Consider the following 72,089-nt stretch of genomic DNA (forward strand, 5'->3'; position numbering starts at 1 on the left):
TTATTTTGTGACTTTCCCAACAAAGTCCTGTACACTTAACACACTGGTTACACGGTTAGCATGAATGTCAGCAAGTGTTTTCGCATGAATATGATATGATATATATGATATATCATATGACCATATGATGGTGCTCACGAGGCAGTGAGGAACAATTGCATTTCACATCTGTAAGCAAAAGAAGCTTACATTTCCCAATGTCGACTTTACGGTCATGAAAATTCCAGCATGATTTGCGGCACTCTGGAGGTCCTAAGTCTCGTACCAGCATGTCGCAAAGCATGCTGGGAGTATGTAAATAGCGTTTAAAGTGCATGTTTTGTGTCTATTATTTAGTGAGTCATTCTTTTATTTGTTTAGTTATTTGCTAGTTATGCTATCCTATTTCCTCTGGTGTAATGATGTTAGTTTCAATATGAAATCCTGAATGTCTACAGTAGGGGTGGCCAACCAGTCAGTGATGAAGAGCCACATTTTTTACTCTTACAGCTAAGATCCACATCAAGGAGCCAAAGAGCCATATCATACACATGGCTATCATTCCCTACACACACACAAAGCTTTGCTCAACCAGATTTATTGTAAATGTCACAGAAAAACATGACAACGAGAAAAAATGACTCCAAGAGACTACCATGACCACAGGCCAGGAATTTAAAAAATAAATAAATTGTGTGCTCTCTCACACAGGCAAACTACCACTTCAACCAAGTCTTGTCCAGTATGGCACAATTCTCATCTAATGCAACACTAAAATACTCACATGATTGGAGGTCTGTGTGCAATTGTAAATCAGTAGCCATGCTAATGCCTTATATTCGCTGTTTAACAGTGTGGTGGGACAGTTGAAGGTCTGATACCAATTTTTTGAGATTTCTTTTTTCAGGACACAAGATTTCAGCAACATCACTGAGGCATTTTTTTAAATAAATTATACTTTAATGTATGACTTTTTGCCCTTCCAATATTCCAAGCCACATGATAGGATGCAAGCATTCATCTGTGGATGCTTCATTATTAAAAAAATATATACTGCATCTGCTTTTCTGTGTGATTTTTCAACGTGACCAACTGGTTCCTTAAATCTTTCTTCTCTCGTTGGAGAGCTTAGCTGGGTGGCAGAAACAGTAAAGCCACTCTTCCCTGGTTGCCATCACTTTTTTTTCCTTCTCACCCTCCCGCTGAGCAGTCCCGTCTCATTCCCACAGCGATGCACAATGCACACACATACTGAGCTGGTTGTCACAATACTCCTAACAACTTAAATAAACTCAAGCAACGGGCGCACGCAAATACCTTAATAAGCGCAAGCAACGCTCGCTTGGAACTACCGTCATGAACTGAAGCAAAGCGCACATGCACTCACATAAACAGAACTTTGATATGGTTTCATACCTTCATGAAAGCTGCACGAAAGGAGGCAGAGTCAAAATCATCAGGTGAAGGATAACGTTACCAAAAGATTACAAAATAAAAATCTCAGCCATCTCTGAGCCTATATAATGTATCCAAGAAATGCTAAATGTGTATGGCCGTCTCTTCTCTTCTATGTCAGGTTGCTTCATGTCTAGACTCCGTCTTTCCACTGGGGCAGGACAGGTAGGCTTTAATGTCTGAAAACCTTGCTGATAGATGAGACACGTGTAGGCCTTCTGCTGCACACGCTCGCTCCCTTTCATCTGATCACTCACAGATTCCCTTTTCCTGCTTTTATACTAATTCTTGTCAGGCTTCCTCTCCTCCAATGCAATCTCTGATTACATGTCCCTGTATCTTTTTCCATCCTTTCCCATTTTTACCCCCTCCCTCATTGCATCTCCTTTTTCATTCATCATCTTGCTTCTTTTTCACAGTAATGTATTTCCTACTAATTTCGTTCCCATTCACCATCTCTTACCCCCTCTCCCTACACATACATTTTACTTAATCTCTGTGCCTCTGTCCTTATCAGAGTACAGGATGAATGGCGGAAGTCAAGGACGTGAGGCTGAGATGCAACCCTAATGCCTCATGTGTGGAAACCTCATTGTTGCTGGCTACTCAAAGTGAGTATGGCGGGAGCGTGAATGCATCACTCTCTCATATGGTCGATAAAGCAGAACCTCTCAACTTTCCTTTGTACGAGTGCATTGCTACCAACCACTCAGAGGGGGGACAGGGTCATAGCAGGATGTGATACATAACCTGACAAAAAGTAAAACATAAAGCATATACACCACCAGATATTTGAAGAAACAAGAGTGGATTGTGAGAAACTGGAATGTTCTTCTCTCTGCAAATTAGCTGCTGTAGATGTTCACAACTACATGGCATTATCAAAACAACTTTCCATTTTCTTAACTCTTGTCTATTTCAGAACCACAAGTCACAGCTGCTGCCTTTGGGCGAAAGGGGGTGCACACCCAGATTCTTGTCTTCAATCAACAATTGCCCATTATTATTATTATTTATTTATTTATTTCTATTTCTTTTTCACTGTTTCTTTAATCTGTTGTCCTATGCCTGGCCAAAACATCACGTCTCTTGCCCCTTGTTTGCTTTTCTCAACACCAAGATGTACTGTGTGAATGCATTTTAGCAGGTGTGGTCTGAGCTTGTGTGAAATGATTATTTTCTCACCCTTGAGCAGGGTCCCATCAACTTCTGTGATCGCATCACGGTGGTTCCAGTACTCACTGATGAGTGGGTGACATTGTCTTCAGGTTTCTGGCCAGCCTGACCAAATGACTTGGTTCAGAGTGGAGAGCTGCTCATCCTGAGCTGTCTGTGTCCTGATGTTATCTAGTGTATCAGCACTTACTGGGGATGTGCTGATGACAGTGTAGACTTGTGTCTCTAGAGCCCCGGTTAGAGACTCGTCCTCTTCATCCAGGGAATTTCTCGACAGTGTGTCAGCCACTGTGATCTCTTTGTTTTCTTGGATGATTTAATTTCATACCTTTCAGTGGTGGTGGAGAATGAGCATTCTTGACCAGGGTCTTGTAAGAGTGCCTCAAGTCTATTTGTAAGTCTGACGTCAATATTTTGCACTCAATCACATTCTTTTTTCTTGGTGTTTGCTGTAACGACCGTCCATGGCCGCTCACTTGGTGTTAGTCCGCCTTTAAATGTCCACCCCCACTACATGTATTATACTGAATCAGATGCACCTGTGTAAGGTTGTTAGCTGCATAAAGAAACCTGTCCACCCCAGACAATCAGTAAGACTCGCAACATGGCCAAGACCAAAGAGCTGTCCAAAAACACCAGAGACAAAATTGGACAACTTCACACGGCTGGAAAGGGCTATGAAGAATTTGCCAAGCAGCTTGGTGAAAAAAGGTCCATTGTTGGAGCAATTATGAGAAAATTGAAGAAGATAAACATGACGTTCAATCTCAATCGGAGTGGAGCCCCATGCAAGTAATCACCTCGTGCTGTCTCAATGATCCTTAGAAAGGTGAGGAATCACCCCAAGATTACACGACAGGAATTGGTCAACGACCTGAAAAGAGCTGGAATCACCGTTTCCAAGGTGACTGTTGGTAATTCATTAAGACGTCATGGTTTGAAATCATGCGTGGCACGGAAGGTTGCCAATGACCATTTGGACGATACAGAGTCATGGGAGAAAGCTTTGTGGTTAGATTAAACCAAAATTTAACTTTTTGGTCACAATTCCACTTACCATGTTTGGAGGAAGACGACCGACAAGTTCCATCCAAAGAACACCATCCCTACTGTGAAGCATGGGGTGGTGGCATCATCCTTTGGGGTTTTTTTCCACATATGGGATAGGACAACTGCACTGTATTAAGGAGAGGATGACCACGGCCATGTATTACGAGATTTTGGAAAACAACCTCTTTCCCTCAGTCAGAGCATTGAAGATGGGTCGTGGCTGGGTCTTTCAACATGACAATGACCCGAAGCACACAGCCAGGAAAACCAAGGAGTTGCTCCGTCAGAAGCATATCAAGGTTCTGCCGTGGCCTAGCTAGTCTTCAGAGCTAAACCCAATAGAAAAGAGCTGAAACTCCATGTTTCTCACCGACAGCCCAGAAACCTGTCTGATCTAGAGAAGATCTGTGTGAAGGAGTGGGCCAAGATCCCTCCTGCAATGTGTGCAAACCTGGTGAATAACTAGAGGAAACGTTTGACCTCTTTAATTGCAAACAAAGGCTACTGTACCAAATATTAACATTGGTTTTCTCAGGTGTTCAAAGACTTTTCTACATTGTACATGGTGAAATATTTGTAAAAGTGTGTGCTGAATTTATTTTGCTTTGGAGAGATTTGTATTTAAATGTGTTTTATTAATTTGTGAAAAGAAATACTTTTGTTTGTCATTTTATTGTTGTAACCAACATTTGAGAAAGACAGGAAGTGATGTGTTGAGGAGGTGTTGAGGAGCGAGAGAGTGAAAGAGAGATGCAGGAAAGAGAGAAAGACAGCAGGATGGAGTGCGTAGTACGAGTGGTTGTTTGAAGAAAAGGAAAGTTCAGGGCAGAAATTTATCAACATTGATCAATGTGTTTGACAAGGACTGTTGACAGTTCAATTAAGGTAGTATGTCATGTGAGTGGATGTTTTATTGAAAGGATCGGTGCTGGTCGGCGCTCAGGAGACAAAGACAACACTCAACAAAAGACCAACGTTCCCAAATGCTATTTAGCCTCAATAACTGGCATATTTATTTCGACCAAATGCAAGTTCTCAAAACACAGTTGACATTGCGTGAAATCAATCATATGAGCCCCTTAGCTATGCCGAGAAGGTGGAGAGCCATTCACCCAGGTAGAGGTCCGCTTGTCAACCAGCTGGGCGTCCGTACGAAACCCGCAGCAGACTCTACCTGTTTGTACTCTGCATCTCTCTATTATAATTTTCAGTTGCGTGCGAGAGAAAGGACGGGTGGCCTACCCGTCCCACCTGGCGTCGCAACAATTGTTTCCTGATTTACTATTGACACCTAAGTGTGTCCTTCAGGCTCTGAGAAACATCTTACGCAGCCATAACTGTCAAGACATCCCACAACAATGTTCGTCTTTGGTATGCATGTGAACAAGATAGTGAAACACAACTTATATGCGAAAAACAAGTGAGTGTATGCATGCGAACACGATAGTGAAACGGTCAAGACGTCTTGACCAGAAAAACAAGTGAGTGAAAAACAGGTGAGTGAAAAACAACTGATATAACCATGGTTGCACAATACATTCGGGTATTTGACGGTTATGGGAAGCATCACTAATTAACACTCCTTTCATTCCACTCTTGAGGCTTCACATATTAGTTGATATACCCATCAAACGTCGATGGTAACACTATTCCATTTCCAGTGTGATTCATGATGTCATGAAAGAACATGGACCATAATTCCTGCAACGTTAGGTTTCTGTGAATATATTGATGTGATAAACATCCTTGCCATCTAGCATAAATGTATATATGAGTGGGGTGAGGCACCAACTTAAGTGTAGTTCTCGACACCGAAGTGTCCATTACTTTTCTCAAGGCGTACAATCATCTCATGCGTTGCATAATCACCCACTCCACTTCAGCTCGGATACGTCTTACGTAGATACACGTTAGCAGATTACATAGTGATAGCAATACTATGACAATAACCAACAGAATCAGAGGGGGCTCCAAAGTCCTCCTAGCAGTGACTGACATCCCTGAAAAGATGTCCCACCAGTGATGGGCTGAGGACTGTTGTACTATTTTAGCAGCATGTTGTAGCCGTCCGCTGGCTACTAATGTGGACACCATGAGCTTGGAGATGTGAGATGTATGTGACTGTATAATTTTCTGAACTTCAGTGGATTGTTCCAATGCGCATTTGAAACGCTCCAGTGAGAAGTTCCAGGGATTCTTTAGTACATCCTATTGTACTTGTGTCAGCCGATTAGACACAGAGTAATTCGTCAAACGATACGTTTCCCCAATGCCATAGGTGCACATTATATAAGCAACCAACGAAAGGAACCGATGGTACTTGTGAATTATTTTGCATTGTTGCCACACATAGAGCATGTGGTCCGATTTGCCACAACATCTCCCTTCGTGGCTCTCTAGTCCAATCACAAAGTACAGCCTCTGAGTCGGTTAAACATGGATTGCTGTGTCCCTGTTGTAATGTACACGCCATTCCTCTGTCTGTTTCGTCACACATTTTCATCTCATAAGTCGTATTTGTTCCCACATCCATCCACTCTCCATCCAGATGTAGAAACCAAAATCCTGTGGTAGTAATCACCGGTAATACTTGATACTTACACATCGTTTTAACAGTAGACACATTGTACTGAGTCCAATACCCAGCACAATATGTACTGTTGCATTTTGTTCGCTCCGAATGTAACTGTAACCAAAGTTTGCTACTAATATTCCAAATCCGTCTCCATTCGTAATAATTTCCCGTTGTCATTATTCTCTGGAATCGCTCTTTTTGAGCTTCCGCATGTATCATTTGCAATGCACAGGTTGTCCAATTACCTATATGTGAAAGATTCTTTCACGCATCATACGTTTCATTCCATAATTTTAACTCCCACGTAAATGCCTTTTTCCAAACACCTGTGTTTTCCAATTGCCCTATCGTAGCTTTTGGAAGCCATACCCCTACCTGATGTATAGCCTCTGATGCATATTGCCCTGTGTTAGATAACATTGTTCTGGTTACTTCATTATCTGCAGCATTAGCTACACCAAACAGTGTTCCCATTCCTCCTAAGTCCTAAGTATCATACCAAGCTCTTGTCTTCGTGTACAGTGTGGTATATCGGGGAATTTTATTTCCCAGTACACTCTGGTTTTAACCCTGGCTTGTGCCATGTTTGTACAGGTATCTAATACTGGTGCTATGTGTGTTCTTGTAGCATTAGGTTTCCCAGGTAACACCCATATTATATACAAAAATGTGTTCCGTCCCGAGATTTCAGTGCTGTTAAAAAAAAAAAAAAAAACAGGGTTTCTTTTACGGTAATTGTCCACCTCGTCCAGTTGTGCTCATTGCAGGTCTTGGTCGTCCTGTTGTAGTGGCACATGGGGACAACTGAAGTGACGGTTAAGTTGCATCCTTGTTCCACCACCGGGATGTCCTTTTCTCCAAGGCACCTTTTGCACCTCCACATCTGACAATTGCTGGTGATGTTTACCACGCCGCAATCTCGGTAAGCTGGACAGGTGTAGTCTCCTTGAGTATGGTCCTGGGTACTGCTTTTCCATCTTATGTGGAGCCGCTGGACCTGCTCCAATTTGTCACACTCCGTCATTGCGCAGCAGAGTTGGACCATGGCACCAAGGACAAGGATACACGTGACCCAGCAGAGGACACTGCCACCTCTTGGGCCCTCGGTCTTCCCTGGTCCGGCCATGGCGCCTCTCCGATGATGGCCTTCCAATCAGCAAATACCACCACGGCATCTGTATTACGACAAATAGTGCATACTACAAACATGTGATTAGTTCTCTCTTGTATAACATTTTGACACCGGTACATTTACCCATTTTTCCTCTCCAGGATATAAGACGCTCACAGTAGCATCTTGCCCTTGAGCTATAATTTCTCCTGCTCGGGGAGGACCGTCTGGCTGTTTTACTCAAACTTTTGCCCCTGCCAAATCAGTGGAGCCAAATCCTCCCTCCCCTCTGGTAGTTATCACCACAGGTTTAGGTATTTCTTTTACCTTGGTTACAAGGCAAGGCTTCACTATCAATTGAGCAATTTTGTCCCCTCTTTCCAATGTAAGGGGCTGTTCTGCTAATAATTTCCATACCGGTCCAATTTCTCCTTGATAGTCCGCATCAATTACTCCGGCTTGTTTTGTTTCGAGATAGCTTTTTCAATGTTTCCTTAAGAATTCCATTCATTCGCTCTATTAACCCAGCAGCCTGCGGATAATAGTGAATGTGATCGATCCATTCTACATGGTGAGTCTTTGCCCACTCTTTAGACTCATTTTCCCCCTATTTTAATTCGCTCAGAGACATACCATTTCCATTTGATAATACTAGCTTCCTGTGCGGTTCCTATTCTATGTGTCGTCGGGTTACCTTTAACCCATGTCAAAATCGGTATATGTGTTCTCATTAACACCTCATGGCCCACCGTTTGAGCCTCAGTTTCAACCAATGCCCAATAGCATGCTAATAGCTGCTTTTCAAAAGGTGTGTACCTTAGGCCTGCTTCTGGGAGCTTTCTCGACCAGAATCCCAAGGGTTTACGAATCCTATCTTGCTTTTGCCACAAACTCCAGTTAGCGTATTCATTTAACGCCGACACCTGCAATTCTACCGGTCCCGATTTCATTTTTCCCAGTGACACTGCTTGCTGTATCGCTTCCTTCGCCATATCAAATGATCGCTGTTGTTCTTCTCCCAAACTAAAGTATCATTATTTCCTTAGGAACTTTTAGCTTTTCCAGGTGCTCTGCTACCACTCGGTGGCAGATTGTGGGACTATGTAAATAACCCTATGGTAGTCTGGAAAAAGTGTAGTGGCGCCCTTCCCAGGTAAATGCAAATTGATTCATCCTATCCTCAGGAATAGGAATAGTGAAAAATGCGTTAGCCAAATCTATGACCCCATACCACGTTCCGGGATGATGTTGCACTCGTTCTATAACTGTCACTGCGTCGGGTATCGTGGAAGTCAATACAGGTGTGTGTTTATTCAATCCTCTGTAGTCTACTGTCATCCTCCCAGAGTTATCTGATTTCCTGACTGGCCACAACGGATTGTTCCAGTTTGTCGTCACTGTTTTCAATACACCAGCTTCTAAATATTCTTTAATGGTCGCCGAAATTTCTTCCTGTCCTCCAGGTATCCGGTATTGCTTTTGACTAACTACCTGTGTAGCTTTTGGTATCGGAAAAGGTGGCATTTTTACTTTACCCACCAATATTGCATGTATTTTCAGTGGATTTACTCCGAATTCAAATCTCCCGGCTGTCAAATAAAGTGTGATTCTGGCTAATATGTCCATGCCCACTATCCACTTTGGGATAGGGGTTATAATCACCATATATGTTTTTATAGGCATATTTCCTATTTTCAAAGGTAAGTTTACATGTTTTCCATAAATCACTTTTCCTCCTAGTCCTGTTAATGGTACTAGGGGTCCTTTCATTTTCTCTGGAGTTCCATAAATTATTGAGGCCTCCGCCCCGGTATCTATTAACGCTGTTACTGTTTGACCTGATTTATCCCAATAAATTTCCATATCATATACTTCAAAAGACACACTCGTAGTTAACAAAAAGGAACCGGTGCATCCTTTGTAAAACTGTACATGCAAACATAGTGCACATTATTCAGAAGATATGACAGGCATACAATATAGTATTTGGATAGCTTTTTCGGTAAACAAAGATCTTTGTAACGTTAAGTCTATTGAAACACTTGTAGAAAGGCAACACCCGCGCGCGCACACACGCGTACAAACACATACACGCACGATAAGAGTATTGTTGTAAGCACTATTATGTGCAAAAGTGAACGTTCATTCATTTCCTATTCTGCTTTATCCTGTGTATAATCTTCTCTCGTCATGAACAATTCTGGCTCTGGCTGCGCTTGTGGGACCGGCCCTCGCACTCGCTCGCCATTTTCGTCCAGAATTGGTTGACCGTCCGCCCCCATCAGATCCTGGTATCACGCGTCGTTGCTCTTTTCGTCGCGTGAAAGGGTGTATCTGCAACCCCTGTAACGAGGGATACAACCCAGTCTGCGGTGGCGGGTTCGGTCTTATCCCCCCACATATCCCCGTTCCACTTCTCCGGATTCCACTGCGCTGACAGCCCAGTGGTGAATGAACGGATTTGCCCTTGTTCTATTTTACGAGGTTTCTTCTTTCGCCCTCTTCGCGCCACTTGGGAGATATGCATTACAGCTCTTTCCGTTATACTCTGTATTTTTGCCAAATGCTCCTTTAATTCTTTCACTATAACCTCTAGCTGGATAACCTCTTGCGCCTTTTGATTTTCTGTGCTTCTAACCTTATCCAACTCCAACACGCAATTTTTCCAAGCTTCCGCACACATCCACAACATCTGCTGCGTGCCTCCCAGCGGAGCACGAGCATTCACATCCACCCGCCTTAACGTATCACATAATGCCAGCGGCGTGGCAGCGGGATTCACTTCTGTCCACGGTCCGGGCCGCCCCCCCACGCTCCCGTAAGACAGCTTCTATCTGTTGGAAAGTGATGCCTTCCCACCCGGGCACCACCTCCTCCTCTGGTGCCTCTTGCGCACCCTTAGTTTTCCTTCTAAAACAACGCATCCTGTTTTTATCTCCTGCGCGTAGCCTGCACGATCCTGTCGACGACGCCAAAAATGTTTTATTGAAAGGATCGGTGCTGGTCGGCGCTCAGGAGACAAAGACGACACTCAACAAAAGACCAACGTTCCCAAATGCTATTTAGCCTCAATAACTGGCATATTTATTTCGACCAAATGCAAGTTCTCAAAAAACAGTTGACATTGCGTGAAATCAATCATATGAGCCCCTTACCTATGCCGAGAAGGTGGAGAGCCATTCACCCAGGTAGAGGTCCGCTTGTCAACTAGCTGGGCGTCCGTACGAAACCCGCAGCAGACTCTACCTGTTTGTACTCTGCATCTCTCTATTATAATTTTCAGTTGCGTGCGAGAGAAAGGACGGGTGGCCTACCCGTCCCACCTGGCGTCGCAACAATTGTTTCCTGATTTACTATTGACACCTAAGTGTGTCCTTCAGGCTCTGAGAAACATCTTACGCAGCCATAACTGTCAAGACATCCCACAACATTGTTCGTCTTTGGTATGCATGCGAACAAGATAGTGAAACACAACTTATATGCGAAAAACGAGTGAGTGTATGCATGCGAACACGATAGTGAAACGGTCAAGACGTCTTGACCAGAAAAACAAGTGAGTGAAAAACAACTGATAAAACCATGGCTGCACAATACATTCGGGTATTCGACGGTTATGGGAAGCATCACTAATTAACACTCACTTTCAGTGGACGACTCAAATCACGCCTTAATGTGGTGGAGTTAGCTGCTATTACAGACGCTAAGTGGATGCATGGAACTTTGCTAGGACGCCACCGCACAAGCTAACACCAGCTGGCGAGGCCTGCATTGGAGCACAAGGGAAAAGCTTCGCAACGGATTGGACCTTCAGGACTAGGATGAGGCTGGACAATTGGACACAACCCTCGCCTTTCGTCATTCCTGCTATTTAAAACAAAGATTGGGGTTTGAATTTCTTTTGTTTTGCCGGATATGTTCATATTTTAAGTCTGCTAGCTTAGGGCATGTGTGCTTTGTGTACCTGTTATGTGGACTTTATCTGAATGAGTTTGTTTGATATACATGTTTGATTTTCGAACCTTTGTTTTGTTATTAAATGTTCACACTTTTTGTTAACACAACCAGGTCTATCATTTGACTATCTGCAAGACAGTTAAAAAAGTGGGGATTTTATTTGATACCTTGGTTGTTTAAATTAGGATAACCTTAACTCATAAGGGGAAATATTATTTCAGGGACCTTTTGAGAGGGAATAAGTGAACAAGTAAAGAGTGAAGTTGTAATAGAAGTTCAGAGTAATTACCACTAAGATAATTGATTAGTTCCTAATTTTGATTGAGGAAAGAACTCAGGTTAGTCACCTCTCGTCAAAGTGTTATATACTTGAGAGGTGCTACACAATCAAAACCGCTGAATGGATTGTCGATACCACGCTACCCACTATCGAGGACTTGTACGCAACGCGAACTAGGTCCAGAGCAGTCTGTTCTTATTTTAAGAAGCCTGGTCACTTCATTTTTGCTTGCAAAAAGGTCAAGTACAAAAATCAATCCACTAGTTCCACAAATGCTTGTCTATCTGTCACACCTCAGTCTTCCTTGCCAGGTGGTTCTTAGGAGAGTTTTGTTTCTGACAATAAACTTTCAGATTCTGAGGTTCTGGAGAAGTATATGCCTTTTATTTAAACTGGATTGGTTTCACTTATGGTAGATAACTCTTCCCCAAGGTCCGTAACTATTCTGAGGGACACTGAAGGTCTTCAATCTCTAATTTTGCAGGATGTTTTGCCTTTTTCTGCAGAGTTTTCAGCTAACTCCAATCTTATTCTTAAGGGCATAAGTGGCAGTTCTTTGCTCTTTCACATTTTGAGAATTTGACTTCAGATCTGGTTTCTGACACCATTGAGGTTAATGTTCTTGACGCTTTTCAGTTCTGGGTGTTGATTTGTTGATCGACAACTATTTTATGGGTGCTCAAGTTGGCGCTGATCCTATTGTCACTGTTTCTCCTGAGTGTTTACCCAGTACAAAAAAGTTGGAGTGAGACTTTCTGGGTATTTTTCCATCTTGTGCAGTGACTCATTCGAAGGCAAAAGTCATTTCTTCCAAGACTTCTTTGCCGAATGATTCCATTTGTGATTTATCAGATACATTTATGGTTCATTCTTTAGCCTCAGAGGCTGATGACTTATCTTTGAACTCTTCAGGTCTTACTGATAAGTCTGAAAATTTGTCAAGTGCTGATGACATTTTGTCAAAAAACGAACTTATTAGTACACAGAGTGACAATGTTGAGCTACAGAAGTTTGTAACCAATACAGTTTTTCGAGGAGGCTAGTCAGGATCCTTTTTGCCGACAAAACCTAAAAACTTTTCCAGCCAAAATGAAACTAAATTATGACAAAAAGTAAAAAAAAAAAAAAAGAAGTTTCATGCCTGTTGAAAAAGTGTTAGTCTTACTTTCCATTCCTGGCCAACCACTTAGAGCTGGATATCAGGGTCCATATCTAAGAAACAACGAGGTTAGGGACACTGACTACATTGTCCTTACTCCTGGCCGTCGTAAGCACAAAGGTTATGTGAACATGAATGAGAAATATGACAGGGTTGAAACCAAACAAGTCAGTTGTATTGCTACAACACTCTCCTCCCCAGTTACTGATTGTACATTTTATGATGATACAAGCATCAAAGACGATGATGATTTGAGTGATAATTTTCACCAAAGTTCTGCAATTTTGATGTGCGAGCTCACGTTGATGAGAAATGGACACACACCTTTGTCAGCTGACCAGAAAGCTGAACTGTTACATTTGCTTTTTGAGTTTTCTCACCTGTTTCCAGATGTGCTTGGCCGCACATGCCTGGTTAGTCATGATATAGATGTGGGTGATGCTGTGCCTGTGAAACAACACCCATATCGAATGAATCCTGCCAAGAGTGAGATTCTGCGGAACGAGGTGCAGTACATCCTGGACAATGACATTATTGAACCCAGTGACAGTGCGTGGAGTTCACCTAGTGTACTTGTGCCTGAGAGTGGTGGTGGTGGTTGGAGCTGCTACGCTAACATGAAAACTGTCAATGCACTGTCACGAACTGACTCTTACCCTCTGCCGAGAGTGGAAGATTGCATTGATCATGTCGGTCAAGCTATATACGTAAGTAAGAAGAAAACAAGAACTTGAACACCCTGCTATATTGCGACTTCTCCCACTTAGAAATAATGGCGGGGTCTGAAATTTTCTTCATAGGTGCATGTCCACTATGAGAGAGATAATCTAAAAAGAAAAAAAACAGAAATCACAATGTATGATTTTTTAAAATTATTTATTTGTGTGATACGCCTGCAAATAAGTATTTGAATACCTGAGAAAACCAATGTTAATATTTGGTACAGTAGCCTTTGTTTGCAATTAAAGAGGTCAAACGTTTCCTGTAGTTGTTCACCAGGTTTGTACAAACTGCAGGAAGGATTTTGGCCCACTCTTCCACACAGATCTTCTCTAGATCAGAAAGGTTTCTGGGGTGTCACTGAGAAACACAGAGTTTCAGCTCCCTCCAAAGATGTTCTATTGGGTTTAGGTCTGAAGACTGGCTAGGCTACGCCAGAACCTTGATATGCTTCTTACGGAGCCACTCCTTGGTTTTCCTGGCTGTGTGCTTCGGGTCATTGTCATGTTGAAAGACCCAGCCACGACCCATCTTCAATGCTCTAACTGAGGCAAAGAGGTTGTTCCCCCAAATCTCGTAATACATGGTCGCGGTCATCCTCTCCTTAATATAGTGCAGTCGTCCTGTCCCATGTGCAGAAAAAACACCCCCAAAGCATAATGCTATCACTCCCATGGTTCACAGTAGGGATGGTGTTCTTGGGATGGAACTCATAATTCGTCTTCCTCCGAACACGGTTAGTGGAATTATGACCAAAAGGTTCCTCTGTATCATCCAAATGGTCATTGGCAAACTTAATACGGGCATTGGCATGTGCTGGATTAAGCCCGGGAATGTTCCGTGCTATGTATGATTTCAAACCATGACGTCAGTGTAATACCAACAGTCACCAATGGTGGTCCCAGCTCTTTTCAGGTCATTGACCAAGTCCTGTCGTGTAGTCCTGGGTTGATTCCTCACCTTTCTAAGGATCATTGAGACCCCACAAAGTGATATCTTGCATGGGGCTCCACTCCGATTGAGATTGACCATCATGTTTCGCTTCTTCCATTTTCTCATGTTTTCTACAACAGTGGACCTTTTATCACCAAGCTGCTTGGCAATTTCTCCGTAGGCCTTTCCAGCTGTGTGAAGTTATAAAATTTTGTCTCTGGTGTCTTTGGACAGCTCGTTGGTCTTGACCGTGTTACAAGTTTGAGTCTTACTGATTGTATGGGGTGGATTGGTATCTTTATGCAGCTAATGACCTCACACAGGTGCATCTGATTCAGGATAATACATGGAGTGGAGGTGGACTTTTAAATGTGCAGTAATAGGTCTTTGAGGGTCAGAATTCTAGCTGATAGACAGGTGTTCAAAAACGTATTTGCAGCTGTATCACATAAATAAATTGTTAAAAAAAAAATCATACATTGTGATTTCAGGATTTTTCTTTTTAGTTTATCTCTCTCCCAGTGGACATGCACCTACAATGAAAATTTCAGACCCCTCCATGATTTCTAAGTGCAATAAAGCAGGGTGTTCACATACTTATTTTCTTCATTGTAGATACTATTACATTTTTGATTGAAGTCTTTACTGATCACACTCCCTTAAATTTTCTTCACAAACTGAAGAACAAAAATCATAGACTTATGAGCTGGAGGTTGAGTTTGCAAGGATTCAATCTTGTGATCGAGCACAAAGGTTGAGACAATGTTTGTGCTGATGCACTTTCCAGAGTATAAAGTTGTTTGATATTTGATACTTCTGTTGTATTTTTCCGTTTTCGGTTTTATATTTTCTGTTTAAACATGTTTTAAGTGTTGCTTCGTTATATTACAACAGTTTCTTTGTAACTTTCTTTTCTTTAAGAGGGAGAGTGTTTTGTGTGTATTTTTATTCTTTACTCTCTTTATTTTGCTTTCATATATTTAAAGATCTAATCTAGAGGACCTATATTTTATTTATGTATCAAACAAACAGCTAATTTTTCATTAAAAACATTTTTAAAAAATCTAAACACAACAGCTAATAAATAAATTTGCGCCAAAGTGCACATTTTTTTTCGAATCCGAATGCCTCCTATGGTTTCAAACTGAGGGTCTGTAGAATCTGCTGCCGTATGACGTCTCATCTCGACAGCCGCAGTCACGAAAATGGCTTCCTATACAGACAATCATACACGCTGCGAGTGATATCAAGAGGAGGTAGACAGCAGTGATGAAGACGTTTCTATGGAATGCTCTGTGGAAAAGATAGGAACTGAAAAGGAATTTTCTAATTATTTCCATGTTTGAAAAACATCCCATGCAAGTGTAACTAAACCCTTTATTTTTGAACCTGAGTTGACGAATTATATACAAGGACAGGATTCGGCAAGATCTGATGAAGTTGATGTGAAACTTCGCACCCAAAACACAGACTGGTAGGTGCCTCAAGAAATTTGCGTACACCTCGTTTACGAAATAATCTAATTCTAACACGTTTAAACATCTGACGCTGCTTGCACACAACAGTGAGCCATTTGTTGTTGTTGTACTAGAGACTGAGTAGGCAAGGCGTAAATCAAAAATCAAAACATTCGGTATCGTTCTGCATTTAAAGATCACACGTTTATAGCCCATTCTTTGCGTTTTTACACGCATTTAGCTCATATTTTAAATAATGCACCTAACAGTTGAGAGCACACACTGCCGTCGTCGAATTTCAAGATCTCAGCACCAAGAGTACACTAACTTTAAACAGTGTCCAAAGTTTGTCACCTCCTAAACATTACATGGATACGGATATTAGTTGACATATATATCTGTATCGGGATTGGACTTAAATTTAAAATGAGGTAGATACTTGTCAATACAAAACAATTGAACACCTACGTACTTACTTGCTACCGAAGCCAAGTGAACGCTGTACCGGGTTTTCAAAGCAGTCCTCCATGAAATGCTTGGAACATATTACTGTCGACTTTGATTTGTAAGTCCAATGTGCCCGCTTTGTCTTCACAAACCTGGTCCATAACCTGCTTATCTGTTCATCTTTTGGCCGTTCATGTAAGTGAACTCTGTCAGCCTTTGACGCAGAACAGCCGTATACAACACACTTCCTCACCATCTTTGCTAGTTTTTTCACTCTCTGGCTAAATTTTGTGTGGATGTGACGTCACATTCCGGGAATTCCGGAACTTGCCGAATCATTTCGAACAAAATCTTGAGACTGAATTTAATTTCTGTTGTGATGAGAATTTTTTAAATATTTGTTTATGAAATTTTAGCTACATTTGTATGATAGACAAATAAAATACAGGTCCTCTGGATTCGATCTTTAAGTTATTATGATGTGGATCTTTTGTGATGTGGTTTCCTTTCATACTTTTAAGTTATTTTGATGCAGAACTTTTGTGATGCGGAATTCTGGAATGTTCCGAGGAGTGCCAATATAAGGACAAGAAAGACCGTCAATGGGGTTCTTTCCACCGCACCGCTGCGTGGGACAAGTACACGGACACCTTCTGCCTTTTGTATTTGGACATTTCTGGAACATTCGTTCACTTGGAATAGTCGCTGGAAAGAACATTGGCCTGTTTGGGAACATTCGTTCAACTTTAGTGACTATTCTTTGTTTGGCTCAACTACTAGGTCTTTGAACTTCTATTTTGTGTTAATTGTTTTATTGTGTTTGTGTTGTATTGTTGTGTGTGTGATTAAATTGTCTTAAACGCAATCCAACTGCTTTGTCACATTTTGCAGGTTTGAGCAAAGGGGATTTTTGTCTAAATTCACACGTAACTATATATATATATATATATATATATATATACACACACACACACACACACACACACACATATATATATATTGTTTTTTTTTGCAAAAACATGAACAAAATGTATTGTGCCAATCAAAAATCTAAGAATTAATAACAATAAAACACTGAGATGAACAGAATGAAAAAGAAACTCAAGGGAAAGGTAAACCACAACAGACCACAGAACATCAATCACTGCTCATAAATAAATAAAATAAACCCCTCCCACCACTTGTCCACATGGACACAGATGTCCACACAAACACGCTTACACACATGCACATAGGCACACACACACGCACACACCTACTCACACACACACACGCAAACACACACGTTAACATTCACTCATGGGGCTAATTAATCAAGCTAAAACATCTTCATTTTTTATGTGACTCTTCAGTGATCAGCATAATTGGAATTATCCAGACAATTTGATTTGGCAATGTTGGCGGTTTTGGCACTCCTCAGTTGATTGCGGGGGAAACCACACAAGAAAAGAATCATTGTTTTAATTACAGTTAAAACATAAGATTTTTGATCTACAGTATTGTAGTATGTTTTGATGCCTTCACATCATCTCATTCTCAAACACCACAGAGCTAAACTGAAACAAAAATATTATGGTGGTGTTTTACAGGGTTGTAATCTACATATTTTATGTCATGTTGCTCAAAGGAATATGACCTGAATTACATCCAGAATATCTATTTTTCCTTCAGCAATGTGGTGAAACATGGCTTCCAAATATGTAAACTCAGTCACATCAAACTCTTTCACAACCACAACAAAAAGTGTTTTTGATAAACCCACTGTACAGTAAATGCCTAGTACATCAACATAAATCCTTGGGTTTTGCTTTCCTTTCTTTGTCTTTCTCTGTTTTCCTTTTTTAAATCAAATGAATACACTTTGCTGCTGATCTATAAATGCACCATCAACATTTCACAAGCAAAATTAAAATCATAAATGTACACACAAAATTTGTGCAAATTATTTGTGGATTCAAAAAACACCTGTTATCAAGGATATATTTGCGGATTTGCAAAATATGTGTGAGTCACTGATACATTTTTCGACTTGAAAAATATCTGAATCACAATAATATTTGTGGATTTGAAACCACAATAAACACACAAACAGTAAGCAACCGATCTGCCATGACCAAAGTTTAAAGAACGATTCTAGACATGAGAGTACAAAATTGGGAATGTTTTCATTTTTTTAATGACCTCATTTGTTGTTACGGATTCCAGACGCGACAAAACAAAATGGAAAAAAAAAATGACCAGGGGAGGTCGGAAGGGGGCCCGGAGGAAGGCACAAATCTCCACCCCAGTCTCTCAAGTGGCTGTCCAGGCCACCCAATGTGAGGAGCTTGGCTGAAGCATGGGCTTGAGGTGGCCATGTATCGGTCCCCGCCAAGACGTGGGCGAGAGGCGGCCGTGGATGGGTCGCCGCTGAGACAGGTGGCCGTGGAGGGGTGACTGCTGAAACAGTTGACCGTGGTAGGGTCACGTCCAAGGCGTGGGCGTGCGGCAGCCGTGGATCGGTTGCCACCGAGACAGTTGGTCATGGAGGGGTGTCTACCGAGGCGTGGATGTGAGGCAGCCACGGAGGGGTCGCCCCCGAGACAGGTGGGCATGAAGGGGTTGCTGCCTAGACAGGTAGCCGTGGAGGGGTCGCTGCCGTGACAGGTGGCCATGGATAGGTCGCCGCCAAGACAGGAGCAAGAGGTGGCCGTGGATGGGCCGCCGCCCAGACAGGAGTGAGAGGCAGCCTGGGGTCGGTCGCCACCAAGGCATGAGCAAGGGGCGTCTTGGGGTCGGTCGTCACCGAGGCATGAAAAAGAGGGGGCTTGGGGTCAGTCGTCACCGAGGCATGAGCAAGAGGCGGCCTAGGGTTGGTCACCACCGAGGCATGAGCAAGAGGCGGCCTGCAGTCGGTCGTCACTGAGGCATGGGTGAGAGAATTCCTGGGATCCTTTCGCCACCAAGGCATGGGCAAAAGTTAGGTGTGGCCCGGTCGTCACCAAGGCATGGGCAAGAGTTGGCAGTGGCCCGGTTAGGCGTAAGACGGCTGTGGATCGGTCGCTGGTGCAGCATGGATGATAGTCGGTTGTGGCTTGGTTGCCGAGGTGGCGTGGACGATAGTCAGCTATGGCTCGGTTGGTGGTGCGGCGTTGACAATAGTCGGATGTGGCTCGGATGCCGGCGAGGTGTGGGTGAGAGTTGGCTGTGGCTCAGTCGCTGGCGAGGCGTGGGCAGAAATTGGCTGTGGCTTGGTCGGGGTGTTTCAGGAGGCATAAAGCTGCATTCAACTTGGGTGCCTCCTGTGGTCACCACGCATGGAGCCACGGATAGATGGCCAAACGGGTGCCCCAGAAAAGGTTGGAGGAAGAGAACTTGGGCACACGGGACTTAGGCACTCGAATCAGTGACGAGACCGGCGATCTGCATTTTACCTGCTGGGTCCTTTTCTGGACAGTTCGTTCTGTCACGAGCATGCGGCAAGGGACAGGACCATAATAATGGACTCTGAAGCAAGGATATGATGTTGAGGGTTGTATTATTTCAGGCAGACGTCATACACAGCTAAGCAGTCCAAAAAGGCAAAATCAGAAAACACTTGGCAAAAAGTCAAAGTCCAGTTATCCTGAAACAAGGTACAAAGTATGAGGCAAATCTTGGAAGGCAGAGGCACAAAAACATGAGGCTAGAGGCAAGGTCCAAAAACATGAAACAAGGACCGATGGAGGAATAATTGTGGATATAATTATCATACATCTGTTTCCAAGAAAGAAATGCTTTGCTCTGCTCTAGATAACGTGGTAGCCTCTTAGCAGCAGATAGCACAAGAACAAGAACATCTAATCATCAGAACTGTTAGAACCAGGAGCACCTGTTGTCTGTAAAAGAAATGATGACCACACATGTACTCAGCAATCTGATCAGACAATTCCTCTCCTCTCTCCTTGCGAGCTGTCAAACTTGAACTGGTGTCTTTGCTTTTTTTTTTGTCCTGTTTAATGAATGTCTAATTGGTAAACCTGGCATTTACGTGGTCCTTCGAGCCGGATCTCAAGATACCTGAAGTTTCCATGGAGGGGTCTGAAATTTTCATTGTAGCTGCATGTCCACTGTAAGAAAGATAATCTAAAAAGAAAAATCCAGAAATCACAATGTATTATTTTTTAACGATTTATTTGTGTAATACAGCTGCAAGAAAATATTTGAACACCTGTTTATCAACTATGATTCTGACCCACAAAGACCTGTTAGTCCGCCTTTAACAGTCCAGCTCCACTCCATGTATTATCCTGAATCAGATGCCCCTGTGTGAGGTCGTTAGCTGCATAAAGACACCTGTCCACCTCAAACAATCAGTACGACTCAACTTGTAACATGGCCAAGACGTAAGAGCTGTCCAAAGACACCAGAGACAAAATTGTACAACTCCACATGGCTGGAAAGGGCTCCAGAAAAATTGCAGCTTGGTGAAAAAAGGTCCACTTTTTGAACAATGATTAGAAAATGGAAGAAGTTAAACATAATGGTCAATCTCAATCAGAGTGGAGCCCCATGCAAGATATTACCTAGTGAGGTGTCAATTATCCTTAGAAAGGTGAGGAATCAGCCCAGGACTACACGATGGGACTTGGTCAATGACCTGAAAAGAGCTGGGACCACCTTTTCCAAGGTGACTGTTGGTAATACACTAAGACACAATGTTTTGAAATCATGCATGGCACGGAAGGTTCCCTTGCTTAAACCAGCATAAGTCAAGGCCCATCTTAAGTTTGCCAATGACCATTTGGATGATACAGAGGAGTCATGGGAGAAAGTTTTGTGGTCAGATGAGACCAAAATCGAACTTTTTGGTCATGGGGGTCCTAGCATCATGCTTTGGAGGTGTTTTTCTGCACATGGGACAGGGCGACTGCACTGAATTAAGGAGAAGATGACCGTGGCCATGTATTGTGAGATAGTGAGGAACAACTTCTTTAACCTCAGTCAGAGCATTGAAGATGGGTCATGGCTGGGTCATCATGACAATGACCCGAAGCACACAGCCAGGAAAACCAAGGAGTGGCTCCGTAAGAAGCATATCAAGGTTCTGGCGTGGCCTAGCCAGTCTCCAGACCTAAACGCAATAGAAAATATTTGGAAGGAGCTAAAACTCTGTGTTTCTCAGCGACAGCCCAGAAATCTGTCTGATCCCAAGAAGATCTGTGTGGAGGAATGTGGGCCAAAATCCCTCCTGCAGTGTGTGCAAACCTGGTGAACAACTACAGGAAACGTTTGACCTCTGTAATTGCAAACAAAGGCTTCTGTACCAAATATTAACATTGATTTTCTCAGGTGTTCAAATACTTATTTGGGGCTGTATCACACAAATAAATTGTTAAAAAATCATACATTGTGATTTCTGGATTTTTCTTTTTTGATTATGTTTCTCACAGTGGACACGCACCTACGATGTAAATTTCTGACCCCTCCATGATTTCTAAGTGTGAGAACTTGCAATATAGCAGGGTGTTCAAATACTTATCTTCTTTACCATATGTACCTTTTCCTAATAGAGATAGATGTTGTCTGAACTTCTGGAAGAATCTGTAATTCAAAAATGGTCAGAAATAGTCACAGCCTTAATATCAATCGATAGAATTTCAACATCCTTAAAGATGACCAGGTCTAAGACCAGGTCTAAGATGTGACCTTGAGTGTGAGTTACCTAACCCTCGTAATATGTTGAGAGAGGTCAAATGTGTCTAGTATTGCAGAAGGTTCTTTGGATGTTTTTTCCATGTTATTGTCAACATGAATGTTAAAGTCCCCTGTTATGAAAAAATAATTGTACTCAGTACAAATAACTGACAGCAGTTCTGAAAAATCCTCCATAAATTTTCCATTGTATCTTGGAAGTCTATAAACAATTAAAATGATTACCTTTGAGTTACCCTTAACTAAATAACACAGATTTTCAAAAGAGCTAAAATCACCCAGTATAATTTCTTTATATTGAAATAATTTTTTAAAAATAACAGTAATACCACCACCTTTTCCCCTGTGTGACACTTGTTCATAAAATTAAAATCTGCTGGTGATGCCTCATTTAAAATGGTATTACAGCTACTTTCTGTTAACCACATTTCATTTCATAATAAAAAGTCCAGATCATATGTTGTAATGATGTCATTGATCAACAATGATTTGTTACCCAATGACCTCACATTAAAAAGAGCTAGTCTCGCAGGGATGGCTGGAGAGAATAGTTCGAAAGACTCACATTTTATCCTCACTAAGTTGGAAGTTCTACTTTTTGGGTGCCATATCTTTTTCAAAAATGTGCAGAGCACGAGTATTGTTGACGTTTTTACTGATAATTTCAGAAAAGTGTTGCTGTCTAGCTCTAACTAACTCTTGGTTAAAATTACAAAGACACTGTCTGTAGAGGTCATAGTCAATTTGAAGTTTAGTTTTTCTCCACTTGCATTCTGCTTTCCTACACTCAGATTTAGATCTCTTAACCATCATTGCGCTCCTCCACGGTGTTTTCGGTCGCCTCAGGATGGTCTTAGTTTTAACAGGAGTGACAGCATTCATGGCATTTGTGATTTTCAAGGTGAAATTGTCCAAAAGTTCATCAACTGTCTCACCATTCACAGTTTGTGGCACAGCCACAGACTTCATAAACTTAGTGTCAGTACTCTCATTTATGTACCTTTTCCAAATAGAGATAGAGGTTGTCTGAACTTTTGGAAGAATCTGTAATTCAAAAAATATACAAAAATGGTCAGAAATAGCCATATCCTTAATATCAATCGATAGAATTTCAACATCCTTAGAGATGACCAGGTCGAAGATGTTACCTTGAGTATGAGTTGGACTCGTAATATGTTGAAAGAGGTCAAATGTGTCTAGTATTGCAGAAAGTTCTTTGGATGTTTTTTTCCACGTTATTGTTCAACATGAATGTTAAAATCCCGTTATGACAAAATAGTTGTACTCAGTACAAGTAACTGACAGCAGTTCTGAAAAATTCCCCATTAATTTTCCATTGCATCATGGTTGTCTATAAATAATTAAAATGATAACGTTTGGGTCACCCTTAGCTAAAAAAAAAAAAAAAAAAAGAGAGTTAAATCACCCAGTATAATTTCTTTAAATTGAAATAATGATAGTGGTAGATGACCGAAAGAACAAGATCCCGGATACAAGCGGCCAAAATGAGTTTCCTCCGCAGGGTGTCTGGGCTCTCCCTTAGAGATAGGGCAAGAAGCTTGGGCATCCAGGAGGGGCTCAGTGTTGGGCTGCTATTCCTCTGTATTGAGACGAGCCAGATGAGGTGGCTGGGGCATCTGATTCGGATGCCTCCTGGATGCCTCCCTGGTGAGGTGTTCTGGGCATGTCCCACCAGAAAGAGACCCCAAGGACGACCCAGGACACGCTGAAGAGACTATGTCTCTCAGCTGGCTTGGGAATGCCTCATGATCCCTCCAGAAGAGCTGGAAGCTCTGCTGGGGAAAGGGAAGTCTGGGTATCCCTGCTGAAGCCACTTCCCCCGTGACCCGACCCGGAAAAGCAGTAGATAATGGATGGATGGATGAAAGAATGATTTAAAAATAACAGCAATACCACCACAGTTTTCCCCTGTTCGACACTTGTTCATAAAATTAAAATCTGCTGGTGTTGCCTCATTTAAAATGGTATTAGAGCTACTTTCTGTTAACCACAATTCATGTAATAACAAAAAGTCCAGACCATAGGTTGTAATGATGTCATTGATCAACATTGATTTGTAAAGGCTCCGTCACACCATGATGTTCTGGTCAACGTCTTCTGAACATTTCAATCGTTCTATTTTTCAGCGTTCTCAAATGCGGATGACACATATGACGTGTAATTAACGTGTGTCTCATGCATGAAAAGCATGTAACAGCGACCAAATAAGATACCCCTAAAAACCATTAGCGTGAGCAAACGCGTCATTGGGGCGCGACAAGCAATTTGTCAACGTAAGACGAGCGTGTTGATCGTGTGACCAATAGGTGAATAATGACAGAAAAGTGTTTTGCTGGCGTGTAATTTTTACAGTGGAACCGGCACTAAAACATTGGAAAGTTCATAGTTACTTCAGTTGTTGTCGTGAGTTAGAACAGTGAGCATCATGCCACCGAGAAGAAAAAAAGTTAGGGCGCGGACTTCCGCAACTAGCGCTACTAGTAAGAAAGCTAAGCCTCTTTCATCACAACCAATGTGTTTGGAGGAAAAACAACAGCAGGAGGAAGAGCACGTCCGCGAAGTCACGCACCCCTGGGGACCCTAAACACTTTGCAAACACCAGTGAGGACGGTCAGACAAAGAGACAAAAGAAGCAGAGAAAGGATTGCAGGATCCTGGACCGGGCTGTTGAGGATAGTCTGGTGGAGTTCTTCTGCGAAAACTAACTGCTGCTTTCTGGATCTTCCATAGTAGGTGCTCTCTACTGTAGCTTAATATTAAATGGACCTTGCTTACAAAGCATCGGTTTATATACCCATATGCATGGACGTTCGGCAAACGCACAAATGGCACTCAATGCACTCCAAATGACGTTCGTTTGACTTTAGTTACACGCTGTGTGCGCTACGGGATTGTTCAGTGGTCGTTGACAGGTAGCCAGTGAGTCGTTCACTGCAAAGCAAACGATTAAGTAACAACCAAGTAAAGCTAGAGTTACGACTGACTAGCGATAGCCAAATGCGTGCAACGCTCAGCGAACGTTCGTGAAACTTTCCACGAACGTTTTGAACGTTCTGCAGCATTTAAAATTACACGTTGATTAACGTTGGTCTCGGTGAGAACTTTTGTGCATGATCAAAACTTTTTTTCCAGACCGGCGTTCTCCGCCGATTCCCAGTGATCATTGACGTTCAGTAGCATTCAAACAACACTCTTCTGGAACTATCACGGTGACTATGGGCGACTACCAACTTTTCCTCAAACGCTATAGAACGCTGACCAGAAAGTCATGGTGTGACGGGGCCATTAACGAATGATCTGATATTAAAAAGATCAAGTCTCGCAGCGATGGCTCGAGACAATGGTTCGATAGACTCACATTTTATCCTCACTCAGTTGGAAGTTCTACTTTTTGGTGCCATATCTTTTTGACCAACTTCTGTCCCTTGTAAATAAAGAGATGAAAAATGACTGATCTTCAAAGAGGTCTGAGTTATTTTGGAAAAGACCCGGTATATATGAGTCAGGTTTACAGATGGGTGGAGGAGGGGCCTGTCGATTCTTTGTGGACAGTGGTTTCAGGTAAGGAAGGATGTGAGGAAGATCTTGGGGTGGTATGGGCCATCATTGACAATAGTCTTCATCCTATCCATCAGACCCAACATTGTGTTCAGGCTGGGAGAGGGGGAGCCAACATCTACTGCAGATTGCATTGTTGTTGTCGTCATAGAGGGGAAATTCTGAGGTGTGGATGGCTCCAATGGGGCAGAAGAGGTGTGGAGGATTTAAAGTGCTTGCACATTCCATTTGTCATTTGCTCATCAGATTGTTTAGATGAAGCAAATGAATCTGTGTGCACCTTGTCTCGCCTTATCTCGTGTTCCTCCGATTGTTTGGGAACAACTGGATGCTTTTGTCCTTGGTTTTTGTAAACATTTTTTTACAGGGCTGTGAATGACTCACACAGTAAAAAATGTTGGCAGCTAATAACTTAACACCTTGTCTATTTAGACAGAAACCGTTTGCTTTGTAAAGATTTTTACACTCCCAAAAAAGGCAGAAATTGTCAACGAAACTCACGGATAGCGCAGTGCACACCATGCTGAACCACCTTTTCAATTAACGGAGCCTTGAGAAATGTTCATCTCCAGATCGTACTACTTTTGTTAGGAGATCAATGAAATGTTGCCTCAGTACCTCTGATTGCTGCTTGAGAACATCCAGGCCCCCTGTGTGTATAATGATAGATTTCACAATTGGGTGCTGATCAGTGATTTCCAGGATTTTTTTGAGAGATGTCAGACACCGTGTCATGAGTAAATCACAGTACTTTGGTGTTCTTACTGCAAAAGCGTTTCACATCCTTGATGGCTCCATCACAAACTATTGATTTTGGGATCCCAATTTTTTCTTGGATGATTTCATTTCATACGTTTCAGTGGTGGTGGAGGATGAGCATTCTTGGCCTGGGTCTTGTAAGAGTGCCTCAAATCTATTCGTAAGTCTGACGTCAATATTTTCACTGAATCACATATCTTTTTTCTTGCTCTTCGGTGTAACGACCGACCATGGCTGCTCACTTGGTGTTGAGGCGCCGGCAACGCAGGCCAGCAAGATTCTAATTCTAATCTCCTACTGCTGTTGTGTCTTCCTTTTTAAAATATTCCAAATGTTTGGGCTTTGCTCCCAGGAAATTCCAGGGAGAACTGCTGAGGTGTCTGTTATCCTTTCCACGGTTCACGTCCATCCTTGTTGTTGAGCTAGGTGGCTGTCTGTTAGCACACCTTTGCTCACCATTTTGAGACATCTGTATACTGGTTTCATTCCCCGACTGTCCATTTATGTCCACATAAACTTCAAGACGGCAGATTTTCGATTCCAGAATTGACACCCTCTGCAGTAGTCCATGAAAGTCGTCAGTAGAAAAGGGAGGCATCTTGACGGCTGGTCTTGTTGCTAACACCAGGTTTGTGCTAATTAGCAGGCCATGCCCAAGTAAGGATGAAACAACTGATTATCCACAAAAAAAAAAAAAAATACAGTCCCACAGATTTAAAAGTATCCGGGAGTCGCTGCTTCTAAAAAAAATTATTTTAGAAGGAAAACGAGTTTATCAGCAAGAAAAAAAAGTGTCAACAGCGGCAAAGCAAGCAGAGCAAGAGCAAAGAAAAAAGCATCTGCACTATATGAGAAGTGAGAGAGAACTTAACCAAGCACTACACGCAGAAAGAGTGCTACAAAATGGGAAAAAGAAAATTTACACCTTTCTGAAAGAGGAAGGAGAAATTTAATGCGCTTGATACTATTGTAAAGTTCAAATCTATAGGAGAGCCCAGTCGACGTGGTGTGTGGTCTTCCCCTAGTTTCTCCACCCTACTTTGGACAAACCATCTTGGTATTTAACTCCAGCACACTGGGTCTTCCTTTCCGCTAATATAGTGCCTTTTCTTCTCTCTCTGCCACCCCCCTCCCTCTTTTTTGTTTTTGGGGGGATTTTGTCCTTGGGTGCATCCGACTCCAACCTTTTGGGCGAGCTGCCGCAGCAAGCCTAGCAGTGGCATTTTTGATCACCTTTCCAAGCCACAATTGGTCATCGGCGCCTCAGCAAGCAACTACTGAGATCCCTTGTTGGTCCCACACACTCCTCAGGGCGAGAGTTCAGCTCGCCACCAGTTCAAACAGCAGGAAAGTTATGATTGCATCCAAACAGGACAAAAACTTTCCCTGTTTAATTTCTTTTTGTTTTATTTTTGTGGTTCATTTTCATTCAACCATACCTGCTTTTTTTCCACCTACAATTCAGAGTAAGACCACTCCCCAAAGACTGACATGAGTCACACTACAATACTCCCATGATGTATGACATCATTGCCTAATAATTTTGGGCAAATTACTAGCTTCACACAAAATCCCAATTTTGCTTTCTCTCACACACTGACTGAATGCAATAAAGCCTCACACATATTTAATTTTATTGAGCAACCACAGACGATGTCCTCTTTTCATTTTCGTTCTCCTAATTTTCTTTCTTTGACCATTAATGTTATTTTATTTTTGTAGCTTGTAGTTGTAGCTGTGTAATGCAAACCTATTGGGGCACAAACCAGTGAAATCTGTAGGCCACTGCTAAGCCGGATAAATGCAGAGAGTTGCGTCAGGAAGTGCATCTGTCTGAAACCTTTGCTCAACAAAAATGAGCATTCATCTAAAGAATCCCATCACAGATGGGTCATGGTGCGGGACAACAACGTCTGCCCCTGGCACCATTAACATGTAGGCTGTCGGTGAAAATTCAGCTAGGAAGAAGAAAGTGGACTCTTTTGCAGAAAGAAAAGAGGATCACAGACCCTACAAGTGAGTAGTTTGAATGTTGGGTCCTTGGGAGTTGGTTGACATGATGATTAGGAGAAAGGTTGATATACAGTTTTGTGCATCCAAGAGACTGGGCAGAAACAGAGTAAGGCTGGAAGTTTAGTGGCAGTGTTTAAATTATTTTTTCCATGGAGTAGAGACCAGAGAAATGGAGTAGGGTTTTTTTTTTTTTTTTTTTTAAAGATGACTTGGCTAAAAATCCAAATCCAAGATGTCGCCTACCAGTGCGGCAGCCTTTGGCACATTCTCCCTGGTACTGTTTACTTTTGTGTGTTTCTGGGCGTCTTGGGACTCAAGTACACAAGAGAGAACTGGCCAAACATCAGAGTCTTCGCCGGACTTTTTTCAACAAATCCCGCCAATTCGTTGAATCTTTTTCCAGACTTGATTGTCGGCGCACTCTTCAAAGCCTCGCAACGAAGAAGGACGCAAGCTGGTACTTAATACCTACATACATGCAAGCACTTAAGTGTGCGAAGCCTTGAGTAAAATCAGTTGAAAAGTGGACCAACGAGGCAAAATTATAACTTCAAAACTACTTCGACTACACAGTGTTTTTGAAAATTCGGCATGCAGCCTAGATGAATTCATGGATATTGTTACCGTGTATGTCATTTTCTGTGAGGAAGTGTGTGTACCAACAAAGACTTTTTCAACATTCAATAACAGTAAGCCGTGGTTTCCAGCCAGACTTAGGCAACTCCGCCAGGGTAAAGAGATTGCATATCATAGTGAGGACAGGATCTTCTACAATTGCACTAGAAACCAGCTGACTAAAGATATTAACATTGCAAAGAGGGACTATGCAGTTAAACTGGAAAATCATCTTGGTGCTAATAACTCCAAATCAGTTTGGCACGGATTACAATCGCTCACAATTACAAGCGACGTTCCCCCCCAGTAGAAAACTAAAGCGGGCGACAGGCAACCGAAATAGCTTTTACTACAGATTTGAAATAGACACTTCCACAGCACGCTCCCACCAAGCCGCACCACAAGTCGCACCACCTTCCACTCCACCATTTAACATCCATTAAAGCGATGTTAGACAGATCTTCAAACAACAAAAGATCAACAAAGTGCTGGGCTCTGTCACATCCATCGGAAACGAGAGTAGGACCCAAATGCAGGAACTCGGAAGACGCAAGGTAGTTCAAGAAGAGACACGTTTATTATATGCAGAAGGTAGGGGATTGAGCAGGCAGTCCGGTGCAGCAGCGGTAGTTGTGACGTTGGGCGAAGAGAGCAAATGAGCGGACAGGCAGGAGTCGGTACACAGGGGAACAATCAACGCAGGCAAAAGTATCAAAGGAGTCAGGCTTACAAAGTTGGTTGGAGAACGGACGAAGGTCGGTACACATAGGTTCGATCAGGGATACCGGAGCACACGAACGGGACATGAAGATCATACGAACTGGCGCCGGCCAGTTGTCATCGCGGTCATATAAATCCATAGCATAATCAGGCTGCATGAGGCGCAGGTGTGCACCTTCCAATCAGCGCAACCGCGGACACCCGTCCAGCCCAGGCTGGAGCGGCAGGATCATGACAGGCTCAGACCTCGTGTCCCCATCCTGCCTCAAATTCTGTGCAGACCAACTTTCTCCTGTCTTCACAAAGATCTTCAGCAGGTCTCTATAACTGTGTGAAGTACCAACCTGCTTAAAATGTGCCACCATCGTACCGGTCCCAAAAAAAGCAGCAGTCTCAGGTCTTAATGACTACAGGCCCGTTACCTTGACATCAGTGGTCATGAAGTCCTTTGAACGCCTTGTGCTGGACCACCTCAAGAACGTCACAGGTCCACAGCTGGACCCACTGCAGTTTGGCTATCGAGCTAACAGGTCTGCTGATGATGCCAAAGTAAGAATTAATTATGAACATCCCAAACACAGAGAGAGTTGTGCTTGGTGCAGATTTTAATTGATATGTTGGTAAAGGAAACAGGGGTGATGAAGACGTTATGGGTAAGTATGGTATCCAAGAAAGGATATATGGTGGTAGACTTTGTAAAAAGGATGGAAATGGCATTAATAACACTTTTTTTTTTTTTAAAAAAAAAGGTAATAACATAGGGTGTCCCACAAGAGTGGATGTAAAAGCATGCAGGGGGATTAAGTTTTGTTCTGACGATGTAATCTAGAGGAGGTTACTGACTGTAAGGTAGTGTTAGGGGAGAGTGTAGGTAGATGGGGTAGGATTTTAATGTGTCAGATGACTGATGGTGGGGAGTAAGATTAAGAGGACAAAGGTAGAGCAGGGAACCATGTGATGGAAGCTGAGAAAGGAAGTGTTTTGCAGCCTTTAGAAAATAGGTGAGACAGGCTCTTGGTGGACAGGAGGGGCACCCAGAAGACTGAACTACTATAGCTAAGATGATCAGAGAGATAGGCAGAAGAGTACTTGGTGTACCTTCTGTAGGAAAGAGGAGAAGGAGACTTGGTGGTGAAACCCCAATGTACAGGAAGTCATACAACAAAAGAGATTGGCGAAGAAATGGGACACTGAGAGGGGAGGTGAAAGGAATAGATTGAGATACAACGTAGGGCGAAGGTTGAGGTGGTGAGGGCTAAACAAGACGCATATGACAAAAGGTACAACCGGTTGGATATGAAAGAAGGAGAAAAAAAATCTATCCAGGTTGCCCAGACAGAGGGCTAAAGATGGGGAGGATGTGCAGGAGGTTAGGGTGATTAATGATAGGGATGGAAATGTGTTGACTGGTGCCACTTGTGTGTGTAAAGAAAAAAAAATACTTTGAAAAGTTGATGAATGAAGAAAATGAGAAAGAAGGAAGAGCAGAAGAGACAAGTGTAGTGAACCATTAAGTAACAGTGATTAGTCAGGAGAAAGTTAGAAAGGCGCTGAATAGGGTGAAAAAGGGAAAGGCAGTTCGTCCTGATGACATACTTGTGGCGGTATGGAAGCAATCTGGAAAGGTGGCTGTGGACTTTTTCGAACAGAATACTAGTGGGGGAGAAGATACCTGGATAATGGAGGAAAAGTGTGCTTGTTCTTATTATTATGGCCAAGGGCGATACCAGAGTGGGAACTATAGAGGAATAAATTAGATGAGCCACACAATGAAGTCAGTGGAAAGAGGAATGGAGGCCAGACTCATGACAGAAGTATTTACGAGCAGCCGTATGGTATGTGACAGAAGATTCTCTACTAGGGTGAAGGAGAAAGTTTATAAAACAGTGGTGAGGCCAGCAATAATGTATGTGTTAGAGACAGTGGCAGCCTATATTTGATTAAATACACTACTAAGATGTGATATTTAATGTTAAAATATAAACCTTGTTTTTAATGAAAAATCTTCTTCTTCTTTTCCTTTCGGCTTGTCCCGTTAGGGGTCGCCACAGCGTGTCATCTTTTGCCATCTTAGCCTATCTCCTGCATCTTCCTCTCTAACCCCAACTGCCCTCATGTCTTCCCTCACCACATCCATAAACCTTCTCTTTGGTCTTCCTCTCGCTCTTTTGCCTGGGAGCTCCATCCTCAGCATCCTTCTACCAATATACTCACTCTCTCGCCTCTGAACATGTCCAAACCATCGAAGTCTGCTCTCTCGAATCTTGTCTCCAAAACATCCAGCTTTGGCTGTCCCTCTAATGAGCTCATTTCTAATCCTATCCAACCTGGTCACTCCGAGCGAGAACCTCAACATCTTCATTTCTGCCACCTCCAGTTCAGCTTCCTGTTGTTTCTTCAGTGCCACCGTCTCTAATCCGTACATCATGGCCGGCCTCACCACTGTTTTGTAAACTTTGCCCTTCATCCTAGCAGACACTCTTCTGTCACATAACACACCAGACACCTTTCGCCAGCTGTTCCAACCTGCTTGGACCCGTTTCTTCACTTCCTGACCACACTCCATTGCTCTGTATTGTTGACCCCAAGTATTTGAAGTCGTCCACCCTCGCTATCTCTTCTCCCTGTAGCCTCACTCTTCCCCCTCTACGTTTCTCATTCACGCACATATATTCTGTTTTACTTCGGCTAATCTTCATTCCTCTCCTTTCCAGTGCATGTCTCCATCTTTCCAATTGTTCCTCTGCATGCTCCTTGCTTTCACTGCATATGACAATATCATCTGCGAACATCATGGTCCAAGGGGATTCCAGTCTAACCTCATCTGTCAGCCTATCCATTACCACTGCAAACAGGAAGGGGCTCAGAGCTGATCCCTGATGCAATCCCACCTCCACCTTAAATTCCTCTGTCACACCTAAGGCACACCTCACCATTGTTCTGCTGCCATCATACATGTCCTGTACTATTTTAACATACTTCTCTGCACACCAGACTTACGCATGCAGTACCACAGTTCCTCTCTTGGTACTCTGTCATAGGCTTTCTCTAGATCCACAAAGACACAATGTAGCTCCTTCTGACCTTCTCTGTACTTTTCCACGAGCATCCTCAAGGCAAATAATGCATCTGTGGTACTCTTTCTAGGCATGAAACCATACTGTTGCTCGCAGATACTTACTTCTGTCCTGAGTCTAGCCTCCACTACTCTTTCCCATAACTTCATTGTGTGGCTCATCAACTTTATTCCTCTATAGTTCCCACAGCTCTGAACATCCCCTTTGTTCTTAAAAATGGGAACTAGAACACTTTTCCTCCATTCTTCGGCATCTTTTCGCCCGCTAGTATTCTGTTGAATAAGTTGGTCAAAAACTCACAGCCATCTCTCCAAATTGCTTCCATACCTCTACGGTATGTCATCAGGACCAACTGCCTTTCATTTTTCATCCTTTGTAGTGCCTTTCTGACTTCCCCCTTAGTAATCATTTCCACTTCCTAGTCCTTCACTCTTGCCTCTTCAACTCTTCCTTCTCTCTCATTTTCTTCATTCATCAACTTCTCAAAGTATTCTTTCCATCTATTTAGCACATACCGGCACCAGTCAACACATTTCCATCTCTATCCTTAATCACCCTAACTTCTGCACATCCTTCCCATTTCTATCCCTCTGTCTGGCCAACCTGTAGAGATCCTTTCTCCTTCTTTCGTGTCCAACCTGGTGTACATGTCTTCATATGCCTCTTGTTTAGCCTTTGCCACCTCTACCTTTGCCCACGTCGCATCTCGATGTACTCCTTTCGCCTCTCCTCAGTCCTCTCAGTATCCCACTTCTTCTTCGCTAATCTCTTTCCTTGTATGACTCCCTGTATTTTGGGGTTCCACCACCAAGTCTCCTTCTCCCATTTCCTACCAGATGAAACACCAAGTACTCTCCTGCCTGTCTCTCTGATCACCTTGGCTGTCGTCATCCAGTCTTCCGGGAGCTTCAGTTGTCCATCGAGAGCCTGTCTCACCTCTTTCCGGAAGGCCGCACAACATTCTTCCTTTCTCAGCTTCCACCACATGGTTCTCTGCTCTACCTTTGTCTTCTTAATCTTCCTACCCACCACCAGAATCATCCTACATACTACCATCCTATGCTGTCGAGCTACACTCTCCCCTACCACTAATTTACAGTCAGTAACCTCCTTCAGATTACATCGTCTGCACAAAATATAATCTACCTGCGTGGTTCTACCTCCGCTCTTGTAGGTCACTATATGTTCCTCCCTCTTCTGGAAATAAGGTTCACTACAGCCATCTCCATCCTTTTTGCAAAGTCCACCACCCATCTGCCCTTCAAAGTTCCTTTCCTGGATGCCGTACTTACCCATCACTTCTTCATCGCCCCTGTTTCCTTTACCAATATGTCCATTACAATCTGCACCAATCACAACTCTCTCCCTGTCTGGGATGCTCAGAACTACTTCATCTAGTTCCTTCCAGAATTTCTCTTTCAACTCTAGTCACATCCTACCTGTGTGGTGCATAGCCGCTAACCACATTATACATAACACCCTCAATTTCAAATTTTAGTCTCATCACTCGATCTGACTCTTTTCACCTCCAAGACATTCTTAGCCAGCTCTTCCTTTAAAATAACCCCTACTCCATTTCTCTTCCCATCTACTCCGTGGTAGAATAATTTAAACCCTGCTCCCAAACTTCTAGCCTTACACCCTTTCCACCTGCTCTCTTGGATGCACAGAATATCAACCTTTCTCCTAATCATCATGTCAACCAACTCCTGTGCTTTTCCTGTCATAGTCCCAACATTCAAAGTCCCTACACTCAGTTGTAGGCTCTGTGCATTCCTCTTTTTCTTCTGACGCTGGATCCGGTTTCCTCCTCTTCTTTGTCTTCGACCCACAGTAGCTGAATTTCCACCGACGCCCTGCAGGTTAGCAGTGCCGGGGGCGGGCGTTGTTAACCCGGGCCACGTCATTAACTGAATTTTATGGTTGCAACACATTCTAAAAAAAGGTGGGACAGGGTCATGGTTTACCACAATGTTGCATCACCTTTTCATTTGCCAACATTCAGTAAACATTTAGGAACTGAGGACACAATTTTTTTTAAGCTTTGGTGGTAAGATTCTTTCCTACTCTTGTTTGATGTACTGCTTCATCTGCACAACAGCCCAGGTTCTCCATTGTTGTGTTTTATAATTCATGATGTGCCACACATTTTCAATGAGCCAACTGATCAGGACTGGAGGCAGGCCAGTCTAGTACCCGCTGTCCTTAACTCTGAAGCCACACTGTTGTAACACATGCAGAATGTGGTTTGGCATAGTCTTGCAATTAGCAGCGGCGTCTATGAAAAATTTGTTGCTTGGATGGCAGGATATGTTTTTCCAAAATCGGTATCATTCAGCAGAATGGTGCCTCAACAGATGTGTAAGTTACCATTGCCAATGGCCCTAACACAGCCCCATGACATCACAGACACTGGGTTTTGAACTTTGCGTCCAAAACAGTTTCGTTGGTTCTTTTCCTCTTTGGAACAGAGGAAACGACATCCAAATTTTCCAACATTTATCTGAAATGTGGACTTATCACACCATGGAACACTTTTCCACTTTTCATCCATCCATTTTAGATGAGCTTGGGCCCAGAGAAGCCGCCGGCATTTCTGGGTGTTGTTGAAAAATGGCTTTTCCTTTGCATTGCAGAGCTTTAAGTTGCACTTACGGATGTAGCGCCGAACTGTATGTAATGATAACACAAATAAAGAAAATTGGGCATGTGGAAATTAAAATAGGGCATCAAGTGTGGCTGCTGGGTTAGGGTAAATGTGTATTCGTGTTTAATACAATCCGTTACTATGACAGGGCCAATGTTGGTACATAGTGTGACCCTAGTATAGTAATTTCCCCATAATTATTAGCTGCTGATGTAAGTCCGGTGAACGCTTGCCATGCTGACTCATGACTGGAGGTAAGCTGGTCTCCGGGAGTGGTCTTCCTCCGGACCTCAGGAGCAAGGAGGCAGATTTGATTGAAGCAGGAAAAATAATGTAAAAATTAAAGCAAAACAAAAAATGACAGAAGAGGAAAGCCGGCTCCTGTCGTCTCACCGTCGGGGAAATGGTGTCCAGTACCTGGTGGACTGGGAGGGCTACGGTCCCGAAGAACGATCATGGATCCCCTCCCGGTACATGGTTGATCCCTCTCTCATCAGAGACTTTCACGCCTCTCACCCTGAGGCGCCTGGGACGTCCGGGGCCAGCCAATAAGGAAGGGGGTACTTACATGGTCCTGCCAGTCCCTGTCCTGGCCAAGCCGGCACGCACCTGCCGCACTCAGCGGAGGCGCACACCTGCGCCTCATCTCTAGGAAGTACGTCCCAGTTATATAGAACCACACATACGGTGTGGCTTTTGCCAGATCGTTGCTTAATGCCTCGTTCCCGCACTCTCGCAATCCTGTTCCTGATCTCCCATGTACCCATCCCTGCCTGCCCGCTGACCTACCTTCTACGTCTGACGTCCTGGTTACTGCTGTTCCCGTTGACTGCCAGCCTGATTCCCGACCTTGGACCGAATAAACACTTGTCCCATACTGCCTCTACGCCTCCCAAGTCATGCATTTGTGTCCAACCTTATGCTGCCAATGGCAAGTTTTTGTGCCGGATTACTCACCGCACTCAGACCTTAGACATGACGTTCCCAGACGCACACACTGAAATCTTAAGTTTTCACGTTTTTCATTCACGAAGCAGTGACATCATCTTGGGCGGTCCCTGGCTCAGGCAACATAACCCTGTCATTGACTGGCCATCCGGACAGGTCAAGGCGTGGGGTCCAAAATGCGAAGGCACGTGCTTCATACCCTTGATGAAAAGGGTTCGCAGGTCACTTCGGAATCTCCATGGGTCTCTATGCAAGCACCAGAATTAACCTCGGTCCCTGCCTGCAACTCTGATCTTAAGGAGGTATTCTCTGAGTCAGAGACTGTCAGGTTCACCAATCAGACATTCATTAAACAGGACAAAAAAGGAAGCAAAGACACCAGTTCAAGTCTCGCGAGGAGAGAGGAGAGGAACTGTCTCGTACAATTCACCACTGCACTCTCTGATTATCCTCTCCTCAGCACCTCTATTTATTTAGTTTTAAGACGCCCCTTATTTACATGGATGTTACAAAAAGAAGACGATAAGCAAAAGAAGGTGTACATGTTTGTTCACGTGCGTGTGCATCTGTGGAAGATTGCTGAATACATGTGTGGTCATCATTTCTTTAACATTAACAGGCAGCAGTTCTAACAGTTCTGATGATTAGATTTTTTTGTTCTTGCTATCTCCTGCTAGGAGGCTGCCACGTTATCTAGAGCAGAGCAAAGCATTTCATTATTGGAAGCAGATGCATGATAATTTTGATCAGAAATATTCCTACAGAGACAAAGTCACTTCCGCCTCACCGGCCGTATGACTGTGCTATTAATTTACTCCCTGGTAACTCACCCCCGTGGAAGAGACTCTTCTCTCTCACAGGCCCTGGACATCAAGCCATGAGGGACTACGTGAAAGAGTCGCTGGTGGCAGGTCTCATCCGACCCTCATCATCGCCCGCCGGAGCGGGCTTCTTCTTCGTAAAGAAAAAGAACAAATCCCTGCGTCCCTGCATTGACTACTGGGGGCTAAATGACATCACTATAAAAAACACTACCCCCTTCCCCTTATCGCCACGGTCTTCGAACTGCTGAAAGGAGCCAGGATATTTACTAACCTGGACCGAAAGAACGTGTACCACCTGGTGCGCATTCGGGAGGCTGATGAATGAAAAACTGCCTTTAACACTCATCTGATGATGCCTTTTGGACTAACAAATGCACCAGCGGTGTTCGAGAATTTCGTCAATGACGTTCTGCGCGAGATGCTCAATAGGCATGTTTTCATATCACTTGATGACATTCAGATTTTTTCCCTCAACGAAGGTTCGCATATCAAGCACATTCAGGCTGTGCTGCAACTGTTGCGACACGATCTGTACGTTAAGGCAGATAAGTGCGAATTCCGCCGACCATCCGTTTCGTTCCTGGGTTTTGTCCTGTTGGAGGGGGAAATCCGCATTGATCCCGGAAGGTTGAGAGCGTCCTTCAGTGGCCCACTCCCACGAATCGCAAGGAGGTACAGAGATTCATTTACTGCAAATTTATTCTGAATTATAGCACCACAGCTGTACCCTTGCATGCACTCACCTCACCCCGCAGTGCTTTCGACTGGGATCCTCCTTCTGCCTGACCCTAAGCAGTTCATGGTTGAGGGAGATGCTTCAGATTCCGGGATAGGGGCGGTCCTCTTTCAGAAGAGTTCCAGGGATGGGAGATTACACCCCTGCGCGTTCCTCTCTAAAAGGTTGACACCGGCAGAACGTAACTATGACATCAGAGACCGGGAGTTGCTCAGCGTCAAGACTACCTTGGCGGAGTGGAGACACTGTTAGAGGGGACTCATGTCCCGTTCCTGGTGCTGACAGACCATAAGAACCTAGAAATACTAAAAACTATAAAGAGGCTGAACGCATGGCAAGCTACCCTTTTTTTTCACTTGGTTCCGCTACATTATGTCCTACAGACCAGGGTCCAAGAACAGGAAACCCGATACGCTGTCGTGCATATACGAGGGGGAGAGGCCTGAACCTGATCACGCCCTGATCCTTCCGGAAACCTGCTTTGTGTCAAACTTCACTTGGGAGGTCGAGGTCCAAGTGAAAGATGCCCTTAAAGACTTCCCCAGCCCGGCAGGGTGCACCGTCGACAGGCTTTTTGTTGTGCTCCCTCTGAGGGGGAAGGTGATTGACTGGGCCCATACGAATCATAGCATAGCTATGGCATAGCTAAAACGGGGGCGGTGGTTGAACAGTGCTTTTGGTGGCCATAAAAAAAAAAAAAAACCTCTGAGAATATATCAATGCGTGCCCGGTCTGCACTGCCAACAAACGCTCCCGGCTACGGCCTGCAGGAGAGCTTCGTCTGCTGCCCGTCCCTCGATGTCGATGGTCTAACATTTACCGACATTTTGTGACCGGCCTTCTGACTTCACATGGTCACACCGCCGTGCTTTCAGTAGTGGATCGGTTTTGTAAGATGTTTCACTTCATCCCGCTGCTCAAAATCCTCTCCGCCAAACAAACCGCCAAGCTCCTGTTTGACAAAGTGTTCCGATACCACGGCTTGCCTACAGACGTGGTGTCGGACAGGGGACCCCAATTCATTTCCCGATTTTGGAGGGAGTTTTGCTCGCTGATTGGAGCCACGTCGAGTCTGTCCTCGGGTCGGCACCCCAAGACCAATGCCCAGACCGAGCGGGTCAATCAGGACACGGAAACCATCCTCCGATGCCTGGATTTTGCGACCCAGCGACTTGGAGTCGGCAGCTCGCCTGGGTGAAATACTCCCACAACTCACTTCCCTCAGAATCCACAGGTATGTCACCCTTCAACGTGGTGCATGGCTACCCTCCCTCTCTCTTCCCGTTTCGAGACACTGACTCACCGGTACCATCAGCATTGGCCGTGGTAAGGCGCCAGACAGATACTCCTACGCATGGGGGGCACCTATAAGGGTGCAGCGGACCACAAGAGGTTGAGAATGCCGACCTAAAAGGTTGGACAGCGTGTCTGCCTATCGGCAAGGGGCCTTCGACTACGGATGGAATCTTACAAAGTGGCCCCGAGTTTCATCGGCCCTTTCTCTGTCACTAAGGTGATCAACTCGGTTGCAGTATCTTTGAAATTCCCGAGATCGATGCAGGTCCACCCTACCTTTCATGTCAGTCTGTTCAAGCCAACTCCGTCGTCTCCGCTAGTCCCGCCTGCCAAACCCCCAATCCCCCCCACTCCCCTGCATGCTGGATGGGGGCCGGTCTACACTGTGCTCCTGTCGTCTCACCGTCGGGGAAAGGGTGTCCAGTACCTGGTGGACTGGGAGGGCTACGGTCCCGAAGAACGATCATGGATCCCCTCCCGGTTCATGGTTGATCCCTCTCTCATCATGGTCCTGGCAGTCCCTGTCCTGGCCTTATAGGTCCCCGAGGCGGCACGCACCTGCCGCAATCAGCAGAGGCGCACACCAGCGCCTCATCTCTATTAATTACGTCCCAGTTATATAGAACCACCCATATGGTCTGGCTTTTCCCAGATCGTTGCTTAATGCCTCGTTCCTGCACTCTTGCAATCCTGTTCCTGATTTCCCGTGTACCCATTCCTGCCTGCCCGCTGACCTGCCTTCTACGCCTCACATCCTAGTTACCGCTGCTCCCGTTGACTGCCTGCGAATAAACACTTTTCCCGAACTGCTTCTACACCTCCCAAGTCGTGCATTTGGGTCCAACCCCGTGTACTGCCCGTGACATATGCGCTCGTAACTTTCCTGGTCGCGAGGCGAGCCCTGGTACTCAGGTGTGTGCAGGGCCAGTGTGACAGTCTGAGTGCTCCCGGTGCATGCACATACATTTTGTAAACTTACGGCCAGTCTGAAACATCCCCATCATGGTTCAACATCTTCCATTCGACAACTTGTCGCTGAGTGTTCATGTTCGCTACGGACGTCTCAGATAGACGAACACAGCGAACATACACACTGAGTGTATCGTTTTATCAACTTTGGTTTTAAGGTTAGATTATGGTTAGGATATAACGTTTGTTAGCTCCCTCTATGTAGAAGAAGGAGAACTATGAGACCGGGGTATTTCCCAGTAAGCGTATGCTACGTACCCAGATTTCCGCTGTTAGGAACGCACGGGCAATCATCACAAGGACACTTTTCAGTACGGGGGAGCACTGAGACCGTCACACCGACACGGCTGCCAGCAGTTGCCCGCTGAAGCTATGCTGACTGATCGTGGCTAGGAAAGGCAATTGAAGCTGCATGGCTGGCTTCTTCAATTAAGGAAGGGCACCAGCTTAGCTTTTGGCGGGTGCTTGCGCACCTGGAATTGCGCTCGTAGACCAAAGACAACAAGGGAAGAGGGTGGAGGCCAGAGAACAAACCAAACCCCCTTCTGACACGGAAGCTCTTTTCGAAAAGGAGAACACCACACAACCGAGTGAAGTTACCTGGGCAATATTACATTATTGTTTTGAGCCACATTCAGATGATATGCGATCACGGCCAAACCGCCTCCCTGTCCGATCCACTTCCGTGGCAGAGATGAGCCACCGCGGCTCATCGCAGCCGGCTGGTGTTGCTCATTTTTGGCGTGGAGGAGGATTTTTCACTAGAATTCCCAAAGATTCATCTTGATAGTAGAGCTGCATGTGCAGGTGGTGTGAATGTGTTTTATTTCTGTCATTATATTTTTTGTTTAGTGTTAGGGTTAACCCTAACCAGTGCATTCAGTTTCACCTGTGTTTTGGCTAGGCATATGCATTGGCATAGTTGGTTTGGTAAATATGTTCTCACGGAGGTTGGATTGGAGTGGATTGTGCATTGTGAGCAGAGTCTTGTGTGACCCTCCCCCTACCACCATTTCCTCCGTGGGACTTTGAACAGATGGGCAGTGAGCCACATGGAGGCGTGGCGATACAAGTCCCTGATGAAGCAAATGAGCAGGTGCAGAGCAAAAGTGAAAGCAGTGTTAAGATTGTGCAGAGAGTAAGAATTCAGAACATGAGTAAGGTGAGCCACCAAAAGAACAAAGCCTGCCTTGTTCAAGTAAGCAGGGTTGGGAGTCTATTTTTATCAGAATGTGTTCAATGTTTAGTTGAATGTCATAATTATTTTGGGAGTGTTTTGGTATAGTGTATGTCAGTCGCTTTGTGAACCCTTTAGTGGCTAGGTCATGCGAGCTGTGAGCTGAAGAGCGTATGAGGGCATGGTGCCACGCCCAAATGTTGTTTTACATGTCGGTGCATGTTTTCAGAAAAAAAGTATTTTGAAATGTACATCTTCTTCCATTTTGGTTCATTGAAGAACCTGAAATATGCTTTGCGCAAACGACAATGATACACCCTGCTAAAAAAAATTGTATAGAAATTCTATAGAATTTGTATGGAACAACTTGTTATATAGAACTTTGGCTGTGACTTTCTATAGAATTTCTATATGTAGCGCCTCTGAAGTATATAATACTTTGATGAGGTAGCTAACCTGAGTTCTTTCCTCAATGTAAATTAGAAATTAATCAATCAACACAATGTTAATTATTCTATTCCATTACAAATTTACTCTTTACTTGTGCACTTATTCCCACTCAAAAGGTCTCTGAAATAATATTTCCCCCTATGAGTTTATGTTATCCTAATTTAAATAATCAAGCTGTCAAATAAACTCACCACTATTTTAACTGTCTTGCAGATAATCAAATAATAAACCTCGTGATGTAACAAAAAGTTTGAACATTTAATGACAAAATAAAGGATGGAAAATCAAACATGTATACACAACAGTCAAATAAACAAAGTCAACATCACAGGTACACAACGCACACATCAGCAAATCTGACTTAACTTACTTTCAGGACCCAAAAAAACATAACCTTGCCGGCAAAACAAATGAAATTCAAACCCCATTGTCTTTGTTTCAAACAGCAGGAGTGACGAACGTCGAGGGTTGTGTCCAATGCTCCAGCCTCATCCAAGTCCTGACGGTTCGATTCGTTGCGAAGCTTTGTCCTTGTAATCCAATGCAGACACACTATCACCATTGAACTGTGGCTAGGGATCAGACTTGGGGGAAGCAGCCACTTTTACCATGGACCCATACATATAAAAACCTTGTGTTACCGGGCAGCTTTTGTCTTCTCCTGTGGGCTATCCTGCCAGAAGACACACGTCTCGTCTGCGACAGATACCTAGATAAGACCCGGACGTCTGTATTGCACATTCCTTTGTAATAAAGCCATTTACTCGTCTAATCATTGGTCATCTCTTCCTCGATCCGTGAACACACGTAGGGTCCAAACTCGTAAATCCCTACATAACAGACATAAAAGTAAGTAGTAGATGTCGTAAGCAAAGCAAAGCAAATTTATTTGTATAGTGCATTTCATACACAAGGTAACTCAATGTGCTTTACATGATTCAAGGTATTTGAAAACAAAGACATTTAAACAACATTTAAAACGGCATAAAAACAATAAAAATGACAAACAAAATATTTTAAAAAAGACAATTAAAACCGCATACAGTGCAAGTAATATGATCAAAAAGTGGATATATTCTAAAAAGCATGAGAAAAAAAAAGAGTTTTCAACCTGGATTTAAAAACATTGAAACCTGGGGCTGACATCACCTCCAGCGACAACTTATTCCATTTGTGTGCAGCATAATAGGTAAGTGCTGCTTCACCATGTTTGCTTTGGACTCTGCGCTTCAATATTTGACCTGAGTCAGTCAATCTCAGAGCTCGACTGGGATTGTATTACGACAGCATTTCTTTGATGTATTCAGGATCTAAATCATTAAGTGATTTATGGACCCGTAGCAGAACTTTAAAATCTATTCTAAAGCTGGCTGGAAGCCAGTGCAAGGACTTTAGGATTGGAGTTATATGCTCTTCTTCTTTTCCTTTCGGCTTGTCCCGTTAGGGGTTGCCACAGCGTGTCATCTTTTTCCATCTTAGCCCATCTTCTGCATCTTCCTCTCTAACCCCAACTGCCCTCATATCTTCCCTCACCACATCTATCAACCTTCTCTTTGGTCTTCCTCTTGCTCTTTTGCCTGGCATCTCCATCCTCAGCACCCTTCCACCAATATACTCACTCTCTATTCTTTGAACATGTCCAAACCATCGAAGTCTGCTCTCTCGAATCTTGTCTCCAAAATATCCAACTTTGGCTGTCCTTCTTATGAGCTCATTTCGAATCCTATCCAACCTGCTCACTTCAAGCGAGAACCTCAACATGTTCATTTCTGCTACCTCCAGTTCTGCTTCCTGTTGTTTCTTCAGTGCCACCGTCTCTAATCTATACATCATGGCCGACCTCACCACTGTTTTGTAAACTTTGCCCTTCATCTGACCGCTTTATTTTGGTCAGAACGCGAACTGCAGCAATCTGAATGAGCTGCAGCTGTTTCATACTCTTTTTGGGGAGTCCAGTCAGAAGACCATTGCAGTAGTCAAGTCTACTTGAGATAAAAGTATGGTTGAGCTTTTCCTGGTCTGCTTGACACATACAAGGCTTGACTCTAGATATGTTTTTCAGATGGTAGAAGCAGTTTTTATGATTAATTTGAGATGATTGTTGAAAGTCAGGTCGGAATCAATCAGAAAACCAAGGTTTCAGACTTGGTCCTTGGTTTTTACAGATAGAGAGTCCAGGTGTTTAATAACACCAATTCGCTTTTCTTTATTGCCAAAAACAATTGTCTCAATTTTGTTGTGATTTAGTTGAAGAAAAGTTTGGCTCATCCAGTAATTTATCTGATTTAGACAGTGGCACAATACCTCAATATAACTGAGTCATCTGCATAGCTATGGTAGTCATAACCAAAGTTTTGAAGAATTTGACCCAAGGGTAGCATATACAGGCTGAACAGGAGAGGTCTAAGAACTGACCCTTGAGGGACCCCACAGGTCATTGCCATTCACTGAGACTGAGCACCTCCAATGGTCACAAAGTAGCCCTTTCCTCCAAGTAGGACCTAAACCATTGACCATAAACACTGAATTGTTAACCAATGACCTGACATTAAAAAGAGCTAGTCTCACAAAGATGGCTGGAGAGAATGGTTCGATAGACTCACATTTTATCCTCACTAAGTTGGAAGTTCTACTTTTTTGGTTCCATATCTTTTTGACAAACTTTCTGTCCCTTGTAATTACAGGGATGAAAAATGACTGATCTCCGTAGGGGTCTGAGATATTCTGGAAAAATATCAGTCAGATTTACAGATAGTCTTCATGGGTGGAGGAGGGGCCTTTCACTTCTTCGTGGGCTGTGGTTTCAGGCGAGGGGGGTGTTAAGAAGATCTTGGCGTGGTATGGGCCGGACTCCATTGTTGACAATAGTCTTCATCCTATCCAACAGACCCAACATTGCATTCAGGCTGGAAGAGGGGCAGTAGTAGATGCATAAGTGAAATATGAAATTGATATGACCACTGGCAGTGTTTTTTTTTTTTTTTTTTTTGATGCTTGCAAAAATGTTGGTCGCATTGCAAAAACGTTAAAATTGGCAGATTTGGTGCTTTGTATGCAATTATATGCAATAATAATGAAAATAAGTGCAAATGGTAATAATCAAGGGATCGTTGAGAAACAAAAATGTCAATACATTTTAAAAATCCTATAACCGGACAAGGTCTCAACTTTTTGTTCTTTTCTATTGTTTTACCAAGCCCATAATTTGCCCATATTCCAAATCTTTAAATGGTCATAGCTTTTGTTGTTTGAGCTATTGAGATAATTTAAGTAAGATTTTAAGTGGTTTTCAAAGCTCTTTCCAATGATCGTTTATTAAATTCCATCCATTCTTTTTCTTAGGTGCTTATCCTCATGAGGGTCGCAGGAGAGCTGGAGCCTATCCCAGCTGTCAACGGGCAGGATCCTGGTACACCCTGAACTCGATCCTGTGTAGTGAAAAAATTGGTACTTACATTAATACATTGACCTATTTTGCAGGCAAAGCTACCTTGGCAAATCCATCAAAGAAAAGATATGTTCATCTTGAGAGTGGTATGCAATTTTAGTAGATGGAATCTTGCTACACAATAAAATATATTGAGGAAATATATTCCATCAATTAATGGTGCAGGCTGTGTCGATTACATTTGTAATTAGTCCAAAATATCTGTTCTTTTTTCAGCTACCACAAGTGGGTTATGGTACCCACCCAACTTCCTTGGGGCAGAATAAGACAGCTATAGTAAAAGTGACCAGTAAGTTCTTTTTCCCCAGTTGTGTATGGTGGAATAATAATTGGCATGTCTCATTAAATTCTCTCATTGCATGCATATCAACAGTGTCATTCATTGATGTAGTATTTTTTATATAAATGTGTAATTTGGGATGTTTTGTTTTAATTTTTCAAAGAGTCCAGGAATTGAATGAATTTATGTCATGACGATATCCATCAACTTTTCAGTGATGTGATATTGCAGGTCATGGTTTATTTTCTTTTCAGCTCCAAATACATCCTGAAGTGGAGCATTCGGAAAGATATGCCAGTGCTGTAATTTCCCTGCAAGACGATCAAAGTAAATACATGTTCTGTTTAAAGCACTTTATAAGACGAAATCTGGTCCAAAGACCACTATAAAAAAACTTAGCTACTATGAGTTGTTTGTTACTATGTGGTAGGCAGTGGAACAGGTGGTTCACTGTCACCATGAAGAACCCCAAGACTTTCAAAACCAAGACATCTAGCATCAACCTCGAGCCATCCACCACCAAACATGACCCTCTACCATTCCTCCAAAGAGAGTTGGCCCATGTAAGAAGCAAGTCAGCCATGTCTACAAATCACTCATCTTAAGATGTTTTTGTCATATTTGTGCTTTTGCATTGTGCATGTGTTGCTGGGTTCGAAAAAAAAAAAAAAACGGTGATGCTGCTTTCTGAGATAAGGGACACTGGCAGGCATCAATACTATAGGGCAGCATAAGAATAGGACATCGACATTGTACAGATAAAATATCTGGCCGACTTCATTGTCCTTGAACAGAAGGTGATGGAAGACCCTTGTAATGATTGAGTTTGGAAAACGTTGTTGAGTTTATTTTAACAACAAACTAATTCCAAATGTTGTCATCCTCTTTTTGATTTGCAGATATTCCAAATGTTGAAAGTTGGATGGGTAACCCTTAAGGAAAATATCAAACAGATCCTAAAGAGGTAATTGAATATTATTTATTTTGTACAGAATGTAATTAATTTTACCAGTAACAGGTGAGAACAGTTGAGAATCAGGTGAAGATTTTGTACTTGTTTTAACTTTCAAACGATATTGCATTTATTAATACAATATTAAGTATTTTATGTGTTGTTTGTAGACTTCTGAACAATGCTCTTTCTTTAAACAAAATATGGATTCTTATGTTTGATAGATTCCTATCTGATATAGTGTTTGCCAGATGTAATAACAATCAAGTCTCTTAATTTTGAACTCAGAATCTGTCTTGAGAAACCACGAGGGGACCCTGAGTTATGTACAAAGTGCGGCCACGTCATGCCTGAAATATTCGCATGAAAGATGCGGTGGCAGTGGCAAGAAACAGAACGGGAGGAACAAGGATGGACATTAAATATGAGAGACTCATAGTTAAAGTTCACAAAGTGGAATATTACATTTTAATTTGTTTGTAACATAAATGTTAAACATGTATTATTGTCGGCTAAATAACTTAATTGTTTGTAATTGTCTGTTGTTTGATTGAAAAACAGTGTGGTTTCACACTGCATAATAAAGGTTTCAATCTGTTTTAATAGCTCAATTTCCACGTTAATGTAGGTTTGCAAAAACACAAAATTCTTCATAAAAATGTTGTGATGGGAATTAAATGCTGTAGCCTGAATCTTTAATGAGCCATGTAGCTTCAATGGATGACACTGACCTGACCACAGTGCGTACATCTGTTGCTCACAGTTGTCAGAGGGAGCGCTCACAGGCTTAGCTCTTTGCTCAGATATGAGGTGAGAGTTCTGATGCAATTACTTGTAAAAATGTCCGTATTATGTACTGATAATGAAACATGACGTTAATAATTGTTGTCGAATTCATGTGTTTCAATCATTTACAAAAACAAGTATTAAAACGTTTTTGAATGGATACGATATACACGCTATGAAAGCACACTTACATGCCATGATGCAAATCTGAATTAAATTTAGTTTTACTCCCAGTAGTTGGATTTAGTTGGATTTGTATTTCAATTTGCAATTTTTCGGGGTAAAGGCATGCACCTAAATAATGAACTGTCATAATGTGTAGATTTTGAAAACAGAATAGCATTTATTTATTGGTGTCCTAGATATATTTAGTTCATAATACAATTTATAAAACTTGCACATTAAATTGATCATCCTTTGATCATGCTTGCAGCCCCCAGACCCCCGGCTATTTTTCAGTCTTTTTTCATTCTGCCAAATCACATGCCTGGAATACCTCTCTACAGGCACACATTTTAGTTCGCAAAGCTTTTGGTGAAATCAATTAAAAAGGTGACCGATGAGGCCAAATATTTAACTTCAAAGCTCTATCAGCACCGGCGCACCTTACAGTTGTGTCCACTTCCCTCTGCTCTTTTTGATCTACACAAACAATTGCACCCCGAGGCACCTGGCTGTCAAACTCCTGAAGTTCGCAGATGACACCACAGTTATCCGCCACATCAAAGATGGTGACAAGTCTCGATATTGACAGGAAGTAGCAAGACTGGACCTTTGGTATGGCCAACAAAACCTGGCATTGAGCATTATAAATCTATAGAGATAATTGCAGACTTCAGGACGCATCCTTCACCACATCTGCCTCTGATGCTGCCCAAATGTCTTGTGTCAACCATCGAGACCTTCAGGTTCTTGGGAATTACAGTCTCACAGGACCTGAAGTGGGAGACAAACATCAACTCCATCCTCAAAAAAGCCCAGAAAAGGATGTCATTCTTGAAGCTTCTGAAGTAGCATGGCCTATCACAAGAACTGCAGAGACAGTTCTACAAATTGATTATCCAATCAGTACTGTCTACCTCTTTCACAGTCAGGTTTGGGACTGCCACAAAAAAGGACAAACTCCAAATGCACTGAACAATCAAAACAGCTGAACGCATTGTCGGCATCACCCTACCCACTATTGAAGACTTGCACGCCACTCAAACTAGGTCCAGAGCAGGCAGAATCCTTCACATGCTGGCCACCAGTTCTTCCAGCTCCTTCCGTCAGCTAACTGCAACCAATCAATGCAAGGCAAAACTAGCAGGCATTCAAACTGTTGTTTTCCCCTCTGGTCCCATTAAATTCTTGATCAGCAAACCTACTATTTTCTCTATTGTGCTGTTGCTGGGACACACCCTCACATCCTGGTGGTCCAATCAGTATAAGTATTAGTTATATATACTGTAGACTATCGCACGATTTATCACTTTAAACAGGGGGCAAAGCACAATTGTAATTGCACTGGTCTATAATGGGAACTTCGAATGGGAAAGGCCACTCTTTATAATCTTAACATAATGTGGGTCATTGATGCACTCTTAACTGCTCTAAATGAAGAAGACTCTGGATCTTGCACATCTGTGGCTCTTCCTATTAACTGGTGGCTCTTCCTATTAACTGTATGTCTCTTTTTCTTTGTTCTTGTTAGTTTGTTCTTAGTTTGTTCTTTGTTCTGAATGTCATACCTGGTTTGCACCGATTGCCGGAAACAAATTCTTTGTGTTACAACATACTTGACCATTCTCCAATACCATGAAGCCAAACAGGACAAGTGCAAATGAAAAAAAAAAAGTAAAAGCAATCCAAACTAACTGGGGGAAGCTTCATCAATCCTACAAGACAATGATATCAAACACAGTGCCAACAGAATAGGGGACTTCATCCGGGGGCAAAGTTGGAAGGTCTTTGACTGGGCAAGTCAATCACCAGACCTTAACCTAATAGAGAGAGCATTTTACCTTCTGAAGTCCAGAGGGGGAAACCCCAGAAAAAAAAATAAGAACTGAAACAGACTGCATTAAAGTCCTGGGAAAGCCTTTCAAATAAAGAATGCAACAGTCCGGTGAAGTCAGTGGGTCACAGCCTTGATGCAGTTTTTGAAAAGAAGGGTAATGCCACAAAATATTCAATATTATTCATCCATCCATTTTCTGAGCCGGTTATCTTACAAGGGTCACAGTTGTGCAGGATCCTATCTCAGCTATCTTTGGGCAGATGTTCACCTCAAATTAATTTGATGTTCATTCCAATACTTTTCCTCACTTAAAAGTTGGTGGCTTCAAATAAATGGTGCTCTGTCCTGAGTTCCTGAACACATCTAAATACAAATGCCAGGAATCAGAAGCTGGAATTCTGAACTTTTGTCTGATATTCATCTTTGTCTCCAAAACCCAAACGTTTACAGAAACAAATGATTGACCTTTCCATTACTTTTGGATGGAGCTGTATATGACAACATAAAATGATCATCGTCAGGCAAATCCTTGCAGTTGCAAAACTAGTTGAACTGTCTCTTGCAGGGATTTTTAAAAAATATATATTTTTTTTGAACTAAACCCCCCCTTGAGCCGTCACCAGATCGTGGTGGAGTGGGTTATATGTCCCAATGATCCTATGACCCAAGCTGTCTGGGGCTTCACACCCCTGGCTACATCAGCCCCTATGATTAAACACAAATTAATTAAGAGAGGGCCCTTGCAGGTGTGAGAAAACTTATTATCCGTGGATTGATGTTCATATCCCCTCCCTCATGACTGAACGTCTCATCCTATCTCTACGAGAGAGCCCGGACACCCTGCGGGGGAAACTCATTTCGGCTGCTTGTATCCGGGATCTTGCTCTTTCGGTCATGACCCAGAGCTCGTGACCATAGGTGACATTAGGAACATAGATCAATTGGTAAAGTGAGACCTTTGCCGTTCGACTTAGTTACCACAATAGACATATACAAAGTCCACGTCACTTCTGATGCTGCACCAATTCGCCTGTCGATCTCCTGCTCCATTCTTCCCTCACTCGTGAACAAGACCCCAAAATAATTGAACTTCACAACTTGGGGCAGAATTTAATCCCGACCCAGAGAGGGCACACCACCCTTTTCCGACTGAGTTCCATGTTCTCAGAATTGGAGGTGGTGATTCTCATCCCAGCTGCTTCACACTCGGCTATGAACCACTCCAGTGAGTGTTGGAAATCATGTCTTGATGAAGCCAAGACAGACTCATCATCTGCAAAGAGCAGGGATGCAACACCGAGTCCACCAAACCGGAGACCCTGTAGGCCTCGGCTTTTCCTAGAAAATCTGTCAAAAAAAGTTATAAACAAAATCGGTGACAAGGGGCAGCCTTAACAAAGTCCAACTTTCACCAGAAACAAGTCAGACTTATTGCCAGAAAAGCATACAAAAACTGACACAGGGACATAGGTACAGCCCATATTGGGGGTCGGTACAACATCCATATATGAGCGTTCATCAAACGACTTCCATAACGGGTAGGTTGTGGCCCGGGCTAACTATGTCCGCCCTGGCACTGTTAATCTGTAAGTCTTACAAATTCAGATACTGTAGATCAAAGACAAAAAAGAGGAGGAAAGCGACTCAGTCGGCAGAAGAAGAGGAGGCATGCACAGTCCCTACAACTGTGTGTAGGGATTCTGAATGTTGGGACTATGACAGGAGAAGCTCAGGAGTTAGTTGACATGATTATTAGGAGAAAGGTTGATGTATTGTGCAACCAAAAAAGCAAGTGGAAAGGGGTTAAGGCTAGAAGCTTAGGAGCAGGGTTTAAATTATTTTACCATGGAGTAGATGGGAAGAGAAATGGCATAGGGGGTTATTTTAAAGGAAGAGCAGACTATGAATGTCTTAGAGGTGAAAAGAGTATCAGATCGAGTGATTAGGCTGAAATTTGAAATTGAGGGTATTGTGTATCATGTAATCAGCGGCTATGCCCCACAAGTCAGATGTGACCTTGATTTGAAGGAGAAATTTTGGAAGAAACTCGACGAAGTAGTTCTGAGCATCCCAGAGAGAGAGAGAGATAGAGAGAGAGAGAGAGAGAGTTGTGATTGGTGCAGATTATATGACAGAGAACCAAGAGAGGAACTGCGGTACTGCATGCGCAAGTCTCGTGTGGCGGAGAAATATTTTAGAGTAGTACACGACATGTATGAGGGAAGCAGAACAGCGATGAGGTGTGCCGTTGGTGTGTCAGAACAATTTAAGGTGGAGGTGGGACTGCATCAGGGATCCGCACTGACCCCCTTCCTGTTTGCATCCGTAATGGATAGCCTGATAGATGAGGTTAGACTGGAATCCCCTTGGACTATGATGTTCGCAGATGATATTATGAGCTGCAGTGAAAGCGCGGAGCAGGTGGTGGAACAATTACAAAGATGGAGGCACACACTGGAAAGGAGAGGAATGAAGATAAGCCGAAGTAAAACAGAATATATGTGCATGAAGGTGAGGGGCAGAGGAAGAGGAGTGAAGCTCCAGGGAGAACAGTGAGAAAGGGTGGACGACTTCAAATACTTGGGTTCAACAATACAGCGCAATGGAAAGTGAGGTAAAGAAGTGAAGAAACTGGTCCAAGCAGGGTAGAACAGTTGGCGGAAGGTGTCTGGTGTTCTATGCGACAGAAGACTCTCCGCAAAGTTTATAAAACAGTGGTGAGGCGGGCCATGATGTACGAATAATAGACGGTGATACAGAAGAAATAACAGAAAGCAGAACTGGAGGTAGCAGAAATGAAGATGCTGAGGTTCTCGCTTGGAGACTATGTCAGAGAGGGCAGACTTAGATGGTTTGGGCATGTTCAGAGGCAAGAGAGTTTATTAGTAGAAGGGTGCTGAGGATGGAGCTTCCAGGCAAAAGAGCAAGAGCAAGACCAAAGAAAAGGTTGTTGTGAGGGAGGACATGAGGACAGTGGGTGTGAGAGAAGAAAATGCATGAGATATGCTTAGATGGAATAAGATGACACGCTGTGGCGACCCCTAACAGGACAAGACGAAAGGAAAAGAAGAAGAAGGTACAACAGGGGATTCGGTACCCCATACGCCGAAGAATCCCCCACAAGATTCCCCTAGGGACATGGTCGAACACCTTCCCCAAGTCCACAAAGCACATGTAGACTGATTGGGCGGACTCCCATGCACCCTTGAGGATCCTACCGAGGGTGTTGAGCTGGTTCACTGTTCCACAGCCAGGACGAAAACCACATTCCTCCTTCTGAATCCAAGATTCGACCTCCTGACGGCACCCCTGAATAGACCTTGCGAGGGAGGCTGGGGAGTGTGATCCCCCTGTAGTTGGAACATACCCTCCAGTCACCCTTCTTAAAAAAGGCGGATGACCACCCCAGTCTGACAATCCAGAGGAACTCTCCCGATGTCCATGCAATGTTGCAGAGGCATGTCAACTAGAACAGAGCCATAACATCAGAATCACAATCACCTTTAATGGAGAAGTATGTAACACACAAGGAGTTTTTCACCGGCAGTCGTTGCCACCCTGGTATGACAGTCAGAACATACAAAAAGCAAACCAACCAACGAGAACAAAGAACAATAGCCATTCAATTACAACAATTTTTTTGTATATAATGCACAAAATTTTCCAAAAATATTTTCAAAAATGTCTTAAGGGAATGTACGCTATCAACCTGACCTGCTGCTGACCTTCTCGCTGGAATGTGTCTTTGTACTGTTGTTATCATAGCATATTTTTTGCTACTGGACCAAACATCATCAACGGCTGCACGTGTGTTTGATTTAGCTTCAACTCAGACAGAAAATGCAAGGGCTAATTCTGCATCTGCTTTTAAATGAAAAGTGTCGTCACTCCTGCCAAAGAAATGGGAAATCTGGAAGCAGCACCACATTTTTTAAACAACGAGAACTCAAACTACATAGAAACGAGCGTAATGGGCACATAGTTTGAGCTCTCGTTGTTTTGATAGTGACCTGACGCCAGTGAAGAGCTGCTCCAGATTGTAGCCGAATGGTGGGCGAGAGACTTCACGATTAGCACTGCACTCAATGCTCTGTCAATAATGAGGGATAAAGGAAACCAAGACTCAAAAAATATTTCCTCACAAATTCCATGGATGGCACAGAGGATGACATGCTGTGGGAGCAAGATGGGATCACTGTTTGTGATGCACTGCACGAGGCACCCAGACTGGACCGAGTTATCTATGATGAATTCCACAAAGATGCACTGAAGGTAGCTACTATGGATCTTTTTCAGATTGGAGATGAATCAGATGCTTCTTTTGAAGGCTTGGCCAAGGATGTGTAATGTAGTGGATAAACTGGACTATGCACAAACATTTCATGCACAAAAATATGTTTCTGCACAAAGTTCAAGTTAAACAGTGTTAAATAGTTTTATTTATTTAGTTTACGGCCATGCTACCCTAAGTACGCCTGATCTCGTCCGATCTCAAAAGCTAAACTAAGCTAAGCTTTCACTCCATGGAGGAATAATGGTGAATATAATTATCATACATCGACTTGCAATGAAGAAATGCTTTGCTCTGCTTGAGATAACTTCGCAGCCACTTAACAGGAGACAGCACAAGAACAAGAACATCAAATCATTAGAACTATTAGAACCAGGAGTGCCTGTTGTCTGTGAAAGAAATTATTGCAAACTTGACCACACATGTACTCAGTAATCTTCCACACACATGCACACACTCAAACAAACAGGTAACATATATATATATATATATATATATATATATATATATATATATATACATATATATGAAGAGTTTGTTTTCAAAACGAGACATAGGCATTTTTTTCAAATTTACAAAACTCGCGCCAAAATTATCCAGCTCTGAATGGATAATTTTTTAAAACAAACTCTTCATATATATAACATAAATAAGGGGCGTTTGAAACCAAATAAATAGAGGTGCTGAGGAGAGGATAATCAGAGAGTGCAATGGTGAATTGTACGAGAACTGTCAAACTTGGACTGGTGTCTTTGCTTCCTTTTTGCCCTGTTAAAATAAATATCCAAATGGTAAACCTGACATTTGCTTGGTCCTTCGAGCCAGATCTCAAGATACCTGAGGTTTCCAGGGGCTGAGTCAACGTCCGGGCAAAGACCGTGGCCACGGCAATTAAGATGTATGAGACTCCAGGCGGAACACCCTGGTGGTAGATGAAGGTAACGAATGGACCCCTTCCTGAGGAACATCACCATACTCTCGATATCACGTTTCTTTCTCACCATTTGCCAATTTAATGCTACCCAAAACTGGAATGCCATACAAAAAAAATCTGTAAACTATGGAAGGAGTTGATGTATTTCAACCAAAAGAGCGTGATGAACATTTTTTTGGTAGTGACAGGTATTTCACATATGGGAAACAACTTATTGTTCTTTTTGTTCTTTTCTTCTTGTTCTTGTCCCGTTAGGTGACACCGTGTCATCTTTTTCCATCGAAGCCTATCATGTGCATCCTCCTCAATAAGACCCACTGTCCTCATGTTCTCCCTCACAACATCCATCAACCTTTTCTTTGGTCTTCCTCTTGCTCGTTTACCTGGCAGCACCATCCTCAGCCCTCTACTACCAATATACTCCCTCTCTCGCCTCTGAACATGTCCAAACCATCGAAGTCTGCCCTCTCGAACCTTGTCTCCAAAACATCCAACTTTGGCTGTCCCCCTAGTGAGCTCATTTCTAATCCTATCAAACCTGCTTACTTACTCGTGAGAACCTCAGCATCTTAATTTCTGCTACCTCCACTTCTGCTTACTGTTGTTTCTTCAGAGCCACTGTCTCTAATCCGTACATCATGGCCGGCTTCACCACTGTTTGATAAACTTTGCCCTTCATCCTAGCGGAGACTCTTCTGTCACATAGAAAAAACAGACACCTTCCGCTAACTCTTCCATCCTGCTTGTACCCGTTTCTTCACTTCCTAACCACACTCACCATAGCCCTGTATTGTTGACCCCAAGTATTTGAAATCATCCACCCTCGCTATCTCTTCTCCCTGGAGCTTCACTCTTCCTCCTCCGCCCCTCTCATTCACGCACATATATTGTTTTACTTAGGCTAATCTTCATTCCTCTCCTTTCCAGTGCGTACCTCCATCTTTGTAATTGTTCCTCTGCCTGTTCCCTGCTTTCATTGAATATCACAATATCATCTGCGAACATTATGGTCCAAGGGGATTCCAGTCTAACCTTTTCCGTCAGCCTATTCATTACTACCGCAAACAGGACGGGGCTCAGTCTAACCTTCACTACTCTTTCCCATAACTTCAGTGTGTGGCTCATTGTCTTTATTCCTCTGTATTTTCCACAGTTCTGAATATCGCCTTTGTTCTTAAAAATAGGGACTAGCACACTTTTTCTCAATTTTTCTGGCATCTTCTCTCCTGCTAGTATTCTATTGAATAAGTTGGTAAAAATAAAACTTCACAGCCACCTCACCAAATTGCTTCCATACCTCCATTGGCATGTCAACAGGACTAACTACCTTTCCATTTTTCATTCTGTACAGTGCCTTTCTAACGTCCCCCTTACTAATCATTGCCACGCTTGCCTCCTCTACTCTACCTTCTTTCCCATTTTCTTCATTCATTAACTTCTCAAAGTACAAAGTACTCCGTCTACGTAGCACACTACTAACACCAGTCAGCATATTTCCATCGCTATCCTGAATCACCTTTACTTCCTGCACATCCTTCCCATCTCTATCCTTCTGTCTGGCCAACCTGTAGAGATCCTTTTCTCCTTATTTCATATCCAACCTGGTGTACATGTCTTTATATGCCTCTTGTTTAGCCTTCGCCACCTCTACCTTTGTCCTACGACACATCTCAATGTATTCCTTTCGCTTCTCCTCTGCCCTGTCCGTGTCCCACTTCTTCTTCGCCAATCTCTATCCTTGGATGGTTTCCTGTATTTTGGGGTTCCACCACCAAGTCTCCTACTCCTCTTTCCTACCAGAAGACACCCAGAGTACTCTCCTGCCTGCCTCTGAATACCTTGGCAGTCGTATTCCAGTATTATGGGAGCTCCTCCTGTCCATCTAGAGCTTGTCTCACCTCTGTCAGAAAGGCCGCACAATACTCTTCCTTTCTCAACTTGCACCACCTGATTCTCTGCTCTACCGTTGTCTTCTTAGTCTTCCTACCCGCTACCAGAGTCATCCTACACACCCCAATCATATGCTGTCGAGCTCCACTCTCCCCCACCAATACTTTACAGTCGGTAACCTCCGTCAGATTACACCGTCTGTACAAAACATAATCCACCTGCGTGCTTCTACCTCCACTTTTGTAGTTCACTCTATGTTCCTGTCTCTTCTGGAAATAAGTTTTCACCACTGCCAATTCCATCCTTTTTGCGACCCATGTTTCCTTCACCAACATGTCCATTGAAATCTGCACCAATCACAACTCTCTCTGTGTCTGGGATGCTCAGGACTAATTTGTCGAGTTCCTTCCCGATTTCTCTTTCAACTCGTGGTGTCATGGTCCTGCCGGTCCCAGCCCTGGCGGTGCAGTTCCCCTGCACACCTGCACCACATTGGGGATAATTAACCCTAGTGTATATAGAACCCAGCGGACGGTCTGGCTTTGCCAGATGGTTGCCATCCATGCTTCGTTCCCGCACTTCCTTGTTCCTGATCCTGAACCCCTGTGTACCGACCTCCACCTGTCCCTTGACCAACCCCGTAAGCTCTTGATACTGCTGCTCACTCTGACCGACTCTCAGGCTTACGACCTTGGATCGAATAAAGATCTTCCTGCCTCCCTGTCTACCAAGTCGTGCATTTGGGTCCGCCCGAGCGTTCTGGTTATGACACGAGGTCACATCCTACCTGTGGGGCATAGATGCTAATCACATTATACATACGATACCCTCAATTTCACATTTCATCTTCATCACTCGATCTGATACTCTTGTCACCTCCAAGACATTCTCAGCCAGCTCTTATTTTAAAATAACCCCTACTCCAATTCTTTTCCCATCTACTCCATGATAAAATAATTTAAACCCTGCACCGAGACTTCTAGCCTTACTCCCTTTCCACTTGCTCTCTTGGATGCACAATATATCAATCTTTCTACTAATCATCATGTTAACTAACTCCTGAGCTTTTCCTGTCATAGTCCCAACATTCAAAGTCCCTACACACAGCTGTAGGGTTAGTTTTCTTTTCATTTCTTTTCTTCTTCTTCAACGTAAAAACATAATCGTAAAGAAATCACTGATGTTGTTCATCATAAGTCGCATTTAAAAAAAAACAATTTCACAAATTCTGCTAGGATGTGTAAACTTATGAGCATATATGCATTCATTCACACCATATGCCTGTCATTTTGGAATCAAAGTGTACTCCTTTCTCATAACCTCGAGTTGGCGATGGCATGTTTGAATAGAAATGTACAGCTTTTCCATAACCTCTCGAAGGCGGTGTCCATTTTTAAAATAGGAATTTTTTTTTCTATTTTCCTCTATACCTATGTGTAATGTGCACTATTGTCTATGGGCAAATTTATCAGGGAAAAATGTGGTTTATACACATGCAATTACAGCAACTATTGAATTTTAAGATCTGCTTGTTTTAGGATCTAGTCGGTGCATGCTAAAAGACTTCCGCAAAGGATACATCAGTGATCCCTTGATTTTAGCCCACCCATGGAGCATCCTCGATGCTCCATGCACTTCAATGAGCATTTATGACAACTGTGATGGTCCAAAATATGGGGCATGAAAACAACATCCGGGTAACTGTTAAAGCATTGAGGTGCAAGGAGCAAGCAACTTTGCAATTAAGAGAAATAAGATCCACCCTTAGTCTTGTTAGTTCTGCTCCGCTTGTAATAGGCAATCAGTTCTCCCAGCTACTCATCTTGTCAGGTTGTGCCTCATTGTAACATCAGTCTGTTCATACCGTACAGCATTTAGCTCCTAGTTTCCATTCACTCTGTTTGTGGCCATTGTGATATATTGCGTGTTGGTTATAGGTTCTGTCATATGTCATGGTGAGTCTGCCCCTCATTAATTAAGCATTTCTGTGATTAACCAAAACAAGTGAACACACTTTGACAACACACTAAAACAATGTTGGTGTACTTTATAAAAAATGTATGCAGAATTATGAATAGATAATTTTTTTGAGACATGTATTGTCATGCTCCTGGCATCCTGCCCAGGCTGGGCGTGGCCAGCCAATTAGTCGGCACACACCTCCACCCTGTTTCGGCTGATTACACTCTGTACTTATAGGACAAGGGGGACAATTAGTCATCCGCCAGATCGTTGATTCCCATGCCTCGTTCCCGCACTCCCGTATACCTAACCTACCATCTACCGACCCTTGCCTGTTCCTTTACCATCCTACTAAGCCTGCCTCTTCTGATACTGCTGCTTTTCCTAACTGACTCGCTGATCATTGACCATGGACCGAATAAAGGCTTTCTGTACACTACCTGCTTGCCTGTGGACTCGTGCATTCCGAGCAGTCCGCCCTCGAGCCTCTTCGTGACATGTATGTAAGGACCAGAAATATATCAGCAATTTATTCATTTTATCGTGCTTAGAGCAACTGAAAATTCTTATAAAAATCATGATCTTGAAGGTGTTGTTGACGTCAACAGTTTTAAACATTACACCATTTATAATTTTTTTTTACACCCCTCGATGAAAGACTTTGATGTCCAGTGAAAGTTTATACATCTTTACTAAAAATTTTCATGCCATCAACAGATTTTTTATGTGATAATGAGCATAAACACCGTAATCCCACCAATTAAGTGATTTAGATGATCTGCGTAGGCTTGATAATTGGGAGTTTGATGAATTGTAACACCAAAGTTTCAGCATGATTGAGCTTTTGAAACATGTTTACACTTCAGTCACCCCAGACCCCATTATTCATCTTTTTATTTGCTTGTGTGGCTGTCTGTTTGTTTGCAAGGGGACACAAAATTGAAAATAAATAATATTACTGTGAGTACCTTGATAGTTTTAGCTCTCTGAACCTCTGATTGAAGGTTTTTCTCTCCTTATCCCATTAAAAACCACTCGCACACAGTAATGCGGCTGTGAATGCTACTGAAAGGGACAATCCTGATCAAATTGAAGTGGGCAACTCACACATTCACACACATATGCACGTACACACATATGCACACACATCCATGTTTTTCTGCCACACACACACACACACGCATACCCACACACACACACACACAACACACACACACACACACACACACACACACAAAACAAAAAAACAAAACAAAACAAAAAACAACATGGTGTGATTGTCAAGGAAGAAGTAGATTGCCTTGGCTGCTGTCACTATACAAGAAAAATACAAAGAGGAAACAGGTGAGAAGAAAGGAGAGGGTATGATTATTTTGCATTTTGGCAAGTGAGACTCAAGGTACTTCGCTTTTAAAAATACATATTTTGTATTATTGTCAAAACGGCATTCTAAAGGGATATTTTTCAAATTTTGAATTCCACATACCCTTACGTGTTATGTGGACAAAGTGAAGTTTCGTGATTTGCGACAAGTTTTGTTGAGATGCTAATTCCTATTGCCGAATATGCCTTTTCCATAAAAACGAACAGAAATGCATCTTAGTCTCTTAAGAGTTTTTTGCTCGTTTGTTTGTTTATTTTACAGACAGTATTTCTTTGTGACTCAATGTATCTTTACTGTACCATTAACACCCGTGGACAGATTACATTATATTGTTGCGATACACCAGAGGAATCTGTGATCTGAAGGGCCAGGTTAAGGCACCCATTTTACATTCATACAAGAGCTATATGAATAAATATCTATTTGTGTCAGGGCCGTGGCCACGACACTGCAGCTCCTCACCTGCACCTCGTTGACGCTAATTAGGCTATGCATATCTGCCTTGTGTATGGTATTAACAGTTACCAGTTCGTTGTGTTTGAGACTGGATCGTTGTGTGCGAGTACTCAAGGATCTTGTTAGTGTATTTCCCTCTTTACAATGTTCCTGTGCCACTATAGTCAAGTTTTTTTTTGTTCATGTTCCAAGTTTTGCCTTGTAGTTATATGACCTCATTGCATGATTTGTGGACTTTGCCTTTTTGCCACGTGTTTTTGTGCTTCTGCTTACCTACATATGACCTCTGCCTGAATTAAACTACCCTCAAAATCATGTCTGTCCCTTTGAGTCCTGCATTTGGGTCCTACCCCTTGTCACATGCCTGTGACAATTTGAAAGTGGGTGGCACGGTGATGCGACTGGTTAGAATGTTAGAATGTGTCCTGTATTCGCTGGCAACCAGTTCAGAATGTACCCCGTCTCCTGCCCAAAGATAGCAGGGATAGGCTCTGGCACTCCTGCGACCCTTGTGAGGATAATCGGCTCGGAAGATTGATGGATGTGTCAGGTTCAAAGGCAGTCAGAGACAGCCTCAGTGATGGGATCAGTGATGGTGTTCGGTGTGAGCCAGGGTCACACAACCCAGGAGGAACTTTAGGAGAACGCGAGATGTGTCTCTCTCACAATCTCCAGGCCATTCTGCCCACATCCCTATGAAACCTCTTTTTTATTTCCTGAGGGCAGTCTACAGCGTAATAAACATAGCAAACGTGACAAAGCAACAGTGAGAAAGCAAACATAAGTCTTGGTACGTCTTCTACTGACGGGTGAAGAGCGCAGTTTTTTTCCTGTCACACCATGGTGACGTCTTCTCTTCTACTGATGAGTGTAGAGCACAGATTGTTCCTGACACACTTTTGTGACATTCTCCATCTCACGCTGCTTGGCACGCAATGTGCTTTTTTATTGCATCATATTGTTCAAGCATATTAAGCATAGCAAAAGCATTAAAAAACAAAACAAGAGCGCTAATATGAGAAATTTATTAATTAATCCAATCACTCCATCAGGGTGCATGTATGTATGTATGAGATAATGACACCATGGTCATTGGCCTCAACAAAGATGGCAACAAGTCTGTGTATCGACAGGAAGTGACGAGCCTGGAGCTTTGGTGTTGCCAACACAACCTGGCGTTGAAGTCTGTAAAGATGATCATGGACTTAAGGAGGCATCATTCACCACATCCGCCCCTGACTGTCCAACTGTCTTGTGCCAACCGTCGAGACTTTCAAGTTCTTGGGAATTATAGTTTCACAGGACCTGAAGTGGGGGACGAACATCAACTCTATCCTTAAAGTGCTACTGACACCAAAATATATATTTTAAAATAGATATTGTTATCAAAACTACATATGAATCACTTTGATGATAATGCGAGCCGGAAAGACTCAGCTGGGAGCGTTTTATTAAAGCGCAAAGTTACAAAACTATAACTTGACATGCCAGTGGCACCTATTGTCTGTGATGTCATATGACGCCTCGTGCTTGCATCACACTAGAGCCCCCAGTATTGAAAACACAGTGTGCCGAATGCAATGACGGATGAACAAGAGACATTTTTGGATTTTTCTGACACCTCTTCTGAGATTGAAGAGCTTTTCGAGGAAGAAAACATCTCAGAAGTGAGTGAAGCAACCTGGGCCATTTTACCATATCGTTTTTAACCATATTTAGGCAATATTCTCCACTAACAACAGACTCCCCGACAGACAGACAAAGAGGACAAACGACCCGATGAAATATTTGAAATAACTGGCCCATAATTGTTCGATTTCCTAACCTTTTTAGAAGTCTTGTGTATGTCATGTACTTAGGAGGACCCATGCTGGGTGAAGTAATTTAGGTCAATAATAACTATATATATATTCCAGCTCAGTGATGGTGTCGATATCTGCCCTGTGACTGACTGGCGACCAGTTTGGGGTGTAGTTTGCCTTTCACCTGAAACTAGCTGGGATGGGTTCCAGCTTTCCCATGATGCTTGTAGGGATGAGTGGCTTGGATAATGGATGAATGGATTTTTTTGTGTTGTATTGTATTGTCTGCTTTTGCGTCTGAACTCTTCATACAGTGAAGAAAATAAGTATTTGAACACCCTGCTATATTGCAAGTTCTCCCACTTAGAAATCATGGAGGGGTCTGAAACTTTCATCGTAGGTGCATGTCCACTCTGAGAGAGATAATCTAAAAAGAAAAATCCAGAAATCACAATGCATGATTTTTTTTCAATTTATTTGTGCGATACAACTGCAAATAAGTATTTGAACACCTAAGAAAAACCAATGTTAATATTTGGTACAGAAGCCTTTGTTTGCAATTACAGAGGTCAAATGTTTCCTGTAGCTGTCCACCAGGTTTGCACACACTACTTGAGGGATTTTGGGGCACTCCTCCACACAGATCTTCTCTAGATCAGACAGATTTCTGGACTGTCACTGAGAAACACGGAGTTTCAGCTCCCTCCAAAGATTTTCTATTGGGTTAAGACCTGGAGGTGGGCTCGGCCACGGCAGAACCTTGATGTGCTTCTTACAGAGCCACTCCTTGGTTTTCCTGGCTGTCTGCTTCGGGTCATTGTCATGTTGAAAGACTCAGCCACGACCCATCTTCAATACTCAAACTGAGGGAAAGATGTTGCTCCCCAAATCTCACAATACATGGCCGCGGTTATCCTCTTCTTAATACAGTGCAGTCGTCTTGTCCCATGTGCAGAAAAACAGCCGCAAAGCATGATGCTACCACCCCCATGCTTCACAGAAGGGATGGTGTTCTTGGGATGAAACTCATCATTCATCTTCCTCCAAACAAGGTTAGTGGCATTATGACCAAAAAGTTCAATTTTGGTCTCACCTGACCACAACACTCTTTCCCATGACTCCTCTGTATTATCCAAATGGTCATTGACAAACTTAAGATGGGCCTTGACATGTGCTGGTTTAAGCAGGGGAACCTTTCATGCCATGCATGATTTCAAACCATGACATCTTATTGTCTTACCAACAGTCACCTTGGAAACTGTGGTCCCAGCCTTTTTCATGTCATTGACCAATTCCTGTCGTGGTGACCTGGGATGATTGCTTACCTTTCTAAAGGTCATTGAGACCCCACGAGGTGATATCTTGCATGGGGCTCCACTCCGATAGAGATTGACCGTCATGTTTAGCTTCTTCAATTGCTCCAACAGTGGACCTTTTTTCACCAAGCTGCTTGGTAATACTTATCTCGTATCTACAAGTACAAGTTTAAGTCTTACTGATTGTATGGGTTGGACAGGTGTCTTTATGCAGCTAACGACCTCACATAGGTGCATGTGATTCAGGATAATAAATGGAGTGATTGTGGACTTTTAAAGGCGGACTAACAGGTCTTTGAGGGTCAGAATTCTATCTGATAAATGTGTTCAAAAACTCATTTGCAGCAGTATCACAGAAATAAATCATTAAAGAAATCATACATTGTAATTTCTGGAATTTTCTTTTTAGAGTATCTCTCTCACAGTAGACATGCACCTATGATGAAAATTTCAGACCCCTCCATGATTTCTAATTGGGAGAACTTGCAATATACAGTCACTCATATTTGAAAAATGTACAGGTGTTGTCAGTCATGCTCGCAGATCAAGTTAGGGTGTGATTCAGGATGAAATCTCAAGACCTTAAAATAATTTACTAGATTAATATAACATAACTGTAAATTAAAAATAAAATAAACAAATACCTAACTAAAATAGAAAAAAAATTCAAACTCAGAAATGAATGAATCAAGAAACACGATATAAAACGGTATTTAAAATTTTTCATCAATAAAGATTCTTGATCTGACAAATTATCTGAACAAAAGTTAAATGCACTGGCCTGTCAAGGAATAAACACGAACCGTCTATACCCACCATGTTTTGAAAATGCTGAAAGTTTAGTTCAACATAATCGGCGTTCGTGGCAACAAGCGAGCGATACATTGTAACAAACATTCCTGTCGGCAGCCGTGATATATTTTTATAATCTAGCGTAATTTACGGCGGTATCGGTATTGTCAATCCATTAATGGAAGATAGCAGTCAATGATATATATCTTCCTAAATCATGTAGACGTGAAAATTTTTCAACTTACTGATAATGCGTATCACGGTAAAATGACTGTTAGAACTTTGATCAAGTCAAAGTAAATCACAATCTCATACGTATTATAGTTAGCGGGGCAGGCGGGGGGTACATAATAGGCCTGTTTGCTAGAACACGCCTTTATGTGCGTAAGCTCGACGTATTGGCCACATCTGAATCAAGCGACGAGGTGGATGATAGTTGAATGTCTTTTTTTTTTTTTTTTTTTTTTTTGGCACACTGTCACATGATCAACCAAAACTGCCTTGCGATCGACACATTGAGCACCCCTGATGTAACTGAATTTCCTTTGACATGGCTCATTATGTTGATGACTTTCAACATAAATGCGCTCGCAGTACATGACGAAGCTCTGAACATGCCCTTGTGGCATCACTTCCGGACATGCTCAGTACGGTTAACTTCCATTTCCTGTTTCCTGGTGAAGACTGATTGTTTAGGAGCAGGCTTGTTTAGTTTAAAACGTTTATTAAATAAACACGTAAATTAATGTCAAGACTACACAAAATAAGCGACATCTTTCAAAAGTTATTTTTTTCTACTCGTAACAAATTTTACACGCGTGATTTTTCGTGCTCCACTGTGCAGATTTGAGAGCGTGAAGGTGCGCAAACGCTGTCACGCTTGTCAAATGTGAGTGGCTGTAACTAAACCAAGCCAGCTATGAACTATGAATTTGAAAGGTTGCCTGCAGCTTTGTTTCATTTATTTATTTTCAACCCATAATGATATCCCTGTCTGTTCTTCTGTAAAACTGAATTATTGCTTGCAGAATATTTCTAGCAATGCATGTTGAAAGCTAAATGATGCTCCCAAACATCTTTAAGGTTTATGTTATGTTGCCTCCTATATTTAACATACAGAATTAGCTTTTTGTGCACTATATTGTCTGTGTTTTCATCCTCGATCAGGCTCTGCCAAGGACGGATTTTAACATTAGACACCATTTCATCCTGCACTTTCTACTTTGGCTTCAGACCAGACCTTTTTCACTCAAAAAAGAGAAAATCTTGTCCAGTTTCACCACGTTTTCTGCTATTATTCACATACCCCGACATTCATTAAAGCAACAGCACTTCTTTGTTTTTACTTTTACCATTATTATCAACAGCAAACACAAGCAGCATGCTCTACGTAGCCCAGACTGTGTGGGTGGACAGTGTTTGTAATTATGAGTATACCCATTTAAGAGCCGAAGGCGCGAAGGCGCGCGAGCACTGTTGCGCTCGTCAAATGTGAGTAACTGAATATAGTAGGGTGTTCAAGTACTCATTTTCTCCACTGTAATAAGTCAATTAAACATTAAACTGACAGTACTGTAGTACTTGTTTTTTTTTTTCCTTAGCCTGAAATCATTTGGTTGCTTTTGGTCCAAAATTAGACTGTCATTCCTTTGACTTCAAGTATCTGAAGTCCATGAATTGGTTATAAAACACGCAAGGTTTTTCTCCTGAAACAAAGGAGAGTTCTGTTTGAAAAAATCAGAAAGTTAGGAGCCACTACAAAATTCGCATCTAAATAAATTGCATGGTAAGGTACAATAGCACTTACCTTACTCAGCATGTTCCGCATGAGTTTCCTGTGCATTTTGTCCTCTTGAATGCTTCCCTTCATTCAAACACTCAAAAGATCTACCACATGAATGGCAAAACTGCGCCAAATGGCTGAGGTGATGGCCGCAAAATGGACAAAACATGATGTTGTCTCGATCGGGAAACAATGGCGGAATACAACACACCTTCGCATCTTTTCCTGTCCCTAAACCCTAACCCGTATCATAGTAGCTTAATATAGTACGAAAGGAAAAGAGAAGAGAATAAAAAAATCATATACACACACACATAACATCTTAAAAATGGGAACGAGCACACTTTTCCTCCATTTCTCAGGCATCTTCTCACCTGCTAGTATTTTGTTGAATATGGTGGTCAAAAATTCGACAGCGCCCTCTCCAAATTGCTTCCATAACTCCACAGGTATGTCATCAGGACCAACTCTTTAGTGCCTTTCCAACTTCCCCCTTACTTATCAATGCCACTTCCTGGTGCACCACACTTGCCTCTTCCACTCTTAGTTCTCATTTTCTACATCATTCTGCATCATCAACTTCTCAAAGTATTCTTTCCATCTATTTAGCACACTACTGGCACCAGTCAACACATTGCCATCTCTATCCTTATGGCCCTTAAATACTTCACATCCTTCCCATCTCTATCCTTCTGACTGGCCAACCTGTATCAATTCTGTCTTTCTTTCGTGTCCAACCTGGTGTACGTCATATGCCTCTTGTTTAGCCTTCGCCACCTCTACCTTTGCCCTACGTCACATCTCAAAGTATTCCCTTCACTTCTCCTCAGTCTTCTCAGTGTCCCACTTCTTCTTCACTAATCTCTCTCGTTGTATGACTTCCTGTATTTTGAGATTACGCTACCAAGTCTCCTTCTACCCTTTCCTACCAGAAGACACGCCAAGTACTCTCCTGCCTGTCTCTCTGATCATCTTGGCTGTTGTAGTCCTAATCTCTTTCCTTGTATGACATTGTGTAATTTGAGGTTCCACCACAGAGTCCCCTCCTCCCTTTTCCTACAAGAAGCCTCTTGTTTGGCCTTCGTCACCTCTCTTCTTCTTCTCAGTACGCAAAATGCATGTCGTACCAAGGTGGCACCAACTGCAGGAAACACTTTCCTTGTATGTTGTTACATACTTGGTGATTAAATGTGATTCTGATTCTGATATCTCAAGAAATTCAGTTTTTGCACTACCGAAATGAAAGAGTTCACCACAATGGTCTGGGTCATCTGGAAATGCCTTTACCTTTGAGAGAACGACCGGATCTACCCAATAATAAACAGCTCACAACAGTCCGCCTGAAACATTTGAAAGGAAAAGAAATCCAAATTACAAAGATTATGTGAGATTCATCAATAGCGTCTTGCAACCATTTGGCAACCAATTCAGGGTGTACCCTCCCTGCTGCCCGATGACAGCTGGGATTGGCTCCAGCACTCCCGTGACCCTCACCATTCACAGCTGCGCATATTTGCAGATTTTGTTTTTTTAATGTACAGTATTTTCACAATCGTAGAGGTTAAAAATTCTCTTCTAAATAGATGAGGGGCCACATTAGACACGGCACCTTAAAATGTGATGCACCCTATGTGAACATGAAACTTCAACATTTCCACATGTTGTGTGACTTGTCCAAAAACTACACTTAAACACAATGGGCACACTCTTAGCATGGATACTAGCACATGTTTTAGCATGTATTTAACCAAACATATGAAAGCGCTCATGTTGCAATGAGATAGAATTACATTATACGTCTGTAAATAGTTCCTCCTCGAGCCTATACCTTGTCATGGTGGAGGGGTTTGTGTGTCCCAATGATCCTAGAAGCTAAGTTGTTTGGGGCTTCACGGAAAACAGGTTGTAGGTGAGGAACCACACACAGTATAGCTCCATAAAGCCCTATGACACTTAAAAAATAAGTCACCTCGAGAGAGGTTGGATTCTGTTCCACTCTGGAGTTGCCGACGGTGAGAGGCACCGAGCAGGTGTGGGTATATTTATTGCCCTTCGGCTCGGTGCCTGCATGTTGGGGTTCAGCCTGATTGATGAGAGGGTTAGCCTAACTCCGCCTTCAAGTGGAGGGATAGGGCCTAACTGTTGTTAGTGCCTATGCACCATACAACAGTTCAGAGTACCCACCCTTTTTGGAGTCCTGAAAGAGAGTGCTGGAGAGCGTTCCCTCTGAGGACTCCAGTCTACTGGGGGATTTAAATGCTCATGTGGGCAATGACAGTGAGACCTGGAAGGGTGTGATTGGGAAGAACCCCCCCCCCCCCCCCCACCGATCAGAACCCGAGTCGTGTTCTGTTACTGGACTTCTGTGTTCATCACGGATCGTCCATAACGAAAATCATGTTATGTCGTAAGGGTGTGTAACACGTGCACGTAGCACCAGGACACCCCAGGTCGCAGTACAATGATTGACTGTGGTGGTGTCATCGAACTTGGGGCCGCATGTCTTGGACAATCGGGTGAAGAGAGCGGTGGAGTTGTCAACTGATCACCACCTGGTGGTGAGTTGGCTCCAATGGTGGGGGAAGATGCTGGTCCGACGTGGTAGGCCCAAACATATTGTGACGGTCTGCTGGGAATTGGTGGCAGATTTCTGGCATGTGGGCCTCCTGAGCCAGCTGATAAGTACCGGATGGCCAAGCGGAATGCAATTTCAGTGGTTGCTGAGCCAAAAACCTGTGACTGGGAGGAGTTTGGTGAGGCCATGGACAACGACTTCAAGATGGCTTCAAGGGAATTTTGGGTAAGCACTGCACCGTGAACACTGTATCGAGATAAATGGGATACTGCTGACCTCAGCTTGGGACTTTGTGAGTCAGTGGAGAGAATACTTTGAAGACCTCCTCAATTCCACCAACATTCCTTCCTATGAGGAAAAAATGCAAACATGCACATTCTGATATCCGTGTGTGTGTGTGGGTGTGTGTGTGTGTAAAGTGTGTGGGAGATTACCATATACCGAAGCAAACGCATGTTTTACATGTATTCGTGATGAAAGAGTGCTAGTGTGAACTAATATGCCAAACCAAAGCAAGAAGAAAAAATTTCCAATTAACCACAGAATATTTTCTGAAGATAGAAGTGGGCTGAAATGTCTACATTTGGGCAGAGAGTGCCAGACAAATAGGAGAAATACATGAAAGCTGTTGTTATGTTATAGTTATGTCGTGCACGAAATAGTTGATAAATAAACATCCATCCATCCATCCATCCATCCATCCATTTTATTAGCCATTTATCCTCACAAGGGTCGTGGGGAGTGCTGGAGCCTAACCCAGCTGCCAATGGGCAGGAGGCGTGGTACTCCCTGAAGTGGTTGTCAGCTAATCGGAGGGCACATTGAGACAAACAGCCGCACTCACAATCACACCTAGGGGCAATTTAGAGTGTCTGATTAATGTTGCATGTTTTTGGGATGTGGGAGGAAACAAGAGTGCCCAGAGAAAACTCACGCAGGCACGGGAAGAACATGCATACTCCACACTGGCGGGTCCAGGATCGAACCCGGGACCTCAGAACTGTGAGGCCAATGCTTTCCAGCTACGTCCCCCTGCCCCGATGAATGAACAATTGATTCATAAAAGTAACAAGCGGCATTGAGATTATTGTAACAGAGTAAAACTCTCACTTCTTCTTAACATCAATAATCAAGTAAAAGCAAAAGGTATACAATATAAAAGTACACTGGCAAGTACAAGTCACCCAAAAATGCAACTTGAGTAAATTTAGTGGATTACTTTAACTCACCTCTGATTTCAAATTTATTGAGTGGAAACACCTGTGTTGTTATAATAGTAAAAGGCCACTATATAATTAGTTGAGAGGAAGTAGCTGTTAAAAAATGAAGAAAAAGCACAGTAAAGCTGAAATAATTTAAATTAGGTGGCCTAATGTGGGATTTAGTATTTTTCTTACCTCAACACCCAGACAATCTTTGCGGAAATGAGCTTTGGCTCACACCCTCATTTAGCCTGAGACAAGGTGATAATTGAATTCACAGCCATGGCTCTGTTTGCATCTGTAGTGTGTGAGTGAGTGTCTGTATGTACTCATGCGCGTGTGCTTCTGTGTGCATGCAAGTGTGGTGCTTTGTGAGATGAATGTGTCATCCATCTGTTGTGTGTGGACAGGAAGCATCAGCAATGTGTGTCTGTGTGTTGGTGTTTGTACAAGTAAATAAACAGTATACAATACACTGGAAGACGTGCGGCCCATTACATCGATATATATAAATATCCATCCATCCATTTTCTGAGCCGCTTATCCTCACAAGGGTCATGGGAGTACTGGAGCATATCCCAGCTGTCATCGGACAGGAGGCAGGGTACACCCTGTATCATAAGCATGCGGCAAGGGGTAGGACCAAAATGCAGGACTCCGAGGCAGGAACATGATTTTCAAGGGCAGTTTAATTCAGGCAGAATTCATATATAGGAAAGCAGCCCAAAAAGGCAGAAGCACAAAACATGTGGCAAAAAGGCAAAGGCCAAAAATCATAAACGAGGTCCGATAACGACAAGGTAAAATAAGACTTGACTATAGTGGCACAGGAACCCTGTAACGAGGGAAATGCAAAAACAAGATGCTTGCATACTCTCAAAAAACGAAAAGGCAACTATACCACACACGAAGCTTATAGGCATGGCCTTATCAGTGTCATTGAGGCGCAGGTGAGGAGCTGCTGCTGGAGGCAACTGCACAGGGCAGTGGCCTGACCACGTCCCTGAAAGAATCCCCTCCGAAGGTACGGATCCCAGAAGCGACAAAGCAAAATACCGACCAGGGGTAGGTGGAGGGGGGCCTTGAAAAGGAAACAACCCCCCACCCCATTCTGTCTGGTGGCTGTCCAGTCCACTCAAAGCAAGGAGCTTGGCTGAACAGTTCAGGAGGATGGCTAGGACACCAAGCACCAGGGTCCCTACGGATCAAGTCAGGTCTAAGTCTGTCAGGAGGCTCCTAATGGAAAAGCAGGAACCAAATAGGAGCAGGTGACAGGTGAAGACACAGCACAGCTGAGGCGTGGTCCAAAGGCAGTAGCTGCTGATGTTGTTTGAGCACCGTTGAGGGGTGGTTGAGAGGCGGCTGCTGCTGGTCAACCACTGCCGAAGCATGGTCGAAAGGTGGTGGCAGCTGCTGCTGTTGTTATTGTTGCTGTTGACTCGAGCCGCCTAAGGATGGTCCTCATAAGTGCTAGACTCGCATATTGGAGGTTCAGTAGTTCTAGTAGTTCAGTAGAGGGCCACCATTGGGTGGTCCAGCTGTTGTTGAATATTTGAAGGATAATGGGATGTGCAGCAGAGGGCTGTTTTTTTAACATCTCTGGAGCAATCCTGTCTGGACGAGCAGCTTTGCCTGGTTTGAGTTGTTTGACGGCCCGGCGTAGTCCATCAGGTGTTAATGGGCACTCGGACGATTGCAGATGGGAATTTTGTAGTCTATGAGCATCTTCTCAAAGCTCTTGTACGGTCCTCCTACTCAACTTACAGTATCACTTTTGCGCCCAATCACCCTTGCGTATTTGATGATAAAGGCCATCACCTTAGCCTTGTCTGAGGCATATTCGCAGTTGTTGTAGATAAGCGTCTTGCCTGTTTCATGTGAGCGGGTTCCTGACAGGGATTTGACACCGCTCAGGCCTACTTGGTGTCCTTGGTCTCCGCAATTTTTGAGAGGTCGACATGCCAAGCGATGCGTTTTGACGCCGAGGAATGGTTTCGAGGCAGTGGCTGCAGGTGCTGGTCAAGCACTGCTGAGGCATGGTCAAGAGGCAGAGGTTGCTGCCACTGCTGCTGGTCGAGCACCATCAGGCATGGTCGAGAGGGGGCAGCTGCTGCTGGTCAAGTACCGCTGAGGCATGGTCTATAGGCGACAGCAACTGCTGTTGCTGCCAGTTGAGCACGACTGGGGCATGGTTGAGCACCACCAAGGTGTGGTCAAGAGGCGGTGGGTGCTGGTCGAGCGCCGCTGAGGCACGGTCGATAGGTGGCTCGGAGTCAATTGCGGCCACGCCATGGACGAGAAGTGGCTGGGGTTCGGGCTCCGCTGAGGCATGGGCAAGAGGCAGCTGGGGTCGGATTCCGCCGAGGCATGGGCGAGAGGTGGCTGGGTTTTGGGCACCATTGAGACGTGAGCAAGAAGTGGCTGGGGGTCCAACTCCGCCGTGACTTGCGCAAGAGGC

General features: G+C 43.2%; 2 long non-coding RNA genes across 3 annotated transcripts; one reads left to right on the forward strand and one right to left on the reverse strand.

Annotated features, from left to right (window-relative positions):
- Nucleotides 1-4,644: 4,644 nt before the first annotated feature.
- LOC133511933 (uncharacterized) lies at nt 4,645-17,287 on the reverse strand. The gene is made up of 2 exons (XR_009798075.1): nt 16,326-17,287; nt 4,645-15,703 (listed from the first exon to the last, which is right to left on the reverse strand). It is a non-coding gene; the product is annotated as an uncharacterized LOC133511933 (long non-coding RNA).
- Nucleotides 15,701-47,314, forward strand: LOC133511934 (uncharacterized). 2 transcript variants are annotated; one of them, XR_009798076.1, is made up of 8 exons: nt 15,701-15,866; nt 45,122-45,188; nt 45,260-45,313; nt 45,444-45,516; nt 45,762-45,834; nt 45,938-46,070; nt 46,407-46,471; nt 46,748-47,314. It is a non-coding gene; the product is annotated as an uncharacterized LOC133511934 (long non-coding RNA). The 2 variants fall into 2 exon arrangements; XR_009798077.1 differs by lacking the exon at nt 15,701-15,866 and adding an exon at nt 24,422-24,719.
- The last annotated feature ends 24,775 nt before the right edge of the window (nt 47,315-72,089 follow it).

This window comes from Syngnathoides biaculeatus, chromosome 14 (assembly GCF_019802595.1).
Source record: "Syngnathoides biaculeatus isolate LvHL_M chromosome 14, ASM1980259v1, whole genome shotgun sequence".
Taxonomy (NCBI): Eukaryota; Metazoa; Chordata; class Actinopteri; order Syngnathiformes; family Syngnathidae; genus Syngnathoides; species Syngnathoides biaculeatus.